The sequence below is a fragment of the Lepisma saccharinum genome, chromosome 9 (genome assembly GCF_977018435.1).
Source record: "Lepisma saccharinum chromosome 9, izLepSacc3.1, whole genome shotgun sequence".
In the NCBI taxonomy this organism is placed as follows: Eukaryota; Metazoa; Arthropoda; class Insecta; order Zygentoma; family Lepismatidae; genus Lepisma; species Lepisma saccharinum.
In genome coordinates, this window is record NC_139237.1 from 74,582,352 (window position 1) to 74,654,440 (window position 72,089).

A 72,089-nucleotide genomic window follows, 5' to 3' on the forward strand; every position below is an offset into this window, starting at 1 on the left:
GTTTGATCGATATCCTAATTGACGCCTGTAGGCCCTATCCCATTGCTATTATTATACAACCTGATTTCTACCATGGCCTCGTATATTTCTGTCCCGATCAGCCTAATTGCATAAAGTGAATTCTGTCCCGATTAACCTATCCGTGCATAAAGCGGAATCCACTTCGATACTTTCTGCTCGCGAATAACCTTAGTGTATAAAGTTGTTTCTGTCCTGATTAACCTATCTGTGCATAAAACGGACTCAAAATACACACATTCACACACCGAACATTTCAATATTTTATTCAATGCTGCTAAGGGAATAATATTGTGCAGGGGAACTATGGATAAAATCCGCACCCCGATTTCCGCTGGCACCTTCTCGATTCTTTCGGCTGCAAGTGTTCAATTTTCTGATGCCTGTGCATCTGTAGCAGGATGTGACAAGGAACATAGTGTGAACCAACTTATGTTTTTATGGAGACTCTGAGAGGAAGTTTTTGCTATCTCAGGCATGCAGACCCAACAAGAAAGTTGCATCCGTTCCGTTAATGACGTAATCCTACACGTATCTAATATGTGCATATGTTCCGACCATCACTGCAGAGAGTTTCTATTCTTCTGTAACGTCTTTATCAGTACAGTGCAAAGATGGAGGGAAAGAATTTGCTACGTATAGTGCAACGCAATAATGATAGCATTACTTTTGTATGTAAACACAGCTCTATTTATTACTTGCACATTTTACTCTATTTACAATGGAACTACAGGAATATCATTTGGATTATATTTAGAAGAATTTTGAACACATCACATTCAAACTTAGCGGTGTTTAATATCCATACACCTCTCAATATCACATAACATTTTCAAAACTCTCCGCCGCCACACATTATTTTAAATCCAACCAATAACACCCTTACCCTTTTCCAATATTTTTGGTATACCCTGAACTTTAACTCCTTTCCGAAAATGTAGTATGTTCCTTAATACTTACTTCCACTACTATATAATAATATTGCCAGCAATTTCCCCATTTGTGAACACCGCTCACATAATCTTTTCTTGTTGCACCCCCATTTATTCATTTTATCTTTTATCCCAAAATTTATATAATCGTAATGGTAAATATTCATCCAATTCTTTTTATTCTGAGTGTTACATACCCGATTCGAGATTCCTCAAAATAATTCATATTTTTGAATATATTATTTTCCTCTTTTATCGAACCCCATCTTCAACTATTCCTCTTTTTATCCTCCTTATTTTCAACAGACATCACATTTCTTACCTACAACAAACAAACAAACATTTCCCCACACAAGAAACGTTCCCAGATCCTATTATCTTTTATCCCTTCTATTTGTACCTTCTATTTTCCGACATCATGTTTTCAGTTAAACATATTTCAAACAGGCACAATTTCTAGACGATTACGCCCTACAATATTGTTGAAAATAAAGAAAGTAGGAAACCACCGGTCCTAGAACAATGAAACCTAGTTCACCGGAAAGACGAGTTCACTCCGAGTCCAACAAGCTATCAACCATTCTCCTAGCTCAATTAGTAGCGGAGATACAGCGATTTTATATACCATACCCTCGTATATTTCTGTATCGATCAGCTTCGGTGCATAAAACGGTTCATCCTCGCTGCATAAAACTGGTTTCAAACATCAGTTCAATCCGTCACTCAATCACTACATAGGACAACTTATACCAAGCCCCGTATATTTCTGTTTCGATCACCCTTGGTGCATAAAACGGATTACAAACATCAGTTCAATCAATCGATCAGCCCTTAAGAGGATTCCACATTTTTTACCATGCCGTCGTATATATCTGTACCGATTACCCCCGGTGCAGAAACGAATTTCAAACACTAGTTCAATCCGTAGGACATTTCACATTTTACGTTATATTCATTTAAGATGCATCCCTCGTTCCTCGTTGAAGAAGTTGAGTCGACACGGGACAAGGAACTTCTGCGACAATCATCAAGGAACTTCTGCAAACACCTTCAAGGAACTGTTGTGCCTCACACAAAAACGCCATGATCTCATATCCAGACTCTTAACGAATGACGGGTTCAACTGGTATTCGAAATCCGTTTTATGCACCGAGGCTGATCTGTTCAGAAATATACGAGGGCATGGTATAAAGTGTCCGATCTAACGGGTGCCGGATTGAACTGATGTTGAAAATCCGTTTTATGCACTGAGCTCTCCACTAATAAGGGTGCATATTATAATATCGGTTATATAATTTGCGGAAAAAAGTATGTTCTATAAATATATATAAGTATGTAATATATACTTCTTGACCCTTGGCCTTGGAATGGAGCCAAGGGTTGCAGACTGTTAATGGACAAGAACAAATGGTGTTTGTTACGAACGGCTTTGGTGTGCTGTCTTTATCCGTGTAGTGATAAGTTTTCCCGGGTGTTAATGGATGAGAGCAGATGGTGTGTGAGTGTATAGCTACAATTCTTGGAATTAGTGAATGATATGTGTGGCGTGTTTGTTGGGGATGGGGTGGGTGGAATGGTAATGTGCCTGGTGATTAAGAAGAGGTTATGACATCATCATACTGTTAAAGAAAAGGAGAATAAAAGTCTGCTAGCATATAATGGAGAAAGACCTGCAAAAAGAGAAAAAGGACAGAGAGCGTCTAGATGTAAAGAAAATAAATAGAGTAAAAAGAGTTGGTTTCACGGAAAAGATGACTGTGCATAGAGTACCAGGGCAGGAAGAAGATATGAGAGGCACGTGGGCGTTGGACGCTTTGCTGGAATAGATGCGAGCAATATGTATATCCGGACAGGTTTTTTCAACTTTTCAAATTTACCTAGAACAACGAACTGACAATAAACATCACCCACGATTACTATGTAATATTATTCAATTAATTGTCATCTCAGCTCGTTATGACAATGGGAGCCGCCATCTTGGCCGCCATCTTGGTTTTTGTTATTTTTAACGTATACCACCGGCCATATACTCTATGGAAAGGTCTTGACGTACAGATTCCGAATCTACAATTGCCTTTCACTGTAGTTCAATTTGGGCCGGCTGGACAGCCCTTTCAAGTTTTCCGGACAGGTTTTTCAACTTTTCAAATTTACCTACAACAAAGAGCTGACAATAAACATCACCCACGATTACTATGTAATATTATACAATTAATTGTCATCTCAGCTCGTTATGGCAATGGGGCCGCCATCTTGGCCGCCATCTTGGTTTTTGTAATTTTTACCGTAGCCCCCCGTCCATATACTCTATGGAAAGGTCTTGACGTACAGATTCCGAATCTACAATTGCATTTCACTCTAGTTCAATTAGGGCCGGCTGGACAGCCCTTTAAAGTTTTCCGGACAGGTTTTTCAACTTTTCAAATTTACCTACAACAACGAGCTGACAATAAACATCACCCACGATTACTATGTAATATTATACAATTAATTGTCATCTCAGCTCGTTATGGCAATGGGGGCCGCCATCTTGGCCGCCATCTTGGTTTTTGTTATTTTTACCGTAGTCCCCCGTCCATATACTCTATGGAAAGGTCTTGACGTACAGATTCCGAATCTACAATTGCCTTTCACTCTAGTTCAATTAGGGCCGGCTGGACAGCCCTTTAAAGTTTTCCGACCAGGTTTTTCAACTTTTCAAATTTACCTACAACAACGAGCTGACAATAAACATCACCCACGATTACTATGTAATATTATACAATTAATTGTCATCTCAGCTCGTTATGGTAATGGGGGCCGCCATCTTGGCCGCCATCTTGGTTTTTGTTATTTTTAACGTATACCACCGGCCATATACTCTATGGAAAGGTCTTGACGTACAGATTCCGAATCTACAATTGCCTTTCACTCTAGTTCAATTAGGGCCGGCTGGACAGCCCTTTAAAGTTTTCCGGACAGGTTTTTCAACTTTTCAAATTTACCTACAACAACGAGCTGACAATAAACATCACCCACGATTACTATGTAATATTATACAATTAATTGTCATCTCAGCTCGTTATGGCAATGGGGGCCGTCATCTTGGCCGCCATCTTGGTTTTTGTTATTTTTACCGTAGCCCCCCGTCCATATACTCTATGGAAAGGTCTTGACGTACAGATTCCGAATCTACAATTGCCTTTCACTCTAGTTCAATTAGGGCCGGCTGGACAGCCCTTTAAAGTTTTCCGGACAGGTTTTTCAACTTTTCAAATTTACCTACAACAACGAGCTGACAATAAACATCACCCACGATTACTATGTAATATTATACAATTAATTGTCATCTCAGCTCGTTATGGCAATGGGGCCGCCATCATGGCCGCCATCTTGGTTTTTGTTATTTTTACCGTATACCACCGTCCATATACTCTATGGAAAGGTCTTGACGTACAGATTCCGAATCTACAATTGCCTTTCACTCTAGTTCAATTAGGGCCGGCTGGACAGCCCTTTAAGGTTTTCCGGACAGGTTTTTCAACTTTTCAAATTTACCTACAACAAAGAGCTGACAATAAACATCACCCACGATTACTATGTAATATTATACAATTAATTGTCATCTCAGCTCGTTATGGCAATGGGGCCGCCATCTTGGCCGCCTTCTTGGTTTTTGTTATTTTTACCGTAGCCCCCCGTCCATATACTCTATGGAAAGCTCTTGACGTACAGATTCCGAATCTACAATTGCCTTTCACTCTAGTTCAATTAGGGCCGGCTGGACAGCCCTTTAAAGTTTTCCGGACAGGTTTTTCAACTTTTCAAATTTACCTACAACAACGAGCTGACAATAAACATCACCCACGATTACTATGTAATATTATACAATTGTCATCTCAGCTCGTTATGGCAATGGGGGCCGCCATCTTGGCCGCCATCTTGGTTTTTGTTATTTTTACCGTAGCCCACCGTCCATATACTCTATGGAAAGGTCTTGACGTACAGATTCCGAATCTACAATTGCCTTTCACTCTAGTTCAATCAGGGCCTGCTGGACAGCCCTTTAAAGTTTTCCGGACAGGTTTTTCAACTTTTCAAATTTACCTACAACAACGAGCTGACAATAAACATCACCCACGATTACTATGTAATATTATACAATTAATTGTCATCTCAGCTCGTTATGGTAATGGGGGCCGCCATCATGGCCGCCATCTTGGTTTTTGTTATTTTTACCGTATACCACCGTCCATATACTCTATGGAAAGGTCTTGACGTACAGATTCCGAATCTACATTTGCCTTTCACTCTAGTTCAATTAGGGCCGGCTGGACAGCCCTTTAAAGTTTTCCGGACAGGTTTTTCAACTTTTCAAATTTACCTACAACAACGAGCTGACAATAAAAATAAGAGTTTCAAAATTCAGAAAAAACTTACACATTTTAATCAATTTACAATACATACTACCCATATTTGTTCTCATTTTAAGAACACCATGTACAGCGGACTCCATCAGTATTATGCTACATTTTATTCGACGAAATAAGAACTCCGAAAGCGCTGAAAAGCGTTTTAATTCTTACATTTTGACTACAGGACGAAAACTGGGGAATTTCCCAGAATGACTCATCAACGCCATCTCTCCTCAAACACCGGATACACGTACCCAATTCCGAGAATTTCTGACTCATCAACGCCATCTGTTTTCAAACACCGGAAACACGTACTCCAATTTATATATGACGTCACACACCAAAATAACATAACAAAAACAAAATGGAGTCAGAAATAAAAACAATTCATAATATTAATAATAATAATAATAATAATAATAATCCGAGAATTTCAGACTCATCAACGCCATCTGTTTTCAAACACCGGAAACACGTATTCCAATTTATATATGACGTCACACACCAAAATAACATAACAAAAACAAAATGGCGTCACAGAAATTAAAACAATTTATAATAATAATAATAATACTAATATTTAAATTAATAATAATTTAATAATATAATCTGGTCACGTGACTTCCATTTTGTGACGTCACAAACAGTCACGTGACTCCCACAAAAACACATATTCTGACTCATCAACGCCATCTGTTTTCAGACACCGGAAACACATACTCCAATTACCAGAAAACCAACCGTCACCGCGTCGCCTACATTTCCTCCTCCCAACCCAGACTTTCTGACTCATCAACGCCATCTGTTTTCAGACACCGGAAACACGTACTCCAATTCCGAGAAAACCAACAATCACCGCGTACTTTTCCTCCTCCCCAGACTTTCTGACTCATCAACGCCATCTGTTTTCAGACACCGGAAACTCCCGCGGGAAAAACCCGAATTCCTCCAACCAATCAAAACACTCCTTACAAAATAAGCCCCGCCCATTTATGACGTCACAACCAATCAAAATCATCCTTACAAAATAAGCCCCGCCCATTTTGTGACGTCAAAAAAAAAAAAAAAAAAAAAAAATAGCGCTACGTCATCAATTGATCTTTGATCGATCTTTTCCAATCAATTGATTTATCGACCCGAACGCGGGTGCATTACTACTGACACACCATTGCCTCACCATGGTGATCAAACCTAGGACCTCTTCTCCATCAATGTTGATTTGATTGATTGAGTTGGTGTTTTAAGTCCACTTTGTGCACAGTAAGGCTAATCGGGACTGGACCTACAGTTTAAATTGGGATCCGAACCACAATATGCCTCCACCGGGAATCGAATCCGGAACCCCTTGATTACAAGGCGACGAGGCTACCACTGCGCCATCAATGTTGAAAAGATTTCCATTGCAAAAGACGAAAATTAATAATAGTACCCGCAGTTAATTTTCTGGCTACACACAAAAAAAAATATTTCCTCTGGTTACACACTTTAAAAAAAAATCTGGTTACACAAAAATTTAATACAGTTCGTGTGTACTTCAAGAACTTAACGTGTAACCTATCTGGCCATGACCGAGCATCTTTTGAAAGGAAAAGTAATATTTTTGCTCATATCACTAAAACAGAGAGAAAAATCGAGATTTGAATGATTTCTCTTCTACTTTTAATGAAGTGAAAGTGGTGCGGGACGCAAAATTTTTGGTTGGGAAGGAAACAGGACGGGGTATTTTTAAAGTCCTGACGTTCAAAACGGGAAAAATAATGTTATTTCCCGACTAAATTGGGAGATTATAGGAGCAGAAAATATTCAACATTACCCGATACTAAAAAAAATAATAATAATAATTATACACACAATTTCACCCTCGGGTGATGATTTATTTTGCATTTCTGGAATAAAAACTGCTAATTTCAATAAATTTCGGACATTTAGTACAAAAAAAAATGCAGGGAATAAACTACTTTTAAACTATCATTTTTTCCGAAGTCTGGATCGGAATGTGTTGTTTTTTTCGTTCCGTTGTCATTACTGCGCAGTCTACTCCTGCTAATGGTCTTCCAATTTTCACGCCTGACAGCTTGAATGCAATAATTTTGGAGCCCTAGATCTCGAGGAAATGCATGAAGAGAGATCCATGAAAGATTATTTAGCCCTGATCGTAGTTTACATCCTCCTTGTACACACCCATTCGTTCCTTTCATACATGACACAATCTCAGCTCCCTTTAGCGGCATGTTGTGAGCCTACGAACCGGAAGTTGTTGTGCTACAAATATGGCGTCCGCGCGAAGGCACTTCCTTCCGGTGGATAGCCCCTATACTAGAATTATACAAGAATCGGTAGGAATCGGTCATGGTATAGGCTCAGCTCTAGAAATAACATGCGAAGGTTGACACTAAGGAATGTTTCCTGAGTCGAAATCAAAACTAAATATACACACACAGTAACGAAATACAAGTCTGCATTAAAATAGCGCGCCATCTTAAAAAAAGGGATTGGTATAATCAAAATCATATAATCGATTATTACAACATTTCGAGATACTCGCTCGATCTTTTTTTTATCGAACATCGATTATTCGGAAAACTATCAATGGACATTTCCACTATGACATGAAAAACTTTTTAAATCCATTCCTTTCACGGATAATGACACAAACATGAGATGTGCAAAATATCTCGGCGATATTTGTTCCGGTTCTCGAGAAACACACCTCCAAACACCGCTGAAATTCACCTTCTACGTCACACATTTGAAAACGTCCTCTGCACAGACTAGGGGTCCTCTGACGTCATCAGTTAAGAATGCGTGCGGGCAGGGCTTCTGCTCGTCCCGTCAACTTAGCATGAACCTGAAAGCGAGAGAAAAGTCATAACTTCCAGTGCAAAAATGTGTGCTCCGTTTCTTGGAGATGAATTATGTCCTAAAAAGTATAGCTGCATTTACTATAATTTACCAACTTGATACAGAGTTTTCTCATTAGCCTGACAAAGCAAAACTTGTAACAGTCAATGGCTGAATACGTGAACAACCTTGTTCATTGCGAATACATAGGTTGGTTCTGACTGGCAAGAACTTATTGTTATAGGAATGCCTTTTCCGGAATTACAATTATTTTCGTCATAATATTTTCTTCGCAAATTTTAAAATATAATACTCTGCTATTTCTCATTTCAAAGTTATGTATGATAAAAAATATTAATATTATATTTTTCATATTTTTTTACAAACTGCAAAATAATTTTGATGTATTCTACCTTATGCAGGGACGTAGCTAGGTTGATCAGTTTGGGGGGGGCCCAAACGTAAGATATTTTCTATCAGAGTATTATAAATTAACAAACTATTTATACACCACATAGGCCTATACTGTATACATACTATATATATATATATATATATATATATATATATATAGTCTTGGAAAGGAAAGGAGCAAGGGCCTCTCGGTGGAGCATGGTAGCATCGCTGCCTGGTAATCAAGGGTTTCCGGGTTCGATACCCGGTGGATGCTCATAGTGGTTCGGATCCCACTTTACACTGTAGAACCAGTCCCGATTAGCCTTACTGTGTATAAAATGGACTTAAAACACCAACTCAATCAATCAATAAATTGGAAAGGAACATCATTTTCTTTTGTAGACCCCAACAGTCTCGCGAAATCCACAGCCATTATTCGGGGAACTAAATGCAGATTGAACTCATTAACTTAATGGCTGATACAACAAAAACAATGTTATTTAGTCTTTAGATTTGTAAATTTGCTCGAAGAAAATTGAGAAGTAGATAAAACCCTTTTCCGTGGTTTTAGATATAAAGTGCTGGATCCAGGTTTACAAGTATGTGCAAATATGAAATGTGTGCGTAATGAGTTCATGCTAGGTATCTCATGTATATAGTTCATAACTGAATCGAATGCGGTATGTCTTAGTTCAAGGCGACCGCGTTAAACACTATTGTATAGAGCGGTCCCGAGTCTACTATGGCATCTGATTGTTCACTTGGGAAATAATGACGATAAGAAATTTTATGCACACGTCTAATTTCTTAAAATTAATCTTATTTGTGTGTGGAAAACTGAATATATGATGGCACTGGATAAAACAAAGTTCCCACACGCTCAAATGATTACGCTCTCGTATTTGGTTCGGCAGGTTCAACAAGGGGTTCCGGGTTCGATTCCCGATGGAGGCACATAGTAGTTCGGATCTCACTTTAAACTGTAGGTCCAGTACCGATTAGCCTTACTGTGCATAAAGTGGACTTAAAACACCAGTTCAATTAATCAATCAATTGAAAGGTTCAAGGTTCGATCCCTGGTGGTCAGGCCGGTAGCCAGAATTTGATTTCGGAAGGGGCCTATCCCTTATCGGCAGCCACCATCTAAAGACGAAAAGGTTGGGGGAGGGGTAAATGCGCTGAAGATGAATTTCTTGATATATTGCAACTAACCATATACAAGATGTTTAATCCTGTTAATGAAGTAAATTTAATTACTACTACACATAATTAAAATCAGATATTTGTAGGATTTCGGGAAAGGACTGCAGCCCCCGAGCCCCTTCCCTGGGTACGTGCCTGCTTGTATTAGTTCCAAACTTTCTGTGCTGTTCCAACATCTTGAGGACAATTTGGGAAATACTTGAAAGCGATGTGGAAGAAAATTCTGCTCTCGAAACTATGGGACTCGATGAGATGACCACGTGCAACCGAATGAAAGAACTCTTCGCAGGCCTTGTCCCTCAATATTAATTTTACTGACTAATTGTAAGTTTTTCTCGACCTCCTCGATGACGCAGTGGTAGCGTCGCCGCCTTGTAATCAAGGTGTCCCGGGTTCGATACCCGGTGCAGGCACATAGTGGCTCGGGTCCCCGATTAGCCTTACTGTGCATAAAGTGGACTTAAACCACGAACTCGATAATTGGAAGGTTTTAGAAGAACTAAACATGGCTTTTTATGCATCGTACAATTTTGCTTCTTTTCACCCTACTTTTACAGTTTTTCTTCCTAAGAATTCCACTGAGTATAACACGCTACGAAACAAGAGGTCCAAGGTTCGGACCTTGGGCAAGTATGGTTGTATCATGTCTGTCCCATCGCCATTCCTTCGGCTCATCATTCATCCTCATCGTCGCATTTAACCCAAGAGGTAGAAAAGTAGCGTAATATAGAAATATATAAATGATTGATTTGGTTTATTTTACTTCGCTTTTCTGACACTTTTTGGCTAATCGTGAAGATGAAGATGACAATGAGTGATGTGAAATTGATGAGAGGACCATCGTAAAGAACACACACGCCCAGTCCGGGATTCGAACCCAGGACCCCTGGTATCGTAGTGCACCTTGTTATCCACTGCACGACAAATAGAAACAGAAAATGCTTGATAAGTAATTTTCTTCTCCATAACTCATGATTATATTATATAAGTATTATTCCCTGTATGACTAGGGATTAATTATATTTGTATGTCTAGCCAACCTTGCTCCGCATTTGCAGGTGGAGGCTAAATGAAGAAAAATCACAGAAAGTCAGAAAGATATACTTGTAACATAATACTTATAGAGCATGCAGACGGCTGTAAATAAAATTGCTAAATACCTAGTTTTCTCCCTTAATTGAAACGTGGTTTATTCTTCATTATACATGAGATCAGCCACTCTGGAAGTCGAACCCAGGATCTTGCGTGGTAGTCAGACTCTTTTAGAACTCAATACTGTAAGTTGGACATTTGGTCGATCAGTCGATCCTGATCCATTGTTTCCAGAGGAAGACAATCTGGCAGCTTCTCATTCGACATTTTACTCGCGATGTAGGAAAACGAGATCACAAACACTTCGTGATTCTATCTTCTCGCGTTTACAGAAGTTAACTACCGATCAGACCACAAACCCATACTTCAAACTATTTGACAGATATCAATTGTTCACCAAATCAACAGATGAACCGACCGCTTCGATATTTCTCCGAATTTTCAGAAAGTGGCCTTTTCCTCCTTTGCAGATCAGGTCATTAGCAGGAGGGTTGAGTGCATGTGAGAAGAACCGCTATGTCATTCATTCCCGCGCCGAAAAAGGGACAAGCAATAGAATTCTGTTCTTGGAATTTGAAACGCATGGGGATATCTTTTCTGAACCATAAAATAATTAACCCAGAAAGTTCTACCCACCCGCAGCTAAATCTTCCCGTTTGTGTCGTTCTTTCGGCGCCCATGGTGCCAGTGCAGCGCCAGATGAAGAGAAAGTGCAGGTTTTGGGGTGTGCAGCAGGGAGGAAAAGAGCATTTTCAATAGGTGTCAGACTTCCCTGACCGGGGCGGACCACAAAACCATTAACTGCATCCTTTGCTATCTGTTAATACATCTGTTTGTGTTCAACAAGAAAGAAAGAGGGAAATAAGAAAGAAATTCCTTGCTTGTGTTCGTTCTACTGAAAATTGAAGAAGTGTTTCAAACTGCATGCAAAATTTACTGAAGAATAATTTTGCAATATTTGTCATCAAAGTAAAATTTCCAGCAAATACAGAACAGTTTCCCGGGGCCACGTGGACGTTTGCCGGGGCCGGTGCCCCCGTTTGCCCCCCCCTAACGACGTCCCTGACCTTATGTAATTACTAGAAATGTTAAAACCTTGTAATAGTGTGTTGATATATGTAATTGTAGCTAAATGAATTGACCTGTTCAACATCATGTACATTATGATCTAATGAACGGAAAATAAATGAATGAATGAACGTTTAGAACACTCTGGTTTACACGTCAATTTCTGCAATATAAGAGGTGCAAATTTTGTATTTATCCAACTTTTACATCGCCTTTCCGTCACTTTTTTTAACCGCAACGATGAGAACACATGGTTAATTTAGTATGTATTATTCCCACTTTTGGCTAATCGCGACAATGAAGATGAATGACTACAAGCAGTATTCGAAGTCGGGGTGCAGGAGAACCCCCCCCCCCAACACACACACACACTACCACCACCAACAACCAGCACAATCTAAGTATCACCCAACCTGCCCACGATGCGAGACGAAACTTTAGGTCTGTCCCGTTTTATTTCGAAAACATTCCCTTTTCCCGTCTCCTCTTATGAGATGAGACGGGATATGTCTCGTCTCGTGAGCAACACTAACATTAACAATAGAAGCATCCCCCTAGCTGTTCCCAAAGTCTCGAGCAAACATCCTCTCACGTAACAATTTCCAGTTCAATGAAATGTCACTCACAAGGAAACAGTCATGCCCAGGTCGAGAGTCAAACCTGGAACATGCGACTTCCTCAGAGAAATCATGAATTTTGTGTATAATAATTACAACGCCAGTTCATTCGTGGTAATTCTGAATCTGCGGTTTGGTTTGCATATATAAGCAGGATAATATCCAGTTTTCGAGGTCTCGTAGCATCGAAACGAGGAGTCAAACAAACAAAAAAAAAAAAATCATTAAGAATCGTTTTCTTTTTGTATTTATAATCTCTATGGCAATGTGAAAGTTTGTACGATAAGCCTTTGCATACGTTGTTAATTTTATATTTTTCGAGACTTGAGACGAGAACGAGAATTGCCCTCCGAAACCAAGACGGATGTTTAGAAATTGAGACGAGTGTCAATGAGACATATACAAATGAACACAAGACAGACATTTACAACTCTGAACGAGAACGAGACCAAGGCTGCCATGTCTCGTCTCGATAGGATCCTCAGTGGTGAGGTTGTGAACCAACCAATGCGTTCGGGGCAAAGAGATGAGGCAGCTTTTTTCGCAGTACAAAATTCAAAATATATCGTACCATTTCAGTATGTGATATAATGTTATATACATGGACGTATATATAGTTCACGTAAGGGGGGGGGGGTCAACTTTTGATATGATTAGGGTTGCTTTATTTAGTAAGTGAAAATCCAGGACACTGCTGCCGGAAGCTTGTTGGCGATCAGGGGGGAGGGGGTGCTGGACCCGACAAAGTTGTATGTATGTAGTAGTCACGAAACGTGCTACTTACATAGTATTGGTACTTTTCTGTTCATCTTGCGTCACTGCGTTTTTAAAAACCAAATTTCTTTAAGATGACTCGAAGGTGGAAAATAACTGACTTGATAGTCTCAATGCAGTTTCTTATATCAGAAATTCCGAAACTATCAGGAAATTGCAGACGTTGGTCTGGAGTCCCATCTGGTGTGTGGAATTACGAAATTTCCCATCCGTATCCCGTCCTATACGTCTCTAATTTAAAAGAATGAAATAAGTCCGAAGAAATTTTTATGGTCAAGCGATAGAACAGGTAATCTGATTGAACCAAAGGGTGGAGAGGGTTGGGCACGTTGAATCCCCCTTAAATACGCTCATGGTTATACACATTATTTCCTTGTAAAAATTATACATAAACTAAGTATTGATATGTACTATGCAACTGATGTAATCTTCTCAGTGTATTTTCTCTTATCTGCACAAAAAATATTTGATCATAAGTTGCGCAACAGAAATGAAACACGTACTGAAATTGCTTTATGGAAAAGAAAGTAAAATAGGCTTTATAAATAAAGTGAAGAATGTGAAAATTCTTATTTTGCGCTACATAGGTTACGGTAAATTTCGATAAATATAAGTTTAAAATATATTTTTGAAAGTTTGGTCAGCAACCCATATTAAGAGCAATATTTTTCGCATGACCTGAGAACACGCACGCAGCTGAACCCTTTCATTTATCTTGCACGTGAGCAGCAGGGATATTTCATAGAAGAATGATCATTACAATGCATATCTTTCCTTTCCACTATCGCTCTTTCTTCCATTATTTAAATCTGTACAGATTTGAAAAACTGCTGCACGTGTTCACCATTGGTGTTCGCTCACCGTGGGCTCCCCCAGTAAACTGGACGCTCGAAGCAGACGACAAGCGAGCTCTCTCTAAGTAGTGACGTATTAACATGGCGGGGCGTGTTTTCAGCGCAACGCTAGGCTCGCAACTTTGGAAGTCTCTTTTTTGACTTAAACTGAACGCAGAGAAACGCGACAACTTGCAGGGGTCATTTTTCCAGGGTGTAGTTTTTAAAATTGTTGTAAAAAAATTGAGTGGAAATGTCCATTAGTTTATAAACAATTTTCTCATATCGATTAGAGATTAATTCAATTCCAATCCCAGCTGAATTGATATAAAAACATTTCGAGCAATGGACATTTCCACTATGACGTGATAAACGTTTTAAATCTATTCATTTTACTGATAATGACGCCAAATTGAAATGTGCAAAATATCTCGGCGATATTTGTCTTGCTACGTCACAGATTTGAAAACGTCCTCTGCACAGACTAGACTAGACAGGCCTGACGTCATCCTTTAGAAATGTGTGCAGGCAGTGCTTCTGCTCGTCCCGTAAACTAGCATGGGCCGTGCAAGCGACAGTCATTTCTTACTGCGTAAAACAAGTATCTTGTTATAACTTCCCGTGCAAAAATAATGTGTGCTCCATTTTGTTGGATATGAATTATACCCTAACAGTATAGCAGTATTTACTATAATTCAGCTACTAGGTAGAGGGTTTCATTAGGCTGACAAAGCAATATACTGGTAAGGTAACAGTCAATGGCTGAACACGTGAACAGCCTTGTTCATTGCCAATACATAGGTTCTGACTGGCAAGAAATTATTGTTACAAAAATGTCTTTTCTGGAATTACAATTATTTTCGTCATATTTTCTTCGCAATTTTTAAAATAACAATACGTTTAGACAGGGTGAGAAATCACTGCAGATTGGTGGGGGGAAGCAGAAGACAGTCACACACACACATTATATATCCAGGTATATATATATATATATATATACACACACACACACACGTATATATAATGTCATTAAATATGTGTCAATTGTTAAGTAATGAAATTAAATTGTATACATATTAAATCGACAGTCCTTCATTCAAAATGTAATTGCAAATTGTTTAATGTAGCTATTACCGATTTTATGAACAATGATTTGCCTAAGGAGGGAGAAACAAAAATTAAGTGACATTAAGAGAAGATAATAGTTTCCCGTATAAAATCCACATATAAATGCTAATACGTGTTTTATTAATATATTTATATACTTCGCGGTTGCTAACGAAAACCCATGAGAAATGTAGAAGAAATAACAAGTCGGTCTTATTTCTGTGTTCTGGGGAAAGCTGTGTCTAGTGTCCTTAGAGATGAGGCTCTTTGATGTCTTCTTTTTGTACGTTTTCGATATTATTCCAGTCAAATACCGTGCGTCCATTTCGATCTGCAGCCGAGAGATCGGGAGAAACGTGGCGGGCGGCGCTGACGGAGGTGCCGACATTTGCGGCCTGTAATGCCCGCACATTTTTATGGACATATGCAGACATTTATATAAATATTGCAAAACTAGCACTAACCTGTGTTATAAGAGTTGTTCAAAGTGATGTCCACCTACATTCACACATTCCTGGCATCGCTTGATGAAATTTTGATTCACACGCAAAAGTTCTTCTTCCGTAATTCTTCCTAGTTCTGCCCTTATATTGTCTTTTAGTTCGTCGATGCTATGAGGGTTATTTCGGTAGACTCTATTTTTCAAGGTTCCCCACAAATAATAGCCACATACGGTAAGATCTGGCGAACGTGAAGGCCATAAACCTCTTGAAATTATTCTGTCATCAAACACCTCCCTTATAGCGTCCAAAGAATCAGCGGCGGTATGGGCTGTGGCCGAATCTTGTTGAAAATACCCATATTGTCTCTCATTACCTGATAACAACTTAAAAAACGGCGCGAGTATTTGTGTGCGGTACCTCTCTGAATTTATTGTGTCTTCAAAAAAAAAAAAAAAAAAAGAGGCCCGACCCTGTGGCCGAGCGGTTAGCACATCGCGCTGCGACGCCAAGGGTCCCGGGTTCGAATCCCGGTCGGGCTTGGTTGTTTGTGAATGTCCATTCATCAATTTCATCATTTCATCACTCATCCCCATCTTCGCAAATTAGCCAAGATGCACAAAACGCGAAGTAAAATAAACTAAATCAATCAATCAATCAATCAATCAAAAAATATAGGCCCTATTATTTTTTTGGCACTTACACCACACCACACACCAATTTTTGCATCGTGTAACGGAACTTCGTGTATTATTCGGGGATTTTCAGTGCTCCAGTATCTATTGTTCTGTGAACAAACATGACCACGCAAGTGAAACCATGCCTCATCCGAAAAAATTATTACCTGTGGATCAACAATACCATCTACAATATTCTGCAAAACCCAATTACAGAAATTTACTCTACTTACGTTGTCAGGGGGCCGTAATTCTTGCACTATAGAAACTCTGTATGGTTTTAATTTTAGTAGCTTAGTGGCTGTATGTGCTGATGATTTTGACACGCCCATCTCCTGTGAAACACGGCGTAGAGGTTTGTTTGGAGAACGTTCTAACGCTGCACCAATTTCATCGAGTTTTGCTTCGGTTAGAATCCGTCGTTTTTGCTTAGGTGTTTTAAAATTTAACGATCCAGTTTCTCGTAATTTAAGGACAAGACGTCTAACCGTATCTCTATGTGGAGGTGAAACGCCTGGGAATTTCTGTACAAATTGCCTACACACGTCTCGACACGAGTCTGTTTTCACGTAAGTGTCATACATAAAAATTCTTTGTTCTAACGTGAACCTTGCGGCTGGCATTCCAATCGTCTGACTGACACAACACACATACACACTGCAATAACACAAACAAGTAACGGCAAGTAACCAAGAATAACACTCTTACGCACAGTACGAAATTAACACGCTCTTGGTTTACATCTGCCTGCCACTATATTCACAGCTCTGTAGTCGCGAAGGAACAAAGAACTTGAGCTAGGAGATTTCGGATTGCAAGGAAGCTCACGAACACCATTAGCTTTTAACGGTTCGTCTGCAGCGTAATCTTGATACAGTGTTGTACATTCGAAACCTCCAAACGATCCCCATCGACACAAAACTCTTTCAAGGATATAAACTTAAGCAGGACGTTACTGGTCAAAACTATGATTAAAATGTTTTACAGAGTATTATCTGTGGCTCTTAATATAATTTCTAAAGCGTATTTATTTGTGTATATAAGGGTGGAACTTGGAAGAATTACAGAAGAACTTTTGCGTGTTATAACACAGGTTAGTGCTCGTTTTGCAAGATGTCCACAAAAATAAGCGGGCATTACAGGCCTCAAATGTCGGCATCTCCGTCAGCGCCGCCCGCCACGTTTCTCTCGATCTCTCGGCTGCAGATCGAAATGGACGCACTGTATATTCGAATCCCAAATTAATTGTTTATGTTTCTTGTTAAAACAAAAAGTCTCCTCCCCGGAAGAGATTGGTGGGGGAAATTTCAGGACAAGTTCATTGGTGGGGTGGGAAATTTCCCCCTGTCCCCCCTGGATTTCGCACCCTGCGTTTAGAACACTCGGGTTTACACGCCAATTTCTTCAATATAAGATGTCTGTCCCGTCTCATTTCGAAACATTCTCTTTTCCCGTCTCCTTTTATGAGATGAGACGGAAATGTCTCGTCTCGTGAGCAACACTAACGTTAACAATAGAAATATCCCCTTAGGCGTCCTGTCCCCAAAGGCTCGAGCAACCCCCCCCCTCCTCCACCAAACAACTTCCACTTCAATGAAAGAACATTCGCAAAGGAACAGTCATGCCTAGCTCGAGAGTCAAACCTGAAACGTGTGAGTTCCTCAGTTAAATCATGAATTTTGTGTATAATAATTACAACGCCAGTTCATTCGTGGTAATTCTGAATCGGCAGTTTGGTTTGAATATACACGTATAAGCAGGATAATATCCAGTTTTAGAAGGCTCGTAGCGTTGAAACAAGGAGTCAAACAAACAAAGAAAAAAAAATAGATAAGAAAATTTGTTTTGTCTTCATGATCTCTATGCACTGTGAAAGTTTGTACGATAAGCCTTTGCATAAGTTGTCAATTCTATCATTTTCGAGACTTGAGACAAGAACGAGAATAATTGTCCTCCGAAACCGAGACGAGACTGTCAACGAGGCATTTACAAATAAATACGAGACAGACATTTACAACTCTCAACGAGAACGAAACCAACAATGCCATGTCTCGTCTCGATAGGATCCATAGTGAGGAGGTTGTGAACCAATTAAGTAATGCGTTCGGGGAAAGAGATGAGGCAGCTTTTTTCGCAGTACAAAATTCAAAATATATTTCAGTATGTGATATAATGTTATATACATTATTTCCTTGGAATAATTACTCATGTACTTAGCTTTGAAATGTACTATGCAACTGATGTAATCTCCAAGTGTATTTTCTCTTATCTGCACAAAAATATTTTATCATAATTTGCGTAACAGAAATGAAACACAGACTGAAATTGCTTTATGGAAAAGAAAGTAAAAATAGGCGTTATAAGTAAAGTGAAGAATGTGAAAATTCTTTTTTTGCACTACATGGTCTATGGTAAATTTCGATAAATATAAGTTTATAATTTATTCTTGAATATTTGGTCACTAACCAATTTTACAAGCAATAGAAGAATGACCATTATAAAGCATAGCTTTCCCTTCCATTATCGTTCCATCTTCCATTATTTAACTCTATGTACACAGATTTGAAAAACTGCTGTACACGTTGGCTCTCCGTGGGCTATCCCCAGTAAACTGGACGCTCGAAGCAGACGACAAACGAGCTCTCTCTGAGTAGTGACGTATTAACATAGCGGGGCGTGTTTTTCAGCGCAACGCTAGCCTCGCAACTTTGGAAGTCTGGTTTTCCCCTTAAACTGAACGCAGAGAAACGCGAAAAATTGAATCGATCATTTTCCCAGAGTGAAGTTTTTAAAATTGCTTTAAAAAAATTGAGTGGAAATGTCCATTTGAATGAGTAAAATCATATGGTTCAAATGAACTAGATACACAAGGTCCATTTTTCCTTCAGTTGAGGAAGCAAATGGACCTAATGTCAATATAGGATAAGGATCAGAAACAGCGCGTAAATATCTCTCGGCCAGTCAAGGTCCTCTTTGAGTTCTTTGTGCGCCTCGTCGTGAGGGCGAGAGGGAGGGGATAATGAATGTCAACTTATTATTTTTTTATTTGATTTGCTTTATTTTACTTCGCCTTTTGTGCCACTTGTGGTTAATTTGCGAAGATGGGAATGAGGGATGATATGATCAAATTGATGAATGGACACACAGAAATATCCGTGCCCAGGCCAGGATTCAAACCCGGGACCCCTAGCGTATTAGAAGGGCATTGCCAGGATATTGATAACTTCAAACTTAATGAATGCTTTTAACCCTTAACTATAGCCGTTTTCACGTTCAGAAGACACAATGGGCTCTTATGGGCAATGCTTTTCTTATGGGAAATACGAGCGCGCTGTTGTGAAATTTCTGGATTTACAAATTTAGCTTAAGTAAAATCGATACCTGCAGTTTTGCAGGAAATTTTATAGAGAATACGATGGTCAACACAAAAAACTGGTAACTTGCTTACATAATTTTAGATAAATTAAAAACGCAAATTTTCTGTGAAAACACAATTTTTACATTGTTTTCATTCCTAACGTTGAAACATGCCATAAAATTGAAGCATTCATTATTAAAAAAATTGACACTGTTTTTTTAATTGTCATAGGTGACGGTGGTACTCAGAATTTATCCATACTTTAAAGCATATTTGCATTAAAAAATATTCAAATAAAGTATGTGGAGATTTTTTATATTCGTGCAGTAGAAAATATCGTCGCTGGCCATTTTTTGTTCTGTAATTCCAAGTAAAAACTTCCAGCGACAAAGTTGTGGAGAAAATAATGAAATTATTTTTTATAACCACTCAAAGGTTTCCAGAAATATTACTTCCATGCATTTGGAGTTTCTTTTTAACCCGAACCGCGCGCGAAGTAAGGAGACGTTGTCTGGCCATCTTGAGCTGACTCACCGCAGCATTCCGGCTAATCACCACCAAGTTTTCGAGTTGTTATTTTATTTCCATTCAGTAAAAATATGAACTTCATGCAGTTTGTTATAATAGAATTGAAATTACTTAAATTTAATAATTGACAATTATTTCCAATGCTGCTGTTGTGAGCAACATTAGTGCTGTAGCAAATACACGTTGTTTTTGTTTACATTACTGTCGACATTAATACTGAAATGAAGATCACCTTTCAGTTTCCAACGTACACATAAATTCATAGACACCATATTAACCTTTGAAAGGCTTTCCAACACGTGACAAAATATGGGGCTTCAAGATAGAAATATGACATGCCTTGCTTGAGTCATTCACGTCTTATCAGTTCACGTGGGCCATAACTCATTTGTTTGTTTGGGTTGCAACTTGAATCTAACCCATGTGCCAGGGTCCCCTTACTTGAGTGAGATATCTGCTTTGGTCTGTTTAGACTTTTTCCCTCTCTCGAAAAAGTGTTTTCAGTTGTGTGAGCTCTCAGTGCTTTTACTTTTTTAAGTGATTTCTGAAGTGTCATATTCGTGCATTACACTCGCGTGTGTAGTGATCGCAATGGATCATAGTAAAAAGGGTAACTGTAACGTTCACAGTATAATATTAATATTAATAATTACATATAATTATCATTATATATACAAAATATGTAACACCTTCATTGTGAAGGAAGGTCATTTCCCGGCGACATGAGCTAGCGCTGTATTGGCAACACTGTGCGGTTTCTCCATAAGCGCCGTTGTGTCTTCTGAATGTGAAAACGACTTTAGGCGCGTGGGGGTAAATGTGCCCCCAGGTAGGTATTTCTTAACGCCCAGACACTTGTTGGTTGCCCCCGGTGCTACTTTATGTAGTACCTTCCTAAAACAGTCTGATTCAACTGTCGAGGTCATTTCCTTCATTGTGTGTGTTTTTGCAGCAAGGTGAAGCTGTTCCAAAGTTGATGGGGGTCAAATTTACCCCCACGCGCATAGTTACGTATGTGATTTTTTGTTGTTCAATTTTTTTAGAACTTTCGCTTACTGTGCTTCGTGAGTGAAATATTTTAACCGTTTTTACTTGATCTGTGTTGTGTGGCCGTGTTTTAAAGTGAATGTTTAACTTTTCTAACAAATCGTTCAAAAGCTCGTAGTATGAAAGACAGCAGGGGCGGGCGTATACGGTGGCTGTTGGAGGACATTTCGAACCTAGTTCTACTGAAGTGTGCTTCAACATGAATAATTGACTCCAAATCAGATCATGATGTAGAATATCATGTTGCTGAGTGAGAACATTATACTAATTCTAAGACAAATCATGATGATGAGAATGATATCCCGGATGAAGATGAAACTTATTTCCTTGGAAAAGACAAAATAACTCGATGGAAAGAAGCTCCCTGCTCATGTTCGAATGTTCACAAAAGAAGTATGAACATTGTTTTACGTCTTTCTGGATCACTTGCAACTGCAAAAAATGCCAAATCTGCTATCGAGGATTTTCACTTTTCATAGATGACACTACTGTGAGAATCATTGTGGAAAATGCCAAATTATACGAGAATATTCTGTAAGGGAATGAAATACCAAATTTGCCGATGAAGATGAAGTTTTAAAAACAAGACAAGATTATTTGACATAATATATAATAAAAAAAGTAATACAATGGTCCTGTTTAGTTAGTTGTGTAAAACAATTGAGATTTTGAAAATTGATATGTATTGGAACTTCAATTTTATCAAGTTAAAACGTACTAAAAATATATATTTGTATTTCCTTAAAAAATGGATATTGCTAAATTTACACAAATATTTGAAGTGTATACCCTACAAAAATAATATATTTTGTATTGCTTATTCCACACTTTCCTCATTATCATAATTTGATTTAACTATTTCAAGAAAGGGGTTTGAAATGTTGAAAATGCAATGTCTGTCCATATTATTTTTTTTTAAATTAATTGCACCTATTTTCTAAATTCAAAAACTTATTTTTAATAAATTGCCTTCCTTAACCCTTCGTGGAAAAAATCATGGGAACGTCCATGGCTAATAGTACTGGCACTGGTCTGTGGCTGTGTAATCTAAATTCGATTGGACTAAGCCTGGAAGTTTTGTTTTAAGGTTTATGTAGCTAAAAAAAGAACATCAGAGGGGGAGGGGGCAGTCGGCTAATAAAAATTAAAATATTTGTTATGTAAACATACAATAAATATGATTGGCACACTTTCATATGAACTTTCCTTGGGGATCGTTAGTGAGGGAAATGTGATTACGGCATTAAAATCATTAAGAAAATGAAACTACAACTCTTGACATTTTTGTAGGCGAGGCGTAAGGGTGTAATTTGTCAAATCAAACATGTGTAGAATCAAGTTCCCAAGCTATGAACGAAGATCCCATTGACATCATAAGAATATATTGCCAAATTCTCTCCCCCCCCCCTCCGTCACAGCTCTACCAGTCCATATTAAAAAATCTAGACAATACGGTATGATTTCAGTACACAACATACTTAAATCATAACATGACACATTTTTTTAGTGGCATCGACCCGGTGCTGTTTCCAGGGACAGACAAAATTCAAATTTCGTAAATAATAATACTATTTTTAACTTAGTCTTCTTCTAATTAATAATGCAAAATTACTTTTTATGGGCATGTACTTATAACCTGATCTATATTGAATGAACAAAAGGAAAAATTATTTGTAACTCTACAATTCTTAGTTTCCAAGATATTAAATTTTACTTAAGGCAGTGTAGAGCAGTGATTAGAACGCTACATTTTAAAAATAGCTTCGCTACAACTACACCTACATTTTCCAAAAAGTAGCTCGCTACTAGCTACTTCGCTACTTTTGCATAAAACACATAACAACCACATGGATATTCCAAAGAAGACCCTAGTATGATAGTTGTACTTACTGGAAAATAGATTCTGTTATTTATTATCATGATTCGCGTCATTCGGTAATTTTGATAGCAGTGTTACTTCAGTTACTTATTTTCAATATAGTGTTTGAGAATAACGTACCTATGTAAGCAGCAGATCAATTCAAATTTGTCTATATGAGTAGTGCAATTAGGATGACACAAAATTATTTATTACAACTATACACAAATAAAATTAGGTAGAATTATTTACATTTATATATCAACATATTTTCCTTGAAAATAAATATTGAGTTAAGTCACATAGTGGTTCGAAACCAGTCTCGATTAGCTTATCTGAGCATGAAGTGGACTCCAAATAAAAACTAGGAAGGAAGCCTGGAAGATGGGATCCTCCTGCTCCTCCATTCCCCACGCTGCTCATCGTCTTTCATCATTCTTCCTCATTCTCACAATTAGCCAAAAGTGGCAGAAAGCGACTCTAGATAAGATTGATTTTTTGTTTTAAGTCCACTTTAAGCACAGTAAAGCTAATCGGGACTGAACCTACAGTTTAAAGTGGGATCCGAACCACTATGTGCCTCCACCGGGTATCGAACCCGGGACCCCTTGGCTGTAGATAAGAGAATTACTAAATAAAACATTGATCTTCATTGTCATGATTAGCAAAAGTAACAGAAAAGCTAAAGGGAAATATTTTGAGGAAACTGATGTGTAAATCCGAGAGTTCTGTTAACATACTGAGCCATTGATTGCTGGTACTATTGCTGTCATTCTAGTGGAAAATGGATCGCTTCTTTTTGCACTGCAAGTTGTGTTCTAATCAGTAATTAATGACATTTTGCTGCGTCTTATACTAGGGATATGCACACTATAGGTTCCGGGGTGGCGCAAACGAGGTATTTTTTTTTCAGGGGTGCCAAAAATGAGTCATTTTCCCAAAATCTCAAAAAAAGTAGCTGTTAGCTGGAATGTATTCATATATGTCAGTTATCTGGATATTCGAATTATTAAGATACCAATGAAATAAATTACGCGGATACCTATACTGTGATATCAAGATACATTATCCGCATTTCCATGTAATAGACTTTGTCTTTATGAACCTCCTTCAAAAGTAAGCGTTATTGTCTATTTTTTTAATGCTGTTGCCACATTCAAAATTTACCTCAAAATGCTGAGAAGAAATGTAGCTGTAGCGAAATTTTTGCTAAAACTACGGGAATTTTGTAGCTTCGCTACCGCTACAACTACAATTTTCAAAATGTAGCGCCGCTACAGCTACAGCTACAAGTCTTGTAGCTAGCTACAGTAGCGCCGCTACAAGTAGCACGCTACTTTCGACCACTGGTGTACAGTTTCAAATTTCGTGCTGAAAACAGAATGGTATTTGTGGCTAATACCACGGAAATTATCCAGCCTTGCAACTCCTGTCATAAATACAGCCCATGTATGTGAAGCACGCTTATTTGCAGTGTTAAAATAATGAATTAAATTTCCTAGACAATTCTTGCAAGAAAATACAAGTACTTGTATTCGTCTGTGTGAAGCTGGGACAGACGATGGAAATTTTCCATGTAAACCAGTTGTAACTCTTCAATTTTGCTCAAATAATTTAAATATTTTCTTCATATAAAGTTTCAGAAGTGATAGAACAATTCGTAAATGCACTTAAATATTTCGGCAGTAGAATTATTAATGCTTTTCATTCAAACAGTGCTCGGGGTAGATATTTCTAGGTGAGACATGTTTGTTCGAGCCTTGGAAATTGGTTGAGGGGTGACTAACCTTGCGTTGCGGGAACTGTGGTACCCCTACTTATAAGCTATATTCATCATTGTCTGGTACCTACAATTTGTAAAAGAAATACTTAACCTCAGACATACCAATTATTACACGCATAATAATTGAAAGGGAATATCCACTACACAATTGTAAGTGGTTGGAAGTGCCTTGTTGATTTGCAGATTCGGAATTACATATGTATAAAGTCAACGAGCCATATGAAAGCGGCTGACCTTGAACAAGCCTCGATGCGCAGTAGCAAAAGGAGGTGGTGGAGACTGCCGTGCAAAACGCGCGATGTCGTTCTTTTGTTTTACGAGCGCCAAGAATCGGTTTGGTTTTCGTTGTGACTGTTCGTGTTTCTTCAGTGTGATCACAAAAATTTGTCAATATACGTGTGCAAGATGGCTACAGAAACACCTAAGCGTCGCATTCTACACAAACAAGCACGAGATATGGTGTACAAAGTGTATCAGTTCTTCCAAAGTGAATCTCGCAGTGCAGACAGTGCCTCGTGTTCGTCAGGGAGCAGTGCTGCCAAATGTCAGGAGCGTACAGCGGCTGCATGTGGGATAGGTCTGCGTACAGTTCAGACGATTGCGAAGGAAGCCAGGTCGTCGATCGGCGATACAGGGTCGGTTTCTTTTCGCTCGCCTAGCAAACGTCGTAATCGACGAAAGAATGTCACGCACTTGGACGATTTTGATAAAGGGGTATTGCGTAATATTATATTTGATATGTACGCAAATGGCGAATTTCCTACTGCAGTGAAACTTAGGGCTAAATTGAAGGAAGCTATCGGGTTTGCAGGCAGTACGTGGTCAGTGTTAAAAATTTTGAAAAACATGGGGTTCAGATATAGGAAAGGCAACGACGGGAGGATATTTTTAATGGAGAGGGGTGATGTTGTAGCTGCGAGAGTGATCTTCCTCAGAACCATGCACGAAATCAGGAAAGCTGGTACTGCAAATATATACTATTTAGATGAAACCTGGGTCAACCAGAATCACACGAAGACGAGCTGCTGGAGAATGAGTGATGGTTCTGGTGGGTTAAAGGTGCCATTAGGAAAAGGTGCTCGTCTTATAGTGTGTCATGCTGGTTCAGCTGCTACAAGCTTTGTGACCCAAAGTAAATTGGTTTTCCGCTCCAAAACAAACAGTACTGACTATCATTCAGAAATGACGTCTGCCGTGTTTCGAAAGTGGTTTTGCGAGCAGTTCTTGCCGTTTCTCGCTCCCGAATCCGTGATTGTAATGGACAACGCGAGCATACATTCCTTGCAAGTGGATAAAACGCCTTGTTCGAATACAAGGAAGGCGGATATTATGGCATGGCTCTGTAACAAGAACATTCCCCACACAAGCACGCAAACCCGAGCAGAATTGTTGCAGTTGGTGAAACATTATACACCAACTCACAAAAGTTACGAAATCGATATAATAGCAAGAGAATATGGTCACAGAGTTGTTCGTCTCCCACCTTATCATTGTCAGTACAACCCGATTGAAATGATTTGGGCCCAGGTGAAGGGGTACGTAGGTGACAAGAACAAGACTTTCAAAATTGCCGACGTACAGAAACTGACTCACGAAGCAATAGACAGAATAGGTGTTTCCGAGTGGGCAGATTGTGTGGCTCACGCAGAAAAAATACAAGAAGATGACTTCCAGCGTGAAATAGTCAGAGATGATGTCATCGAGAAGGTCATTATAAATTTGCAAGACACGAGGTTGACAGCAGTACGGAATGAGCTTTATGTAAGTAAATGGCATTTTATTTTTTATTTTCAGTTCATGTTATGCATGCCAGACAGTTGTTTTGTTATTGCGAGTGGCACAAGACTGACGCATGATATTTGCGGCAAACGAAGTTGCCTTTGCCGCGCCTCGAAAGAATGAATCAAGTTCTTCTCTCGTTTTCTCAGTAACCAAATAGCATATCGCTGTAAATATTATACGAACTTAAAATTTGGAGTTTTCTTTGTAACTTTCTCACTGGAAGTTATTTCAAATCTAATTTAATAAAAATCGGCTCGCAAGATAACTTTTTCTCTATATAATAATGGTCAATAAAATATTTAATTTCTTTCACTTACTTTCAAGATTCTACACATTTAATTTACAGCATAATACGATTGTCTAAATCTTTCTGGTAATACTTGTGCAGGATTGGTATCGATTGTTGCAATAATAGCCGTGCAGCGGCAATAACAATTGTTCGAATGTAAGCCATTGTTTTTTTTATTTTGAAAGAAGGGCCAGAACCTCGAACGGTGAGTAGGTGGCAACAGCGGAAATGTATCTCCCTCTCTCTCTCTGCGCGGACTTGTCAAGGTCAGCCGCTTTCATATCGCTCGTCGACTTCTAGTAATATCATGATGGCAGTTATAATGATAATAATAATAATAACAACAACAAGAACAACAACAACAACAATTACACACTTGTGTGAAATGAAACCATATTCAGTCGCTTCTCGAACATCAAACAAAAATGCCATTGTTTATCTTCAGCGTCGAGATTAATCCAGTAGGTAAAAATGTAACGTAAAATAATCAGAACAGAATACAACTTTAAGTTACACTTATCACTGGCCGCGGTGGCTCAGTCAGTCTCGAGGCTAGCGCGGAACAGGTAGGTCGTGCCGTACGAGCTCTGTGCTTTGAGGGAAAGTGAAAGTTCAGCGCGATATCGGTACGTACGTGTGGGAGAGGGTGTGCTGTTGAACTGTGCTAGTGAAGAATTGGACAAAAGTAAAGTATAGAATGGATCGCGAAAATACGATACAAATCAGTTTTGAAACGGGAACTTTGAAACCTAGTCCTTTGGAAGTACATGAATTTATTCATGATAAATTCAAACTGAGTGTCAATGAAATTGCAGCCATACAAATTCCCACGACGATTAAATGTGTATTTTTGAAATTAGTGCGTCCTGGAAAAATGAGAAAAATATTAGAAGAAAATACTGGTGAAGTGAATTTTTATTATAGTAGTGGAGCTGTGACACAAGTGAAACTGAGTGTTGCGAATCGAATTGTGAAGCCGGTTCGAGTGTTTAATCTTCCCTTGGAAGTGCCAGAATTCGTGAAAAACTGAGTGAATATGGAACAATCGATGAACTGATAGCAGAAACATGTAGTGACAAATTTAGGTATAAAGTGTATAATGGGGTGCGTAAGGTTATGATGGCAATTAAGAAGCCAATTCCCTCCTTTGTGAAAATAGGCCAATATACGGCACATGTAATATATAATGGTAAAATCCCGACGTGTGAATGGTGTGGTAGCAGTGACCACATGCGGTTTAATTGTAACTTACGGAAACCAACAGTGTTCAAAGTCATGGGTCGTGCAGTTCGGTCCTATAGTGAAGCTATTGCACCGTCTACTCATGAAGGTATAAATGTGGGTCACCATAATACGACACAGAGTCAAGAATCAGCACAACTGACGGTGATAGAAGGGCTTCAACAGGGAATACATATACAGGAAAAGAAAAATATTCACAATAATGATCAACAGACTTTGACCAAGGAAGGAACTGAAGAAAATATGCAAGAGCAACCAAAAGAAACTGTGTCAAATGTTCAACTTACGCGACAAAGTGAAGAAATGTCCCTGGATACTATGGAGCAGAAGAAGGGACCACTAAGAAGACATAACTAAAGTGCAAGAGGAATCGAGTGATGAAGTGCTACAGAGCAAGAAGGAGAGGAAGCAGAATCAGACCAAGCAAAAGGACATCCGACAAGAAGCTGAACAGGAGAAAGATTCGGAAAGTGATAGTGAAAGTGGAAGTGTCCAAAGTAGTACGGGTCGTTCGGTTTACGGCTCACAAACACGAGAAAAGAGTATAAGGAAAGCGTCAGGCAGCAATCGGACGAAAAGACGATCATTGCGACATGTAAAAATAAATTTACAAGACATGGTTATTGATCCGAGTCCGATAGGCCATGAAAGTTTGTGAATACTGGGTACAGGTAATCACTTTAAGATTAGAAAATAGTATTATTTGGAATGAATACTTTTATATGGACTGTCAGTAAGTTATTGATATTGAATTGTGTGGTGGTAGTTATTTATGGATTAAGGTATATAAAAGGAAGGGGTATTTCCTCCCCCTACTAAAATAATATTGTTAGTGTGTTTGTTAATTTTTGGTGTATAACATTAGGGGTATATAAAAATAGTGTAAGAAATATTACTCTTAGATGGGGCAAAGGTGGATTGGGAATACCCAATCCCAAAAATTTTGATCATAGTATTTTTGAGGACGACCCTTCGTTTTACGACGATAAATATAAACAAAATGAAATCCCTCACAAAACAGGCGGCGTTAGAGGACTTTATTATACAAGCATCATTAGATATTGTATTTCTCCAAGAATGTGGACAAATGAAATTCAATTTTTCCCCAACGATAAGAGTTCATAATAATGCGAATTTTCAATCGACAGGAACAGCTTTGTTAACACGTAATACGGTTCCCCTCACAAATGTGGTATGTCATCCTAATAATAGAATCATATCAGCAAAAGTTGCAAATGTATGGATACATAATATATATGCCCCGTCCGGGTCACAGTGTAGGAAACAAAGGAATGAGTTTTTTGCGCAGGAAGTTGCGGTTGAAATGCAGGGTAGGAGAGAACACATAATATGTGGGAGAGATTTCAATTGTGTATTGTATCCGCAGGACCAAAGACCTGGATTTAACACTTCGAATTCATTGCAAAAATTAGTAACTGGCTTTAACTTCACAGATGTCTGGAGTGACAAAAATTTTGGACAGAGAGGTTTCACGTATATACGTGACATTTATACATCCCGATTGGATAGATTTTATGTAACACCCAAATTGCGTCAGTATGTAAAGGCTATCAGGATAACACCTGTAGGTGTTATATGTAGACATGTTTTTCAGATCACAGTACTGTTATTATGATGATAAATGTGGACATTCCAATAGTCCCTAGAGGGTACGGTTGTTGGAAATTAAATGCTTCAATTCTTAATGAGAAAAATTTCCAACAAGCATTTAATGACCAATGGTCGAGATGGATAACACACCGTCTGAGGAGGATAGATATAATCCGCTGGTGGGAGGAGATTCTCAAACCGGGTATAAAAAGATTGTGTATCAGTTACTGTAAGGAACGGTCGCGAGATTGGACAAATAAATATAATTTTTACTACAGGGTGTTGCGTGAACAAATTCAGCAAGCAACAGACGGGAAAAAAGTGCAAACTGAAGTCAAACGTATACAAGCTGTACTGTTAAAAATGACTGCAGAAAGGCGTCAAGGGGTTAAAATTCGTAGTAGACTTCCTAATTTTGACAACGATGAGGTCGCCTATATTAGCCATGTAAGTCATGAAAGAAAAAATGCTAAAAGACAATGTATTAGTGAAATATTTGATAATGGGGGAACAAAGGTTAATTCAGCCCCTGAAATACGTAATTGCATTTATAATTATTTTGAACAGCAATATTCTCAACCAGCGTCACATAATGGAGCTTTGATGGATGTATTGGCATCCGAATCAGAGGCTTTTACAGATGAAGAAAGTGAAAACTTAAAAAAGAATATACAAGTGAGGAAGTGTTTCGAGCGGTTAAGGCTGGCCAATCATTTTCAGCTCCTGGTTGGGATGGGATACCCAATAAGTTTTATCAAACCTTTTGGAAATTGATGGGTCAAACAATATCGGACTGGATAAATGCAGTGTTTAGCACGTATCAAATGGGTATTATACGGGTATTATAATCCCAAAATGTCCAAAACCAAGCGAAGCTGGTCATTATAGACCAATCACCCCCCTTTGTACAGATTACAAAATATTGGCGCGATGTATGCTTGGTAGACTTATGCCTTATGTCGATAAATTAGTAGTAGAGGAACAGTATGTTTTTGGTTTAAAATAGAAAATCACAAATGTTTTACAAACGATGCGTGAAGTAATTACATGTTATAGACTACACAAAAATAATTCTGAAAATGCTATATTAGCATTAGACTTTGAACGCGCTTTTGACTCGATAAATCATGAATATCTATTTAACGTTTTGCAGGGCTACGGTATACGTGGACATTTTCTGTCAGTATTTAAAAGTCTTTATAGTCATGCAACAGCAAAAATTCAAATAAATGGTTTTCTGACAAAATAACTCTATATTTATAAAGGTGTAAGACAAGGAGATCCTTTGTCGATGTTAGCGTTTTGTATTGCGCTGGGACCCTTCCTTTCTGAATTAGGCCGAAAAGTTCAAGGAATTAACATACACTCTACTACCATAAAGGTGTTAGCGTATGCTGACGATATTACCGTGTTAATAAATGAACAGTCTGATATTGTATTACAGAAATTTGGAATATGGTCGGGTTTAAAAGGTTTAAAAATAAACCAAGAAAAATCATCACTTTTGAATTTATATTTGGCTCATTCTCACTCGCAGCGAGGTAATTTTAAGGTTGTACAAACGATACGCATTCTAGGTATAATATATACACACTCTATTCAAAATATGATCCAATTAAATTATGATAGAGTAATAACTGTTGTTAAAGCGATATTACAAACAAATACAGCCTTAGTTTACAGTCAAGGGTGACCTTTGTACAGGTGTATGCGCTGTCAAATGTATGGTACATGGCAAAAATCCTCCCACTACGGAAGTTAGATATAAATAAACTTAAGAGTGCAGTAAATTGGTTTATTTGGAACGGTCAGATATTGAGGGTAAAACATGTGTTACTTTGTTTGCCCTTTGCCGAGGGAGGAATGAATCTTGTGAATATAGAACTCAAATGCCAGGCTTTACGTATTCAAGCTGACACGCAGACATTGATTCAGCATCCACTAAGCCTCACAAGTCAAGTTTTGAGAAGCGCTTTGGACTATATTTCACTAGAGGCTCCTATTGATGTTACTAGATTGGTAGACACTTTATGGTATTTTAAGGCAACAATAGTGGATATTAGTTATGCCCTATTACAATCTCCGATATTAACAATACCAGACACATCGGAAATATATCGCAGACTATGTACATTAGAACAACCAAAGTGTAAAATTATTGAGCAAAATCCCAGAATGAATTGGAGAGAAATATAGAATAATATTCAGGCTCACCATCTTACATCACAAATCACAAATCCGATCAGCATGGTATATAATTGTTCACCAAAAATTAATCACTGTAGAGAGACTCTATGACTTAAATTAATAAATACACCAATGTGTGCTAGATGTAATGTATCTGATAGTTTAGTCCATAGACTGAGTGAATGCCAAATAATAGAAACATCATGGCTTTATATATGGAAACTTGAGAGTACTATTTGTCGAACATCAGTGTATAACATCTCTGTAGATATTCTTTTATATCCAGCTTTTACCTATTACCCAAAAACAAAACGTAAAAGTGTACAATGGCTCTTAGGACACTATGCCTATTTCCTATCGACATATCGGCAACCAGATTTTAATATACAATTTGTAAATTACCTCCATCAAGAATACCACAGGATACCTCACTGTAAAATAAATAGATTGTATGCTAATTTTCTTACTGTAATGTTCACTTGGCCAATGAGTTGAAATGTAAATTGCAAATATATGTAATAAAAAAAAAAAATGTCGGTAATGCGTCTGACTACCATGCTAAAAGTCCCGGGTTCGATCTCCGGCCGATTCAAATCCGGGAACTTTTCTAACGTTGAAAGCGAATGACATGGGTACCTGGGGGGTAAAGGCGGTGAGGGGCGTGATGCTGATCACATCACCCCCACTCACGACCGGATCAAGAAAGTGTGGGGCGTTACGCCTTCATGGCGTGGTGCTAAGCACAGAGGATCACTTTACCTTTTTTTTTTACCTTTCCCCTTGTTTAGAACGATAATTCTGATTTATTTCCTTAATAATGTCACTTTCACAGTTCTTCCAGTACGCCTACCCCCTGCGTACGTTCACTCTTACGAAACACTTTCTCTCTTCTAGAAAGACAATAATATCCATTACTATCAGTCAACTTTCATACGCTTCATTTATCTCGAGAAAGAAGTGGACTGGTTAAAGTTACAGCGGTGTAAGTCACTTTGAAAAAAAATAACTTAGACACAGAAACCAGATCTATATAAGTCAATCTCCTATCAGAAAACGTAAAGTCAATCAGAGATTCATTCAACTGTCAACAGATGGCAGTTTAAGGTCTAGTGATAAAGAAAACAGCTGCTGTGTTGATCAGTAAAGTGCTGTGAGTCAGACTTATTTTGTTTTTTAAGAAAGTGACTTACACCACTGTAACTTCAACCCGTCCAATTGTTGTGGTGTTAAAGTTATTTGTAACCGTTATTACGATAATAACAACACTTGTTATTGGCTCTTCCTTGTGCTTTTGCCCCCCCCCCCCAAGGAATCGAACCAGAGAGTTTCATTATTTAATGATAGACTTAACCAACGGACAATTTCAACGAACTATCCTTTCTTGTCTTCGATAATTTCTGTCGTATTAATTGTTCTTCGCTTTGTTCTATTATATTGCATTGCAAGATACGGAGAAACAAGTCTGTGCAATATACTAATTCCCCCCCCCCCCACCATTTAACAAATATTAGCAAGAAGTCTTCTTGTAAACTTCAGTCGGTGTTATTAGCATGTGCTGCACACTTATTTTTAGCTTCCTGTTTATGTTGTACGTATGTGGTAAGTAAATAAAATATTATTTAAATTGTGCATATGTTTTTGTACGTGTGTATATAGGGCCTAGCTGTCCTTGTAAATTGAAATACGTCATGGAGGCATATGGTGTGGGTGTGAGGTAGCTCCACATATACACAATCTCGGTCATCAGTGGAGGTGACATGATCAGCACCAAGCTCCAGGCGACTTAACGCCTCCTTTTGGAACACCGCGGCACACTCTCTCCCTCGATATATATATATATATATATATATATACACAATTTGTTACTTATCGTCGTTTTCTGCCACTCATGGCTAATCGCGACGATGAGAATGAATGATGGTCATGATGAACTTGATGAAGGGACACTCATAAAGAACGAACACCCATGCCCAGGCTGGGTGTCGAACTCGGGACCTCTGTGCTAACCACTCCACCACGGCGGCAGTAGACTGTATGTGAATTTGTTTTTAAGGCTAATCGGAACTGGACGTACAGTTTAAAGTGGGATCTGAACCACTATGTGCTTTTACCAGGTATTGAACCCAGGTCCCCTTGATTAGAAGGCGACGACGCAACCACTACGCCATCGAGGTGAGAAGTACTTTGTTCTTTCTTTTATATTTCGACACCCACATCTTTCTAACCTCCTTATTGAATAGTGCATAATGGCTCTCGAGCCACCTTTTAGTTTTGATTTAGTACATACGAATCATGGTAATGATTTCTTGCAACAATTATCCAACTTATTGCCGTAGCAGCAGCACGTGCCTTCCATTTGTCCCATCTATTCAACCTTGATCATCCTTGCTAATTTTCCTTAGGTCCATCTCAACTTTCCAAAAACATTACATTCTTAATCACTAGGGCCCGGGACTTTATGTCCTATATATGTTTGTAATTATGTCATATAAATTGGAAAATATGTCATGAAAAATTACAAATATGTCAGAAAAATGCAGAAATATTCCCAGTAAAGTCAAAAATATTCACAACAGTACTCTTGAATTTCTCCCATACCCGGTAGAATAGAGTAGGGGCTGTAATGTACCGAATGTTCTTTTTTCTTTTGACTGATTTTTGTGAAAAGCGAAAAAGGCAAAGAAATTACAACGAAACTTCTTTACTGCCCGTGCAACAATGAGAGAGAACATTTTTCCTCAATAATGTTTGCATGGCTATCAATAGTCGGCGGGATAAAAAAAGTGGGGTATTATTGTTCTGTACTAAGAAAAGACGGCACCTTTCTTCCTCCGTAATTTCCATATCCTGCCATCGACAATATGAACTATCCGTTGTGGTAAAGCTACGAAAAAAAATATGAAATAACCGATTATGTGCAAGAGAATTACGAAATTATACAGAAATGTCTTATTACAACAAAATTGAAGAAATATGTTGTAAAAACGCGAAATTGGTGAAATATGTCAAAATATGATTTGTCAAGTTTGTCTATTTCGGCTGATTTTCATCAGATATGTAAAGATCTCACCCCAATATTAGATCCGAAGCCAAATGAAAAATATGTTATAACATAATGTCCCGGGCCCTATTAATCACTATTATTGATGAATGAAGCACATAATAAAGTGAGTCAAAATTATGTGTGAACTGCACGACAAATTAGGAATATCACAAATGGACATTGTACAGTTGCAATAATTCGGCGATAAGTAAGAAATATATGCAATAATTGCGGGATTTGAACGTTTTTAATAATACAGGGTGTTCCACTCGCTCTCGGCCCCTGATTTTCGCTTGTAAAAATCAAACTATTGGCCATAATGTAATGAAATTTGCTACGGACATACCTTCGCTTATGAGAAGCATGGTGATGTCACAGCGAGTGTAGGAAGTAGTTGCCATGAGCATAAATGCATGTCTGCACACGCCTCTCCAGTTTCTTCACCAAATATGGAATGGAAGACTTTGCAGGCGGGCTCCGGATCCCAAACTGTGCAATAAATTGTCGCTGGCACGCCTTTATTGACTCAGTTTTTCAGTACGTGCGAACGATAAACACACGCTGTTCCACTGAGTACCGACTCATACTGTATTGCTTTGTTACTGTACTCTAATCACGAACCGCTGATTGTAAGTTCGAACATTCACCCGAACCCGAACAAACACGAACCACTATCAGGTGCGTCACAACAGCAGGGCCAAGAACTCAGACTGAAAACACACGTCCGTACGATTGGCATTAAACGGCAGAATCGCCCAGACGCACGCACATTCCCACTCAAGGACTAGAGAGACTGTGACGCCATCTCCAATGACGTCACCATGCTTCTCATATACAAAGGTATGTCCGTAGCAAGTTTCATTACATTATGATCAATAGTTTGATTTTTATAAGCAAAAATCAGGGGCTGAAACATCCTCTAATATCGGGGCGGGAACTGGTGACTGAGGACAGATTCAAGAATCAGTTTCATTTGACCCCTATATTTTCGGAACGATTACCATATCTCCTTACATGATACATTAACTCTTCTTTCTAGGAGATTACTTCGCCTCTGGAGCGACGAATGGGAGGAGGTGCATCAACACCCACAACCACAATAGTCACATTTCAACGGTTCCAGGTGCTCAATGCAAGAGAAACTGCACTGGGAGACCCAGAAAGTGCTACTTCAAGTTCGTCATTGAGGACTACACCACGTACAGTGGGTAAGGATGCCAACAAATTTATTGTTTATTCACCAAATGTCTCAGCTAGCATGCTTTCGATTCGAAGGTTTATTAACACTCGACTTTTTGCGTTCATAATCTGTGATGTCTCCTAAAACTCGAAACAATTCCTCCCGAACAAAGAAAATTTCCAAGTTGTTCTTATAACCGTCACCCCTATTTTGCCAGTGGAATCATCCTTGCATCGATGGTCGCGACTACAGCGCCTTGAATAACGTAGTGTGGAAAACGACCCAAGAAACTGGTTCCCCAGACGGATGGGAAACATAGATGGCAGTTCGATCAATGTCGGTGCTAATTTTTTATGAAAGTAATGCGGCTTTGTTAGTTTTTGGAATATATTATGTAGATTTGTTTGTCTTGAAAGGCAGTACGTGAATTGATGGAAACAGTTATATTTGTGGAGTGATTTGCAGTCACGAAATGACATTAATTTGGAAAGAAAAGCAAAATAAAATTAATAAATAAATAGCATGCGTAACGCAAGAAGAAACATCGCAAAGTGATTCCGGACGTCAGGTGTTGGATTGTGTACTAGAGTTATATTTTTCTATGTTATTAGAATATAAATAGTATCCTGAGAGACATTTCATACCGAGGCGACAAACCACAAGTGTCGCTTGGAAGCGAGCAGTCTTTAATCAATGCAGCCTTTCGAACCGTAGGGACACAAGCTCTGACTGCACCGTTTACTCAAGGAGATTTTACACCAAAGCGACACGCGACAAACGATACGAGGATTTCACACCAAAGCGACACGGGTCCTTCGGTCCAAGGCAACTTTCATACCGAAGCGACACATGTTGCTTGGAAACGAGCCAATCAAGAGCAACATTTCACATCGTAGCGGCATGACGGGAAGCACAGGCCAGCGTTCGGTTGGTGAAATCCTCAAGCGATAAGTGTCGCGTGCTCCTTGTCGCTTTGGTGCGCAATCTCCCTAAAGCAAGACACTCATTGCATCGCGCATGCGCGAACAACAAACCACGGCAACATGTTGCAAGCTATTGAGGAAATGGTCCAGGTTGAGCGACGCACAAGCGACAAAGCGACACGTGTGACTTATCGTGTCGCCTAGATCTGTTGTTGTAATGTGCGGTTTTTCGTTTCGCCTATCTGTTGTTCGCACAATTAGTAGCGAACGCTTGCCAATAGACTGAAGGCACCATGTCGCTTGTCACTTAGTTGGGAACTCCCCCTGTAACGCGTCGCTTCGGTCTCAGCACCCTTCCTTTAAGGAGCTTTCCGACCGAAGTAACAAGTAGCACGCGAATACGCCATAACGCGTCGTTTGCTGTTTGGACCCTCATGTGCAATGAATACTATTTTACAGTCTGGAAGTGTGTGTCACTAGTGTGACAGCGTGAACATCCCGTGTCGCTTGTCCCATTGGTTTGAAAGTTTCCTTACACTCATGTCGATGGCACTAAGAAAGTTTTGTGGGGTTCCCCTTGTCGTTTCATGGAATCATCATTATCATCATCACCGCGATTAGTTTAAAGCGGAATAAAAGAGACAGTAAATATCCAAAATACAAATGCTTCAGTGTGTATATCTTTAAAAGAAATGATGATGATGATGATGATAATAATAATAATGAACCTAATTCATACACAAACATTTAGTTGCCAAGAGTATTCCACGCGTATTTTTTCTCCCGTATTATTAACGAAAGTATGACGATAACAGGACGTGGTCGAGTGTCTAGAATGTTCGTTAATATCTTCGCAACCACTGTACCAAATATCATAGCAATTATCACATTCATAGAAATGCTTCATGTAAAAGAATCAGACGTTGCAGCGAAAACTCCATTTACTTCCATTATAAGCAGTCGAACACCAAGCACCGGGGTCAACAGCAGCGCCTCTAGCGGATCATTTTCGAATGGAACCAGCCAGAGCGCGCAGAACTGTGCCGTTTTCCACACTACGTTATTCAAAGCGCTGTAGTCGCGACTAACGCAGTAGTACTACACCTCTACACTCTTCCTCAAGTTTCACAGTAGAAAATAATAGCTATTGTGTGTCTGTGTGTATAAACAAGCAGACACAATTTCACACATACAAGTTTCACTACATCGATGTTATTAGCTGAGTCAACAAGTAACTCTTCGATCCTCATATTATCACTAACAGGAATAAACACCGAGGTTGTGTTGATAGGAACAGACAGTGGTCCCGAGAAACCAACAAATCTTAGTCAATGTTTTAATTTCAGTAGTGTTAAGATAGCAGGCCTACATATAAATGGTTGTAAGCAACACCGTTTCAAGCTTTTAACGAAGATTCTTTACAGTCACACAAGCGTACTTCCACTGTTTTGATGATGAGAACCACCATATGGTGGAAATCTAGTGATATGGAGTCATTCTTGTTTCAGAGCCTGCAGGAACTGTACCTTCGTACATGAAGACTGTCACGCTCCTCAGTGCATAACAGCAGATGGATTCGAGAAATCTTGTAAGAGCATCAACAGGATGATGCCAGGGCCGGATATACAAGTAAGTTGCAATGTAGGTCTATTAGTTCCTTGAGCTATGGAATGAGTGGGCCAAGTTCAATTCACAACGGAAATCTAAATTTCCAGTACACACTAAACATCATAAGGGCAGTACCCATGCGGTCACTTGCATGTGAATCCTTGTGTCCGACATCAGAAAAAATGGCAATGTGATAAGGTATCACTCATCAATTGGTCTTTTCCAAACCAAAAATGAATATCAAGTTATTTTTAAATATCTTAACCTTGTTTGTGGACCAAAATTAATTGAATGCACCCAGCAGTACTGTCTATCTGTCGCGAAATCTAGATCAGTAACAGTTCCACTGTTTTCAATATAGGCTTTCGATTCCTCGTCAGGTTTGCAAAGGCGACACCGTCATCGTGGACGTCCACAACATGATGCTGGGTGACGCAACGACCATCCACTGGCACGGCATCTTCCAGAGAGGGACGCAGTTCATGGACGGGGCCCCGATGGTGACTCAGTGCGAGATCCTCGAAGGAACAGTCTTCAGATATGCCTTCACTCCAAATTCAGGCACCTTCTTCTGGCATTCGCATACAGGTAAAACATTCACGGGTCAGTTATACATGACTTTCAATTTTACCTGCCTGATAGATATTTCGAGTTTTCATGAAGATCTAGATGGTAATTCTTGTTTACTGTATATTCGTGTGGTGTTTGCTTTCACTCGATTTTATGCGCAAGTAAGCTAATGGGAACTTGATTCAGTTAGCACGGCAAGTTCACAGGCACATAAAACAATGGGAGAACAATGAATGTATGTGCATCCACCACCACTATTCAAGAGTTGTAGCAACTCGAAGTCTGCTGGTCTTATGTCAGATATGTCGAGAATTAAATATGATGAAAATGCTGGTAAGACAAATAAGAACACCTATAGAGTCGCTAGTCAATCACCATTTCAAAGCTATTGCTACCCCTTAGGAGGTACATTACAATCAGTGTCATACATTACATAATTTATTTATTGAGAAACAGGCTTACTTTGGGTTTCCACGAAAGTCCTCTCAAAAATTTTAAATAGGGGAACTACTGCCTCATATTTTCAGCGAAACAGAAGATATTTTCACCTCCTATTTTCGTAATATTTAAAATACCCCACGTTAGAAATATAATGGTGCCCTTAAACATTTTTGCAATACTTCATTAGGGCAATTTTTTAAAGTTTAAACTGTAAGTTTTCCTCCATTAATCGCAACCAATACTTGACACCCACTGTAAATTTCTCCAAAATTCTAACTTTGTTAGAAGAGTATTTGCTTGTGCGAGAGCAGCGTGTCGTCTTTTCACATATCCCTTCCGTGTTTCAAACAGTTTTTGTCTGGAGTGTCCAAGCGAAGCGTCTGTGCGTGGATGCTTTCTCTAAAATACAATCTTCTCTCCCTAATATACTTATGTTTGCCTACATCTCTAAACTATTCAAAGAAATTTCATCAGAGTACGTTAGTTCTTCACATTGCTCTTACAGAACAACGTGTTATCCACAGAATCTGCCATTCCATCTTCAGAAATGTTTCTTCCTCTCTCCCTTCTTAAAAAGAACAATACGCATTATGTTTATTCTCCCCAAGACAATCTCATTAAAAATGTTTTCTCTCCTAAAAGATCTTAGTGTAATCGTTGAAGAACAATTACTTTAATAAGAACATTATAGCTACCACCAGAAGTGCCTGCCATACGACTCCTTGGTCTCCTTATAGGTTTACTTAAATCCAAAATAAAAAATCCATGACTAGATTTACAAATCTTACATGTCCTCAATTTTTCAATACTGCTCTCTTGTCCAGTTCATGACTTCTAAACTTCTTTAAGACAATTGATATAGAATCTGCGATACTTCAGTAGACCAGAAACTGTCTGTTTATTTAATATCCACTCATCGTCAATACCAATATTAGATCTGATTCTTTAATTCATCGGCTAAAGTTTCGATTAACGATAACGACCAACCAGCAATGTAAGACACTGTCTTCTCTAGGCTTGCTTCCGCAGCCTGCCTCCAAGTTGTGGGCATTTCTCATGTGAACACAGTTTCCGAGCAACAGAAGCAATATTCACCCGCTCACCAGAATGCACGTATTTCTCTTCGCCAGGTCTTCAGATACTCGACGGCATCACCGGTGCCCTGATCGTCAGAGAGAGAAAGGACAAGGATCCCTCGGGAGACCTGTACGACTTGGATCTTCCGGAGCATTACATTCTCGTCCAGGAATGGCTTCACGAGACTTCACTGAGCATATACCCAGAACCTCACTTACTGAACTACATCGACCTCCCTGACAGCCTCCTCATCAACGGAAAAGGAAAGTTTCTGGTGAGTGTAACACGACACTCGTGCGGAGGTGTTTGGTATCAAAATATAATTTCCATCTTTTAATTTATGGGTACCTGCTCTCCCCTTTTCGGCGACTCCATCTTATTGTGCTTGCTTTTCTCCTTCGTTCATGTTCTCCTTTAGTTAAACTCATTTTTCATTTCCCCTCTACGTAGTAGATTTTCTTTATTCTTTAGAAATTCACCCTTTTGGTTATTTGGTTTATCGTTCATTTCATCTTTCTATCTTCTTAGTTCATTTTCCTTTCTTTTATTGTATGTTCTCCTCTTCTTAGTCAATTCCTTTTCTTTACTGTCTGTTCTCCTTTTCTTAGTTCATTTTTCTTTCTTTTACAGGAAGCTCCCCTCTTCTTGTTCCTTTACCTTTATTTCACTGCATGTTCCCCCTCTTCTTAGTCCATTTTCCTTCCGTTTATTTAATGTTCCCCTCTTCTTAGTCTATTAATTTTCTCTTACTGACTGCTCTCCTCTTCTAAGTTCATTTACCTTTCTTTTACTGCATGTTCCTCCTCTTCTTGGTTCATTTTCCTTTCTTTTATTGCATTTTCCACCTCTTCTTAATCCATTTTCCTTTCTTTTATTTAATGTTCTCCTCTTCTTAGTCCATTCCTTTTCTTATACTGGCTGTTCTTCTCTTCTAAATTAATTTTCCTTTATTTTATTGAATGTTCCCCCTGTTATTGGTTTCTATTCCTTTCTTTTATTGCACTTTCCCCATCTTCTTAATCCATTATCCTTTCTTTTACTGCCTATTCTCCTCTTCTTAGTCAATTCCTTTTCATTTACTGCCTGTTTTCCATTTCTTAGTTCATCTTTTTCTCTTATTGCCAGTGGCGAAGCGTGACATTTTTACGTAGTCATCGCAAGATTTGCCAAACATCAGGGTCGATCTTTCAACGGAGAGGGGGTGGGGGTACAATATTTATCTGCGACAAACGCAAAGGTCATTGCCATTTCAATGTAAAAGCTCATACCACATACCTTAGGACTACAAAATACACATAATTCTATCCGATACGACGAGAATTATTAAATATGATGGAAACTGAAATGCAAACATCTCAATTGTCACGTTTAAAGGTAAGAAGAACCTTTATGGTTCGCCATCAGTTGTTGTTTTGATAATGAAAAGCATATTCATATCGTTCAATGTCTGCTTTTCCTCTTAACAAGTGGAAATAACAGACATTCGAGTGGTGTGCCCAGGATTTCGGAAGAGGGAGGAGGGGGGTACATGTTCTTTTTTTAGTCATTCCTGAAGTCCTCATTTTGTCATCTTTTCCTGCCTTTCCTTTCTTCTTTTTTTTGAAGGAATAATAAGCCTAAGCAGAATTATGATCCTCACCACCCCTCCTTGAGCACGCCACTCGTCACTCGGAAGAATTTTGATGACTCCAAACAAAACCTGCAGTTGTTGTAAACATGGGGATGGGGGCTCAAAAAAGGGCCTGTTATAACCCAGACCTTCAAGAGTGAGGGGAAAGTACAGGTCGTTGGACCTGTCTGCCTGTTCGGAAGCGTTCGTCTGTTCTCGGTACCGGCAGAGACCAGAGAGATTCGCACCATTCTGCGATGAGCTGGGCCGACGAACACCATTGCCTTCAATAGGAAACTTGGCGGGAGGTTTCGGCGCGAGGGGTAGTAGTACTGGGTCCTCATTTCGATGCGCTAAGATTAGCGAATCTCTCGCGTATTTAGAGCTGTTTCATGCTGTCGCTTGGCTTATTTCGCACAAATATGCGAGTATTCTGACTTATTATTTTTACTGCTTCTCTAAAATATATGAAATGCAATATTTTTATTATTTTGCTTGGTCATCGCCGCATCTCCCAATGACCGGACACCTCGCCTCTGTTTATTGCATATTCTCCTCTTCTTGGTCCATTCCTTATCTTGTATTGCCTGTTCTCCTCTTCTTCATCTTCCTTTCTTTTTCTGCATGTTCCTCTCTTTTTGGTTGCTTTCCTTTATTTTACTATATGTTTCCGTCTTCTTAGTCCATTTTCCTTTCTTTTACTGCCTGTTTCCCCTATTTTAGTGGGGAACATGCTCATCATCATCGTTTGAAACTTCAGCCATGACAGGGAAAACCTACAACGCACATTTTATTGCATTGGTTTTATACAACTCAGTGCTTGTTCATTATTTCTGTGCTTGTCTACATACAGAGTGTCGTCAGCACCAACTGTGGGAAAACGAACGATTCCCCGTTCCATAAGTTTTACGTGCGTCAAGGGAAGAGGTATCGCTTTCGATACATCAATGCTGCGGCCTTGGGCTGTCCCCAACAGCTACTGATCGAGGGTCATCGAATGACGATCATTGCCACCGATGGGCAACCAGTTGAACCGGTCACTGTGGACTCCATAGTAACATATAATAGTAAGTAGCATTACTTAAGAAGCAATGGGTATTGTCTTCCTTTTATTTATGGTATTTTCTAACAGTTTCTTGTAATTAAGCCGTGCCACGTTCGTTTCCCTGTCAGATTCCCTGTGGTTCGGATACAGGAGATTCTAGTTTAAGAAGAAACCTTGAGTCTTATAAAAAAACAGTTTAAGATAATTAAATCCTCCCTGGTATTTTTACACTTAAAAACCGGTCTTTACTTGAACACCAGACAAGTTGAAGCTACCGAAAATTAATCCCACTAGCTTCATATCACAAATATTCTATCACATCGACGCCTGCCCCAAAACACATACTGGCCTAAGAACGAAGACAGAATCAGTCTCCAAAACGTATGTATGTAGAAACTTAGAACAGTGGTTAAAAGTCCGAAAACTCAACATAGAATAGTGTTTCTGCATATATTTTGCACTGTTAAATACTACTATCTATGGACCAAATGAAAGTAATTGTTCAAAATTTTACCTCGTAACATGTTGTAGCGGGGATTCTTCGAAGTTTTAGGAAATCCACATACTTTGAACAGAGTTAATGGAAAGTGCTGGTTGTACCATTCTCTTCTCATGTTTCAGGCGAGCGTTATGACTTCGTGCTGGAGACCAACCACGTGCCGAAAATATACTGGATAAGAGTGGTAACCACAGAAATATGTGCTACAGCACTTTGCCCCTACCAACTGGCTATGCTGGTGTACGAAGGGGCGGAATTCGAAGAGCCACCCCTGCCTCCTGGTGGGTGCACCATAGGAGAGGAAGGAGTGGTAAGTGATACAGTCTCTCCTTTAACCCCTTTGACAAATTGTGAGAGAACAAAATAGAGTTGGTTAAAAGACTGCATTTCTCCAAGTGCTACCAGTCTCTGGAACCTAGGATAACCTACGAGGTCATGCAAGCTATTCTGGCGTCCCAGTTGAGGTTTGTATGATCCCTGTTTGTATTTTCAATCATTTCATACATACATCCGCCCGTATAAGAAGATATGCTTTTAAATTAGGGCTATTTTCTTTGGAAAGGTTAAAAAGTTGTGCATCTTTCCTTCAAGTTGCATTAACTTTCATGTCTCAGGGCTATAAATCTTTGGGTGAAGCAATGGGACTTTATGTAGAAGCGTTCAACCACTTCTCCACTCTATCACCTTGGGTCGACCCCGACAGTGTACTTACAGGAAATGGCGATGAGCCGGTTGGTCTACAGGAGTCTATTGAAGCTACGAAGAGAAAATGATCTACTGTCTTTTTTCTGTTGATTCGTAGATGATAGCGCAGTGTCATCGTCTTCTTTGTGCATTTGTCTCAGCAGTTATGAGACGATGAAGGCTGACCGAGACTTTTATCTCTAGGAAAGAACTGGAAATTCCTGTAAGCACCAAACTGGGTCAGTTTTTAAAATTGTTCCCCCTGAGCGTCCAGGCACCGTTGCCAACATTGTGCCCGTTCCCGAATTCCTGAAGGAAGTTGGCTGGTATCTTGCTTTGTGTGGAATTTCTTCCCCACAGATAGTCTCTAAGGGTCCAAAACAAATTGAAATCACTGGGGACTAAGTCCGGACTGTAAGAGGTGTAAAGCAAAACATCCCCTTGCATGTTGGTCAGAGTGTCTCTCCTCTCACATATTTCCTTAGCTTCTTTGTAATTATCTCTCCTTCTCTCATTTTTGATCTCTCTTTCCATTCTTAACCCATTACGTTTTAGTATCTATTCCTATCTCCTATCTTTTTCTTAAATCCATTGTCTATTTTTGTGTGTATACTGAATATCACAACATAATCAGCAAGAAAATTACATAATTTTAAACTATTATATCCTTATGCTATTGACTGCATTGATAGATGGACCAAGTTCATGGCCCTGTCGATTTCAGAATCTTGATTACATGCTGAACTAATCTCACAGGCTGTCACAATGCTAATATTTAGGCGAAAAATAACTAGTAATGACTGAAGACAAGTTTGTTCAATAAGAGTAAATTTAAATTAATTTGCAGGCAAGGAAAACAAAGAATCCATAAACAAATAACAGTAGAATAAATAAATGTGTTACTTTGAAGTTCTAATCCTAGTGTTACTTGTCCGAGACGTATATCCGTCAGGAAAATGCCGAGGATATCTTGATACCCAACCAAGACGACAAGTACTCATAAAGCTCCCATATTCCTTGAAGGTGATGAACGGGTTGGGCACGGAGTGTACCGAACTTCTGCCGAACAACATCTGCATCACGGACCTCAAGTATGCGGGGACAGAGATGGAAGACCTTGCTTGCAAAACACCAGACGTTCAGCTCGTCTTACCTGCTGGAATCTATTTCTACCAATCCGATGATGTTTATCAAAAAGAGCGTTACGTGAATTATTTCAGTAAGTAGTTTTTTCTTCGTAATTTTGTTACATTATGAGACTATTTCAGATGAAGTGCAATTGTAATTTTGTAATGATGTTATTCGAAATGTTTCATTTCTTGCTTCGAAAATTTGGACAGGCTTTATTAGGGAATAATGGATATGACGCATAATTGAAAGTTGAAAAGTCAGAAACGTGTAAAATAATAAACAAAACTCAATTTTGGAAGTTAGAATTCGAGGTTTCAGGATTGATTGAATTGGTTTAATTTACATCGCTGTTCTACCACTTTTGGATAGTCTCGACGTTGAGAATGAGTGATGATATGGTGCAAGTGATACTCACAAAGAACGCCCGGGATTCACCCGGCACCCTCGATGTTCCATAGAGGTCGGCGAGATTACAAGATCTGATATGTCACACAACATCTCAGAAATTACAAATTCGTGGTTATTGCAGTTAACCTAAATGGGGTGTATCTGAAAGTTACATGTTGAAAGGGTTGTTTGGGTTTGTTTGTAAGTCGACTTTATGTGCTGAAAGGTTAATTGGAATCGGACATACAGTTTAAAGTGGAATCCGACCAGTAGGTGTCTCCACCGGATATCGAACCCGGGATACCTGGTTTAAGAAGCGATGACGTTCCCACATCGGGGAGACACATGTATGTCTGTTCAAAATTATGAGTGTGTGTGTGTGTGTGTGTGTGTGTGTATATATATATATATATATATATATATATATATATATATATATATATACACAAGGTGTCTCAAAAGTAATAGAGCAAACTAACACAGGTGAAAGTACACGATAATAGAAGCAAAAAAGTCTCAGTAAACATGGGTCTGCAAACGAGCTGTTTACGTGATAATCGCGAATGTGTGATTACAAGCCGCCACTGACTTCATTGTTTGTAAACGTCGTCCTAGTTGGTAATAATGTGTGCGAATATGTGGTTAGAATCCGTCACTGATTGCATTTTGTAAACACCGAGTGCTTTACTCCTTGCGCGTTCCGAGGTATGCTCTTTGTTTACAAGACAAAACATTTCCGAGAGGTGGCGTTCGAATCAAACAGGATGGATGCAATCAGTACACAGTCTAATCGCACTGTGGGAGTCAAGTCAGTTGTGCATTTTACCAACTAGGACGAAAGTGTTATACGTGTTATATATATATATATATATATATGTGTGTGTGTGGGGGGGGGGGGGTTGGATGTGTGTGTATGTGCGTGTGTGTGTGTTAGTACTTCCACATTGTAACAATTGCTGAGGAAGTATATATATATATATAATCATTCGAACACAGCGATGTATTTGGAGGTACTATATATGAAAAACAAGATAATTTCAGTGAAGATGAACTGGCTTATGAGATCAGACAAATCTTTTTCCACCATGTATGGTACAATTATGCTTGAATATGCAGTATAGTAATCCGTAATTTGAATTTTTGTCTTCCACAGAAACCACAAGTTTCAAAATCGATTCACCATCAAAGACCAGTCTGGGAAAACTCATAACATTCAAACAGCCTTCCTCTCCACTACTAACGCAGCCTGAGGATATTGACGAGAGATCATTCTGTAACCAGGACAACCTTCCTGCAAGCTGTGTGGACCAGATGGAGCCCTGCTATTGCACGCACGTGGAGAGCGTTCCACTCAACTCCATCGTCGAGATAGTTCTTATTAACACCCGTAAGTACGAGGTCTGGGAAACTCTAAGGAGCCATGTGTTTCAATGCAGGGTAGGTCCTTGATATCTAATTACGTTTGTTATTTCAGCATTCATAATCATAGTCGTGATGAAACAAAGGTAGTAATAATACAGGACAATTAAAAATGAATGGTGCAACATTACACAGTTACTATGACATTACTATTTATGATAGAAAATCAGACAAGGCATTAACATGAAGAGAAAACTGTGGAAGTTTTACTCACATGACTCACATTACAAAAATTCAACATGGAAACCACGTGTAATGCGGTAAACATCCAAACGATAATCAAGTACATGCTATGCACGAGACAGTAAGTCAGACACTAACAATTTCCAGTTGTAACTTTGGTAAATCTTTCGGAAGGATGAAACATGTGCATTACTACCAAAGTTCGTGTTGAAATGTGTTTGCACCATTGTAAGTGAAACAGTTCTTGATAGCTCCAACACACAATACACCTTCTACTTGTCACTAGCCATTTTGCAACACTGGTGATCCTGGTGGAACAACGGCAAATCAGCATAAGCCCACTCAGTGAGAAGAAAACTTCCAGAGTTTTTTTAATATTGATGCCTTGTATGATTTTCTATCATAAATAGTAACGTCATAATAACAGAGTAAAGTTTCACCATTAATTTTGAATCACCCAATATTACGTAAAATACAGAACGAATGTTACTAATTTCATGAAACAATGGTTGTTACGGGTCCAGGCATTCCACAGTGGTCCTACTCAAAGCAAAGAACAAAAATTGATTGATTGATTTGGTGTTTTAAGTCCACTTTATGCACAGTAAGGCTAATTGGGACGATCTACAGTTTAAAGTGGGATCAAAACCACTATGTGCCTCCACCAGGTATCAAACCCGGAACCGCTTGATTACAAGACGACGATGCTACCACTGGGCGGTCGGAGAGGCTCCAAATAACAAAAAGAACCATCTGGACATTATTATTGTTTTAATTGAATTGAGGTTAAAATGTTTCTCAATGCATGCAGAGTTTACCAAAATAGTGTATACACTCTTTGAACGTCAATAGCAAGAACACTAATAACAGCAAGCACGAACTTCTTTTGGTGTCACATACCTTAAAGTTAAAGATGTTCAAAATGACCACCATTGGCAGTAATACATTATGTGCAACCTGAACAGCTCGATAAACAGCAGATGCGGTTTCTGCGGGAAGGGAAGCGTAGGTTGTCTCAATTGCATGTCCCACAATCGCTCAATGTCTCTGGCTTTGTGGCGTACACAGCATTCATCACAGACTCTTCTTACGTTTCTTGAAAGATAAATTTCTCGCCTCTGCCATTTTGTGTACACTAATTACTAACGCTGTGACGGGACTAAAAACAAAAGAAGGCGTATATACTCTCACACATGTTCAACATAGACATTGCAGCTTCTAATGCAAAAAGTCCAGTCAAATCACCTTTAATAGCTTCTCTGTCATTAAAGTTCAAAGAGTGTAGACATTATTTTGGGACACTCTGTATAATTTACATATTTCACCCACGAAAATTATCAGTATCTGTAGTCCATATGGTTTACAGACAAATTAATCAAACTTTGCTAAATTTTTAAAACGTCACACATGTAACACATTCTAGTTAATACTTTTTATAGATTCAGGCTGTGTCATCATCTTCATTTTTTCTATTTTTTGACAGATACACGCTGGAATGAATCGAGTGCAAATGTCTACTTAAATAACGCAGCACATTCTCCATTGACTGACATATATAATTGTTTATGTTAATCTATAGTAGGTGTTCAAATCCTTATTGGCATCAACAGGCCGCGGAGTGGAGTGTGGAAAAATGTCACAGTTGTTTATAGTTACACGAGAAAGTTATTTTTAACAGATACATGCATACAGAGTGACCTAAAATTTAGTACTCGATAAATGAACTCCGTAGCAATATTTGAAGTTGGATTTCAGTAGTTGATTAGTGCCAGACTTTTTGTCACTATTACATTTCCTGTGGTGTAACATTTTTTGCAGTGACTGGATCTCTCGTCATTCACCCGTTTCATTTCCACGGCTACGCATTCCAGGTGGTGGAGGTCAGCGTCCTCAACACCACTCTGGAGGCAGCCACAACAGACACATGTGAGGAACCGCCGTTGATAAGTGACGGAGTGCGGCCTTACAAGGACACTGTAATATTACCGAGGCTGAGTCGCGTCAGGCTGCGTTTCAAGGCAGACAATCCAGGTAAATTTAGCTACATTTTTCATGAATGAACTAACTATTGCTTGTCCGAATCCGCAGGTCCAAAGAACCGTTCCACCCGTTTCATCCCCGTCCTGTCACGGTCCGAATGGGTCATATTATTGGTGACGTCACAAGCAGACAACCGAGCAAGATTGAATTCAAAGAAACCCGCCATACGATGTCTCTCTATGCGATTAGAGAATCTATCGCAATGGATAACTTGTAAAATTGTGAAAATAGTCATAAAACAAAATTGTGATGTGTATCGTGAAGATGAGATTTCGGTGAATACGTCAATATATTACACATACCTTACAGAGGAAAAGTAAAGAATAAATGGAATAAGGAAATCATGTATTTTTAAAGAAAATCGAGCCATTTTGGTTCCCAAGATCAACTGTCGCGACGCTGCCGTGATGGCTGATGGGAAACCAGCAGCCTCACGTGACTGTAGCAGCGCCGCCTATTGGCTGCGGTTCCAGATCGGACGCTGTTAGGAGCATTCGCTTTAATCGATTCTTTACCTTATGCTCTATAAGGTATGTGTAATATAGAGATCTATTCTCCGAATTCTCATCTTTACTTTCATGTACTACAGCATCACAATTTTAAAAGTTATCCCTTGCTATGGAAAATCCATTGCTGGAGCATAGAAAAACACCACGTGAAAGGTTTGTTTGGACTCAATCTTGCTCAGTGACGTCACACTAATATGGTTCATTCGAGACATAGAAGCCAAGAGGTCAGGTGAACAGATGGCCATTTCCACTATTTTTTTTACATCATGTTTAAAATATGCGTAATAGATAAATGACCCTGTACTTTCTCGCGTTGATGTGCCTGCATTTTAAGGCGAAAACGAGCCATCGTGCGCTGAAAACTGTATAAATCATATTCATACGTGACACTCTATAAGCTGTTTTTTCGTCTACTCTTGGACAGAGTTTAGCTTAGTTTATTACGGCACCTACGGAGAGATAACATGTACGACAGTTACGATCTGTACAGATTTAAAATACCGGAATATTTGGATAAGATGTACTGCTAACCTTTGTAATCATCATTCTACTATATGTTCCTGCTGCCTACGTGGCAGACAAATGAGGTAAATTGCAACATAAAAACAATGGGTCTTACGTGCACTTCACTTCATGTGGAATTCCAGAATTTAAGTCCGGAAAGTCCGAATGTGTTACTGTTGTTGTTGCAAACTTATTTTCTTGTCCTTTAGAACCCAAGTATTGACAATGCTGTTCATCGTTAATGAGTAGAATTGGTAACGGAACGTTACAGTTTTCTTGGTGGGTGGTTCACAGGTGTGCGCAAATATCGTAAACAGGCGTGAAAGTTGAAAATAAGTAGTAGGTTGAATATATTATGTTATTTTCTTGTAAACAATAAGAATGAAGAGGAAAAGGAAGGAATTGAGGAAACCGGTCTTTTGTTACTGTCGGCTATTTAATAGAAAAAGAAGTTTCCCTTGAATCACTTTTGCTGTGGAAGATAACGAGGGTGAGATGATGTTTTGTGTATGTACACAAAAGAAAAGAGGGTGTATAGAGAGCATGGGAAGGACATGGTCAAAATATAGCAATAAGAACGATCGGGAATAAGGGTAAAAAAAAAAGAATGAAGACACAGTTGTCTTTCGGGTGTACATTCAAAAATTATATTGTTTACATCAAAAGAATATTTTCCCCTCCTCTTTCTTTTCAACATGCACACAAATGTATGCAACACCTGGGCACACCTGGGCACCACCCACGGAGAAAAAATTGTAACGCTCCATTACCAATTCTACTTCACTCCGAAATTTTTCCATTGTTGTTGTGTTAATTGTTGATGCAACCCATGTTTGAATGCTGAATTTCCCTTTTATCTTTCAGGATACTGGCTGTTCCATTGCCACATATTTCTTCATGCCCTGTCAGGGATGCAAATGGTCATCCACGTTAAAGGCGACACTCCTGCACCACCACAAAACTTCCCAAAGTGTGGCAACTTTCTTCCGTCGCTATGCCAACGAGGATGACACTTTTCTACCGTTTGATACGTGTGACAGTAAAGATTTGGTTTTACAAAAATGTGCACCATCTTCCTTTTTTCGTTGCTGGAGTTTCATATTTCAAAAACAAGTAGACACCCCATATTTATTCATATTACAAATTATTATTTCAGCTTTTTTTATTTAAAAAATTAAGTAAACCTTTCATTCAGCAATGAGGATAGACGTTTCTGGAGAAGTCTACACCATTGTGCTTAAGGATCTGTCAAAATCGAGACGGGAAAGGGAGCCGACCCTTTTGAGACTTATCAAAACGAGACTAAAACTCTCGACTCGTTAAAGCCTTTGATATGGTATTGAAAAATTTACTTAAATCAAGTGTACTTTACTATGCTGCTTCTTAAGACATAAGCGGATACCTACTCGATCATTTATAGACAAGTCATACACATATTTTGTTGGGACTCAAATTTTGAAATAATGAAAAACGAGCGTTCTCGAAGAGTTATAAGTAAAACAGCAAACTAGTAACAAAGCTAAATTTTCTGCTAAAACTTTGGTTAAACATCTTTTTTCTAAAAAAAATATATAGCTCAGCTCTGATTATGCGGCCATTCCCTGCTAAACAAAATCTTGAACTTTGTTTTTCTTGAAATGCGAATATCAGTTTTGACCCTATATGCCAGTCATTTGCGTAAGAGATGGTAAGTAAACGTACAGAAGATAAAATGTAGCTTGAAATATACTGACAATGGTTTTAACCACAGATTTCTGTAATTTTTCTTAGATTAGTTACAAAAGCAACTTTCTTCAAAGGCAGGAACTCATGAAAGAAAAATGGCTGCAATGAAGTGAAGAAATAATGCCTATTTTGAACTACCTTTCCATAGGGTTTACAACAGAAAAATCAATTTTTCTAAAAAAAAAAATGTTCAAACAACCAGTGTGCTTGGTACATTTGGTAGGAATTGACTGCAAAGCGAACATTATTTTCTTGATATTGTCACCTTTCAGTATCCCATCCAGTGGCGTATATAACATCCCCGCAACTCCTGTGGTGCGGTGGGGGTGGGGGTGGGGCGCACGAGTTTTGGTGGCAATGTTCACTTTCATTTCACCCTCTCCCTCCCCGCCTCTACTTACTGCCCGCGTTTCTGGAAGGTTTGGTGAAACTGTGCTGCTCCGTGTTGTTACGTTTATCTTGTAGTACTCTGTCCCTGTAATAGAGTCCCGTAAAATTTTAGTTATGATTTGTCTATCCAGTGGAACCTAGTAGAATACATGTAGGAGAGTCAGAAAAACTTGGGTAGACATCACCATATTCTGGACCGGGTGTTTTAGCCACCATTTTCCAAAATGGCCGACAGCGACAATATTTTGCTTTTATTTCCGCTCCTGAAACCGTTAAACTCATAATTTTGGTGTCTAAATATATGTATTGAAGGGTGAGGAATCGAATAAAATGGTTCCTGAAGTTGTCTGATTGTTATTTATTTCAGAAAATCTGTTTTTTTGCATCTATAAAGGATAATATGAACAAAAACTGACTACAATTATTTGAAAAGTTACATATACACAACATAAAGGATTTGAAGAAAATTATAATAAAATGAAGCACACATTAAAAAAATTATATTCCAATAAAGCACACATGATAATTATGAAAACTCTTAACTTAAATGTTTTTTACAAGTTATTGCAACAATCTGCATAATAATATGATAATTTCTTATTTTTCTCCCACACTATTTTTTACATTCTTCGCCGATTTTGCAATACTCTGTGCATGGTAAATATTTCATACGACATTTACATCTACTAGTAGCACATGCTTTACAAGTACACTGTATTAGTAGCTCAGAATGCATTTCATGAAGGCACGCCATTTGCATCTTTGTACCATCCATAATCTGTTGGTTGCAGAGTTCCATCAGGAAAGTAGCTTCGTGAAAGTTTTAAGCATTCCTGCAGAACAAGAAAGAATCTTCTCAAATGTCCATTTCTTATTGAGAAAGATGAGGGTGGTAGCTAAGATATGTGCTTCTGTTTGTGTAATTAATAACGAAGCTCATCACATGTCTTATACTTTGAGCACGGATGTAAAACTTGAACAAGATATTCCTCTGCTTTATCAAGTGCTTCTTCAGACAGAGTATTTTCTTCTGCAAATCCAATTAGTAATGTTTCTGGTGATGCTTTCTGCGAATATGGCTTTGTTCCTATCTTGCTTGTAACATCACTACCTGTAACGATGTGCGCCTTAATTAAAGTGCTGCAAAGCGTAGCTCCCTGTTTTATCCCCAGCGCGTGTAGGGGCGCATAACGCACTTTGTCACCCACTCCCATTTTAATTCACATTTCTTCCAATCCTTTCGTGAATAGTTCAAATAGATATCGATGGACGAGAACAACTACATCAGTGTCATTAGATAATACTATGAGGCATGTTATGCCTGACTGAACAGCATGGAATATATGGAGTATCATTCTGGAATCTGCTTCTTGTACAAAGGTCTGAAGGTCAGAGCAAGTTCAAAGTTCCTTGTTCATAACTATGAAGGTATCTCGGGTATCATTGTCTCCTGTGATGGTTCCACTTATCACTGTAGTGAAGTTAGTCGTTTTTGCATGTTTAATAAAACCGGTAGCAGCGGACAATTGAACCAGCTGTTTGTTTTTACTTGAAGACCAGAATCTGTCCATCTGTATAGGAATAATATAAGTGTGTCCCATTCGATTGTCATAATTTCAATTGGATCAGCAGATCTCAGTTTTTCTCTTTCACCTTCTTTTAGTGACTGCTCGATGTAGCAGGCAAATACAAAATCCACTCGTTTACTTCCGTGGTACTGAGTTGCATTAGTCCAGACTTTATCAAATATACTTTTAAAAGTTCCCATACACTTAGTTCTGAGTTGGCCAACTTGTGACATAAAATCAACTACGACAGCAGTATTCATGACTTTACGTTCTTGAAAACAGTAATCGGTTGGATCTAGTATTTTCTCCAGTTCAGACAACAATAGATAATTTACAGGTTTGGTTGTGTAGCCATTATCATCTAATAACATATTAGCTGGCAGCAGATCATATTTCAAAATATATTCCATTGTTTCTCCTCGTGCTTTAGCTATGTGTATACTTCTATCAGCTGCAGCAATATTATTCTTTTGGGAAGCAAGTGTTGTCTTCGATTTCGGAGTATGCACTACTGTTTTACCCATCACTGTTGTGAGTTTTACCTTCCTGATGACACCAGAAAGTTTTGTAGTTTTCATAATGAAATGTTCACTTCTGAATAGTTCATAACTCTCTTCTCTATGCTCTCTCACTTTCATCAGGCGGATAGCATCCTCTCTAGATACACATTGTTTACTGATAAAATTATGAAGTTTGGGCTGGCTGGATGTTTCATATGGATTGCCTCTACTGTTCATAAATTCAAATACTGCATTCACAAACATTAACATCTTGGAACTCAAGTTTCCTGATAATTCATTATGAAGAGCACTGACTGTGTCATGCGCATCATGAGTACCAGATATACTTGTACAATCTTGATGTTCAAAATTATCAGTGAAGCTGTTAGTATCAAAATGGCTTGGCAAAGGTGAATTCCAATTTCCACTTGCTTGTATAGCATATGCTGCTAATAGCTGTCTTTTACGTAACACTTCGTTGTAGCTCACGGACACTAATGCTCTGTTCATCTAGGTAATTAAGTCTCTACTTTTGCACTTATCATATACGGTATGACCGACCATGAGATGCAGAGGCGTTTGTTTCTTGCCGTGATGAAGAGAGTAATACAGTATTTGGAACATTATGTTTGAAGATACACATATATTCCTTTCACTAAAGGTTGCACCATGTTCACCCTCATTTTCTTCATTATTGTCTTGTGTATCAAGTTCGGATTGATCTAAATTGGAATAGTCTTCATTTGTAGTTCATAACAGCAGGCCCTTGTTAATATTTAAAAACACAGACAAGAATGTTAACATTTCATCAGGAATTTCAGTAGCCTTGCATTTCCTCTTCAGTTCTTCACAATCACAGAATTTATCTGAAAGTCCAAAGTCAACTTTCTTTAAAGCCTCTCTAATGTCCTTTGCAGCAGATTTGATGTTATGTACTTTCCGCATACGTTTGACTGTTTCATCCATCCCTAGATTTGCTGAAAAAACCACCAAGGACTCGTTTTTCCTACCAGAAGAACTGAACCTTATCTCCTCCTCATAATGTTTTTGCAGTCTCAATTTAACTTCATTGTTTCTAATTTCTATCTTCACCAGCCAATTCATTGATCAGATCACGGATTTCCGTTAGTGTGAAGCCATATCCTTCTTTCAACTTAGGGCCAATAATTTCATTTCCTTTTTCAAATGCTTCAGCTTTGACTGAAATGGTTTTCTGTTCTTTTACATTTTTCATAGCATATTCATATTTCATTAAATATGCTTCTAAGCATGCCTTATGGTACAGTAAGTCTGCACCAAACACTTGAATATCTCTATTCTAGATCTGCCACACGAGTATAAACGTCATCTTGGAAATGGATTGCTGCAGATAAAAAATATTTTGCTCGTTTAGATTCACTTATACGAAACTTATCCCGCATACCATTGTGACTTTGATGACCACAGACAATACACCGGATGTGTGTTGGGCGTACAAATGACGAAGGAGTCTCGCGTGGCGAAATTGTTGACCTTGTTTTCATTGAAGTTTGTGCAGTTTCATTTTCATTGCTGTCAGGTTCTTCACATACTGTTATATCCTTTTCGGCCACTATTTAATCAAGATATATTTTTTAAAGTATACGTTTTATAGCACTGGACACTTCTTCAGCAGCCACACTTTTCAGTCTTTTCGCCACTATGTCATCTCTTATGTCGGCTGCTTCGTGTATTATTTTTCTACCATTAGCTGTGATAACTGTCTTGTTACTGTCCACAGTCTTACAAATAATGCACTTCTGCACATCAAACAATATATTTTGTTCTTCCTGTTGAACATCTGCCAATTTAGTTCCTACCGGTATCCGTCTTTTCTCATCCATTTTAATTAATGGTAGTTAACCTGTAAATAACAGAAACTATTATTAGAATTTTGAATTATATCAGTTCTGACAGCTCTATCAGCCTAAACATACAGTTAAGTAGGTCTCTTGTTTAATTGTGTAATAAAGGAAACCAAAATTATACTCTTGTCCCTGTAATGGAGTCCAGTCGACATTTTTCGAAAAAACAACAGATTTTCTGAAATAAATAACAATCAGACAACTTTGGGAATCGTTTTATTCGATTCCTCACCCTTCAAAACATATATTTAGACACCAAAATTATGACTTTAACGGTTTCAGGAGCGGAAATAAAAGCAAAATATTGTCGCTGTCGGCCATTTTGGAAAATGGCGTCTAAAACACCCGGTCCAGAATATGATGATGTCTACCAAGTTTTTCTGACTCTCCTATATGTATTCTACTAGGTTCCACTGGATAGACAAATCATAACTAAAATTTTTACGGGACTCTATTACAGGGACTGGATTATAGTTGCTGTAATGGAATTACAACAATTCCAACTAATTTCTGAGAGAAATATGAAGATGTAACTTTTCCTTGTAGCTACAAAAATTGTTTTCAGAATGTAGTGTCAACTGAAATCAAAAGATGAAACATGTCGAACATCAGCGAAGTTGAAGAATTCTTCTTGATAGGAAACAAAATTCTGGCTAGTAGAATTCCTGACGTATGCACTGTTTATATGCAGTATTTGATCCTACCTGTGAGCCCTTCATTACTTGAGAGGTTGTTTTCCAGGCTAAATTTTATCAAAAATTACTTGAGAAGTGCAATGACAAGATTGAGATAGAGCGAGATATAGTATTTTCATATTTTTATATACCTAATATAAATGTAGGCATCAATTAATATTTTGGAAAATATAGTTGTTTTTTTAAAAGAGTAGGGAAACTGAAAGTTGCGGCGGGGGCGCAGAGCATTTTAGTTACGCCACTGATCCCATCACTCAAATTTCGCTGCTTTTTCTAGAACACTGTTTTACAGTTTTTGCTTTTCCCTTTAACGGGTAATGAACGATTGGAGCTGACGGTTATAGATAAAGGCAGTGTGATATGCTGGTCGACGTAGAAAACTGAATTATTCCTGTTTTTATATTTAGCTATTGCATCACTTAGTGTTGCCAACATGTACTGCACAACTGTTGCTGGCTTTCTGTACATTTTCTTGTACTTTTGTAGTGAGTAAAATAGTATTATAATTAATTAGTCATATATTTTTGTAAGTTTCTTAACACATTTAGTGATTTATTTTACTAGAACCAGTAATACATTTGTTTCAGCTAGCATTTGTCATTAAATGCAGATTTAGGCTACTTCTTTCTTAACATGGCTAGACTCACTATTTCTATGACAGTCTCTAGGTTCGAGTCTTATGCCTGAATCACACGAGGCTAGATTTCCTGCTGGATTTCCCAGTTGGACTTGGCCTACTGTCGGATTAAAAATTATAGATACTCGAGTAGTTTTCGCTATCTTTGAAATTCTGTAAATCAATAACGGGTTGTCCGATCGTTATGAAAAAAAAAACACGTTATTTTCAATTTTGCCAAACAACTATTTCTTGGTATTGGATAGTCCTACAAATACAATATTGATCTTGTTTTGAAGCTCTTTGCATCTGTTTTTTAAAATCATTATCAATGTCAATTCACATTGCGAAACTGGTTTTATACAGATTTTTATTCAGCGAAGTAAAGCTGTACGCGGAACGTAGCAACATCACAAGCATTGACTCGCAGCGCTCACAGTTTCCGCTGTTCAAAGAACATCGCTGTGTGCTGTGTTGCATGCACACAGTTGGACTACAAGCTCCAGTATCTATAATTTTTAATCCGATAGTACTTGTGTGGTAGGGGAAGATTATTTCCATAATATCCCTGACTATTGTGCATTTTTAGCTTGGGAGCGAGTCACAACTCCCGAGGCAGCCAATCAACAAGCGAGCTACTGAAGTCATTCTAACCCAGCACCAATCGCTGACCCTCTTCCTCACGCTCCTCGCTGTCGGTAGGCTCACTAGCTAGACTCGCGCAGTCAGCCGGAGCTGTTCCGAAAATAATCTGATTGTACTTGCTCATTAGCTCGTTTTCGCCTCACTCGATACTAGTTGCTGTACTTGTTGGTAGACTTTTGCTCCCACAAGGTATTGTCCAGGCGAGGGACATGAGGTTGAATGTTGTAGGAGAATAGCCACTGTTGCTATTTTCCTTATAATTTCCAAAGTTAAGCATGTGCTAGAAATTGCCTCGAGATAAAATTTGGTAGTCAAGGTGTACTCTACATGCTATTAATGAACTTGGGTATGTATTCATATATTCATACACGAGATTCACAGGATTGATTCAAATACATACGATTCGCAGGATTTATTCACATAAAATATTTTGTTCAACAAAATGTGTTAAAATCTAATACAGTGATAATAATAAAGATTTTCATTATCGGCTAATCGCATATGTCGTGTACAAATCTCATTGATAACAGCTGCACCATCAGAACAAGCCTGCTTAGAACTCCCTATACTATTAACAACCATAGCAATAGTCACAAAAATAGGTGCCGTTGCATTTTACATCTAAATGTGCCTGTATAAATTCCTAAATAATAATGAACACGAATGCAACTCATTTGTCACTTTTTTATCGAGCACCGTATAAAAATAACCAACACTCGGAAAGCACAGACAAAACCCATTTTTCTCGCCAAACTCACAGATTCTTTACATGCCTAAACTTTCGCTCTGATTGCTGTTACCACAGCATCTAGCAGAAAGAGCCAGTCGCAATTAGAACATGGGCTTAGTCGTCAAAACCAGTCAAGCAGCCAACCGGGCAGCCATTATTTACAGCCAGGTAGCCAGTCCAGAGCTAACTATGGCATTCCTACTGGAAATCCAGTTCCATGAGATTCAGCCTTAAACCAGGGCATGGTTACTTTATTGTGTTTACTCGCTCATGTAATTATAGCTGGTCCTTGCATCCAGTTCTGCAGATAGAATTATCTTTCGGGATTTTATTGATTGAGTTGGTCTATCTCACTTCGCAATTCTGTCGTTTTGGCTAATCGCGAAGATGAAAATAAATTGAGATAACATGAAGATGAAACTGATGAAAGAACAATCACAAACGCAAGTGGATATGACACAACACAAAGACACGCAGAGAATTGGCTGGTCGTGAGTCAAGACGCCAGAGCCCCGTTAGTCTGCGAAATGCAGTCCAAGGTGTATTACGTTTGTTTCTTTGTTTAAGTTCGCTTAATGCACCGAGATGTTAATTGAGACTATATCTACAGTTTAAAGTTGGATTCGAATCACTACGTGCCTCCACTGACTATCGAACCCGGGACGCCGTACAGGGTGTACTGCGTGTATTCACCCAGGGGAAAGCAGTTTTGTTTTATTTGTTTTATTACTAGTATTGCAATCATAATTGAAATTGATGACAGAATGAAATCTTTCTTATAAAATGAAAAGTGGCATTTATATTCGGGGTGCCAAAATGTCGGTACAGGGAAGAGGAAACAATTTTGTTCCGAATCCTGACTTCAAGAACTGTTTTTTTCTGTATCCTGAACAATGGAGACATTGTGAATAGTTTTGTGTTACAAGTGATTAATTTTCAAAGTTTTATGCATTGGAAGACTCTGGTACTTCCTGGAATCGGCACTTCCCAAAAAATGCGAAAATCATCACTTTCAGGGAGAAATAGTGTGTAGAATTCCCGTCTCGAATACTGAGATTTTTTTTAGTTGAAATTCTGATCAAAAACTGTTTGTACCATATCATAATAAAAACAAGTGGCCGAGTCTTCTCAATTATTGCTGTAATAGACTGTCATACTAGATTGCTGCAGGAAGAGCATTTCGCTCGAGCGCCAAATAGTTCGTACAGACGACGCTAGATAGCGTACGGAATCAAGAGCTTCTTCCCTCCGGCGAATAACGCTCGAACAGGCAAAACGAGCGGCATACGCTTCCAGGCCAGTAGTGCGCGCATAACCTAATTTGTTTGTGGTACCTCAAACATGGATTGTGAGGTGAAATACGAAGTGAAATTGAAACTTAAGTTAACACAGTCATTATCTCCATGTTAAAATGTCCTTTAGTCTATCTTACGAATGCAGTGATATGTGTGAAAATTCAACAGATTATTCTGGGCTGAAACTGCCAGGACTGATATTTTACTCAAATGAGTCTACTGTTATTGTCACATTAAAATTATATAAGGCATCAGCATTGGTACTTTACATAATACGATTATATGGTAAGTTAACTACAGAGGGAAGGACAATTCATGTTGCATATATACCAGCACATCCAGGGTTCCATTATAATGAACTGGCAGATAAAAATGCTAAAGAAGCAAGAATTATGGATCACACAACGAATATATTATTATCATATACAGATATGTTACCAAGAGTTAAAAACAAAATTCAACAAGATTGATAGATAAGGGTTAAACAAAAATTGGCATATACGGGTCATTCATATACAAATGTACTAAATTTAAACAATAAGACTCCGTGGTTTTATACATTTAATATACCCAGAAAGTTTTTAGTTTTAATACTAAGATTGAGATCAGGTCACATACTTTTAAATCACCATTTATATAAAATTAATTTAGTCAATTCACCTATGTGTAAGTGCAATCTAGATCAGGAAGATGCTCATCATGTTATATTTCAATGTCCGCTTTATACCACTCAAAGGAATACCTCTCGCAACATCTCTATCCTCTTTAATATCGTCACCATATGTAACAATTGTATTTATCATTTTAAGATTTTTTCATGATATTAATATTGACATATGAAAATTGTAAATATTTAAAATATGTAACTTGATATAGTCACCAGATATAACAATTGTATTTATTATCAATTTTAGATTTTGCATGATATTGATGTAGATATACTATAATGTATATGAAAACTGTATATATATATATATATATATATATATATATATATATATATATATATATATATATATATATATATTCAAAATTTGTAATTTGATGTAACAGTATCATGTTACATGCATGACGTATGTTTAGGACACTTGGTGTAGAGCTGGTATACGGCTAAAACCAATAAAGTATGAATAAATGAATGGATGATATTCCATTGCGAACACTCGAGCGTGGGGCAGTCATAAACTGGTAGTTCGAAACTGAAAACATACTTTCTAGAATTACCAAGTTGCATAGTAGCCAAAACGGAAGAAGACATCTAAAGGAAAGTAAGAGGGACAATTAATTTTAAATGTATATCACAAATATTTTTCTGAGAACTATTTTATTTCTTATATCTATTACCTAAACATTATTATTTTTAATGTACCTCTACTTCCATATCTACGTAAGCCTCTTCTTTATTTATATACGTTGCCGGCCCCTGTAGCGGAGTGGTTATCACATCGCGCTACGATACCAGGGGTCCCGGGTTCGAATCCTGACCTGGGCATGGATATTTGTGAGGGTCCATTCATCAATTTAATCATATCATTCATCCCCATCTTCGCAAATTAGCCAAAAGTGGCACAAAAAAGCGAAGATAAATAAAGCAAGTCCAATCACAAATCACAAATTTATATAAGTTGATGTTACGTTATTCTATTTTTTCTTTACCTGTGAATTCTATTCTATTCGTGCTCAAACTCCAAAAACTAACTGTAGGGCACCAACAAAAGTGGGAGTGGCTGAAAGTAAGGCGCAGTTTTTTAATATGATTTATTAATTCTTGTGGGGAATCAAACATCAAATTTATTGTCAACTTGGAAATGTGTTAATAATTATCACATTGCTTGACTAATTAAATGCATCATGAAGAAAATCGAACGGTTACACGAACTCAAAGCCTCTCTGAGATTTCGAGGGCACTGATAAGAAACATCGAGTCATTATATACAGAGTTTGTTTTAATTTCATCTTATGCTTAGATAGGCTAATCGATACTGGAGATACACTTTAAAGTGGGATGTGAATCATTGTGCAACCGCTCCACCGAGAATCAAACCCAGGGCTATTTGACTACTCTATCTGGAAACCCCGTCTATACGGCGTACGCTTTTAGAAGGAACATGAGTTCGGCCAATACCCAGCCAGTGCTACTGCGCTGTTGCCAAACTAACTGCTAGCGCAATGGAAGGACAGAAGATTCGCGATGTGTCCATTATTTTGATAATGCATGCACAGTATATATGAGTACAATGAAATAATATAATGAATATTTCTACACAGGATTATAATATCATATCACTGTAGCATATACGAGAAACCCATACCTGAAAGAAGCTTGAAGGTATTTATTTATTAATCACCGCTCTCGTCGTCTTCCTCGGTCTCCTTGTCACTGATTTCACTCATTTCCGAGTCACTCTCCTGGAGGTTAATGATTAGATTTTGCACCCTTGGCGCCTGTGCTAGTGGTGCTAGGTTTCGAGACTGACATTATTTAAAATAAAAAGAACACAAGGAACACACACTATCGCACGAAAGGGCTGTATTTAATCTTTTCACAAACTGTTCTTCGTGTGCCACGAGTGAACGATAAGCGAATAATTTTACAACAGCCTTGCTACGAAAACGCTGAACTCAAAGTGACCCAGACTTTCAATGTTCGAGAACGCCCGGAACAATGAAGGGACATTGTTTATATCGAGACGAATTTAACACCCACAGTTTTCCCTAGACACAACAACTCAGCTGCGTCAACACGGTGGCAACGAAAAAAGCAGGCTGAAGGAAATGAAAGGTGTTTCCCTTGTTTCTTCAAGGAACGATAACTCCGGCTGTAGGCGACGGAAATTCATAGGATTTGGACAGTCAGGTTCAAAATGTCTTTCCCCATCTTATGATGAACCTTAAAGTGGCGAGTTTTATGAAAACTTCTTGCCGCAAGAAAAATACAAAACACGGCTTTTAACTTCTGCGCCGCAGTCTCCTAACTGTACAACGTTGCACTCCTACCATTGGCTAATCGCCACGCACACCCTCTGCGTGGCCCCGCCCGATATCGCTTCTAAAAGCGTGCGTTGTATAGTTCGCTACACTTTGTGACACCAGGTATAATGCAGGTGCACCCCAGTGTCAGGCTGGTGCAAGGAAATTATGTTCCAACCAAGTAGATGCTTGAGTTCAGAAGATTCAACAAATGCCTGTCTACTGCTTTCGATGTTCATATGATTGGCTAGTATGTACGACGTGGTCATACACCACACTGTACACCGCTCCAGGACGTAGTGTAAATGATGCAGACACCAAGTACACTACGTGACACCAGTTAAAAGAAGTAGACGACCCAGTGTTGCAACTTGTAACCACCTGGACGCAAGAGTGCAAAGAGAGTCAAAACGTGCAACGAACTAGACAGGGCTATAATAACTTTATATACTATTAATTAATTGTATCATATCATCTAAAACGAACTATTTTAGTGCAAGGAAGGAAGCCTATTTGCAAATTTTTCAAATTTTCTAAATATGTTCCGTTCAGGTAACTTTAGTCCTTTTTTTACAGGAGGATGCTCAGTCTATGGGCAGAAGAGTTCTAAGAATTGCCTCAGTATCAATAGCCACAGCAGAAACATCCCAATCGTCCCTGGGGCTGCATGCAAGAGGAACTGCACCGGAAGTCCCAGGAAATGCTACTTTAAGTTCTACATTGAGGACTATTCAACGTACACTGGGTAAGAATCGCAGTTACCAAAAAAAATTGCACATGTGAACAGAACACTGTGTTCAGCTAGGCGCAGAAAGGCTGCTTCGAATCCTTCTTTGAGGACTAAACAACATACGGAATTTAACTAATGAATGACGGAATGTAACAATAAGAAGTACTCGGCGAATGCTTCTAGTGTATAGCAAGGACAAAACTTTTTCTGAGATCACCAATCCCAGGAGAGGTAAATATTGTAGAACGAACTCCTCGTCTGTCTTATCACTAGATTTCGGATTTTTAGGTTCTAAAAAGTGTTCTTTTAGGTTCCTAGAATAGGTTCTAAAAATCCTAAAATACGTCCTAAAAATCTTAAGTTAGGTTCAAAGAATCTAGAAGTAGGTTCAAAAAACTTTGAAAAATGCTGATTAGGTATAGTCACCGGCAATGAAAATAGGACACCTATATCCTGAAATACGCACTATCTTGCATAACGTTATGTGTGTTGCGTAACCCTAAGGCAAATTCAGAACCTATCATTGGGAATTTGCTATTAAAATCCACTCTTCGCCGTATAGTTAGGCAAGAATCTTTTCCATGTTATCTACAGTCAAATTCCGCAATTTTGTCTGTCAGGATCATCTTATATGCTGATAATAATCTTTTAATAAAAACATAGTCAGTGGTGCAAACTTCAATGCTGAAATGTTAGTTTGCAAGGTGTGAATGCTACAAAGCACCGAAGTGACGCGAAAGTGAACAAGACGACACAGATCACACCACTTTGGATTGTACAGGTAAAAGTGGCACCAGACATTTTTGCTTTGTTTAAAGCTTTGAAAAATCACCTTGGACTTTGAAGAAGGGAAATCGACAGAGAGTACGTTTCAAACACGTTCGTCATTGAATTTTTTCATGACCAAACAAAGCAAATGCCTCTGTGTGACATAAAAATCCTGTAAAACGTTTAAAAATATATAAAAACCTAAAAAAAAGGCTTGATTTAGGCGTATAACCCTAATATAGTAGGTTCCAACAAGCAAAATAGTTTTTTTTTAGTTACTATAAAACTTCATTAGTTGTTGCGTTCTTTAACGAAACGCTGACGTAACTTATTATTTCTTACATACCTGTAAAAGAAAAAATAGGCTAAAAACCTAAAATCCGAGGTATAGTTATCACTTAATGTATGGAAGGATGATGTTCTGTGTAGGAAGCCGTAAATTTTGCTCAAGTTTGTCTATCCATATAAGTATAATACTGTATATCTCATCACAATGTCCATGACGACAATGCAAGGGAATGAATAAGACGTAAGTTGGGAAGCATCTCCTTCTTCATTGTGATAGGAATGTACATTCAACGCATTATTCTTCCTTCGACTTACAAACTCATGTCGTCTTCTCTGTAGTTCCGTCTTCAGTTTCTGGTCTCGAGTCTCCGAAAAGCACAATAATAATACGATGCTACGAGAACCAGTGTTTTTTATGCATGTATATATGTGCTTTTTTGTGCGTGTACAGAATATGCTATGTTTAAGTGTGTGTCTGTACTGTAAAGTCTTGTAGGCATCTCTTTCCGTCACGCGTCTATCTTTCAAAATCCCTATCGTTGCTATACCAACATCGTATTGAAATATCATTTCTTTCCGTCGCTGTTCCTGAGACGTCTGCGAGTTTAATCAGGTAAAACAAGTCCTATACAGCCACACAACCGTTCTTTCGTTGTTTTCCTGATTTGATCCACGTGGTGGAAAGTTAGTAACATTGAGTATTTCGTGCTTTCAGCGCTTGCAGGAACTGTACCTTCGTACAAGAAGACTGCCACGCTCCTCAGTGCATAACGGCAGATGGATTCGAGAAATCTTGCAAGAGCGTCAACAGGATGATGCCAGGGCCGGATATACAAGTAAGTTGCAATATAGAAGGTCTGTAAGTTCCCTGAGTTATGGAATGAGTAGGGCAAGGTTCAATTCAGAAAGGAAATCTAAATTTTCAGTGTCATCAGGGCTATGATTTCACTTGCATGCAAATCCTGGTTTTGACATTACATACAATGATAATTCAAAACGAAACGATTGATCACTCCATCTTCACCAACGAATGTCAAGGGTCTTACAATATTACAAATTCTGATAGAATTACAAGGATAAAAATAAGGTACTTATGAACACACTGAATATATTATTCTGCACAATTAAACTCTAATCAACACTCTAACTGTTGATGTAGGTCAATATTAATCACATGTGATATATCACTTAACAAGGAGATTGCATCAAAAACAGACATACATACTCCGCCTTTGTCTATTATCGATATCGCCATCGCAGTTCTCTGGTTGAAGTCTAGGTCAGGGCATACCAGAATCATCCCTCATCCTCATCGCGATCAGCCAAAAGTGGTAGAAAAGCGAAATAAAATAACCAAAATGCAAGAGCAGATATACTGTGATTAATATTATAAGAAAAACTCAAACAAGGAATCTCATGGCAGGCCAAATTGAAATTTCAAGTAGATATTTCAGTTTATTCGTTGCCGAAACAGAATCGTTGGAAGTACGCGTATATATCTGCTGTGACTACATGTGTCTGTGCTATTATACGAGCTTTGTATACCATATTATTAATTGATAGAAAGTTGAATGAAGATGTTGGATCTATTGAATTGACTCTGGTGTTGATGTCTCCCATTGACAACAAATATTGTTGTGATTTTTTTCGCTTCGTTGTATTATAATTAATAACTCAATCGAATTTCTAACAACTAGACTCTTGTTTACAAGATATGAGGTTAAACTTTTTCGAATCACAACTTTGAGGGCTTCGTATTATTACCAATCACGATTGCAGAATTCTGACACATGATTCCAGATCTCGAATAAATTGTCTTCGGAAGGGGTTTGCAATTTATCGTAGGTTTGTAAAGGCGACTCGGTGATCGTGGACGTCCACAACATGATGCTGGGTGCTGCAACGGCAATCCACTGGTACGGCATCTTCCAGAGAGGGACGCAGTTCATGGACGGGGCCCCGATGGTGACTCAGTGCGAGATTCTCGAAGGAACCGCCTTCAGATACGCCTTCACTCCAAATGCAGGCACCTTCTTCTGGCATTCTAATACAGGTAAGGACTTCCAGTGGGGAATTCACTGGTTAGCTCTATCTACATGTTTCTCAGATTTAACTACGTAGAGGTATCCATAGAGGATTGGTGAGAATTCTTGTTCATTGAGGTGGTGCAAAATGTAATTGTATACATTACTGACGTGAGGGTGTGGCGTAAATTTTCAAGACGTTCGATGGAAAACACCTGTTTATAATGCAAACCAAATTTTAAGTTAAAGAAACTTGCCTTAAAACTCGCCCACAATAGAACAGATGCTGAAAATCCTTCGTCATCCACATATACGATATCAACGGGCACCTTTTAGAAATTGATGACTTCCGGCGTCTTGAGGTTTCAGTACCGGTTATTTTGTCCATTGTCCCACACCAGGAGATAAAATAAACCTGGACAGAAAACAGCAGAAGATTGGGTTCTAACACTCTGTCATGAACATAGTTTAATAAATACCCTCATTTAGGTGGGTGGCCACCAACGATGTTGTTGTGATAAATCCGTCACTTTGTAATCAAAGGGTCTTGGGATATTCTCCAGTGTAGGCACATTGCACAGTAGGTTGGATCATACTTAAAACCATAGTTTTAGTCCCAATTATACTATCTGGGCATAAAGTGAAAACAAACTTTTTGTATGGCAATTGGACCAGAGGGTCGTAATACTTGTATTTTGTATTGTTTTAATTTTAACACCTTTGTTACAACGTAAACATAATGTTTCGAAATTCCTGATCTTTTCTCAAGATCTCTGAGTAATTTACGAGGTGAATTTTCCAGTTGAGTTCCAAATTACTGCAGAACAAACAATAAAAGATTGTTCAGTGCACAGGTCAGGTTGTGGTTCAGGGATACTACATGTTAAGTGGGCAATATATCTTTAGGTTGTGCGGGGAATCATCCTCCCGGTATTTCACTGTTGCCTTTCAAAGACCTTAATTTTTAGTCTTTGGTAACAAATACCACAAATTGACAAAAATTGGATTATGAAAACAAAATAGGAAAACGAAAAAAGTGTGCTGAGAGAAACGTGGCTACATTCATACAAGGGTACCTCAACTCCAACAGCCTGTAAAACAACTTACAAAAAAATCGGTTTTATTTGTGTCGTAGCAAACAAATAAATATCCTTGAAAGTTTCACTGGCGGGTAGTAGTATAGAATATACTATTACTGGGCCACAAAAGTATGACCCCCCCTCAGATTGGTTTGTCTACACTTAAAACTATGTCAAGATTCTTATATAAGCTTATTGCCTACAGTGTGCTACTCTGTCGAATCCAAGAATTTAGTAATATAGCCCTAGGGGATTTCCCGTGAAAAGTATGACATCCCTCAGATTGATTTGGCTACACGTACAAAACCTGCATCTGTCAGATTGTTGTCCATAGGATCGTAAAAAAATATGGCCCTCTTGGCTTTGTTTTGGCTATACTTAAAACTAAGCCAAGATGCTCATATGAGCTTATTGCCCTTAGTGTAATACTCTGTAAAATGTAATCTTATTAGCTACATCTACACCCACACCCACTCACACCTACACCCACACACATTTACTTCCGGTCTACTTCCGGTCCACTTTTGGTCCACTTCCGGTTCACTCCCGGTCCACTTCCGACCCACTTCCGGTCTACTTTTGGTTTACTTCCGGTTTACTTGACAGACACCTGTAGGTTTTTCCAGTTTTTTAAAGTATATAGTTTTATTAAGTATATAGTTTTTTTATTTGAGTCCCCAAAAATTATATATAAATACCAAAACCAAAAATAGTAACAGACTAAGTATACACACTAAGTTTACAAAGCACACTGCTGAACCCAACTGATATTTTGTATTTAGTATATAGTTTTTGATTTGAGCACCAAGAAATTACATAAATACCAAAACCAAAAATAGTAACAGACTAAGTATACACACCAAGTATACAAAGCACACTGCTGAACCCAACTGATATTTTGTATTAAGTATATAGTTTTTGATTTGAGCCCCAAAAAATTATATATAAATACCAAAACCAAAAATAGTAACAGACTAAGTATACACACTAAGTATACAAAGCACACTTCTGAAGCCAACTGATATTTTGTATTTAGTATATAGTTTTTGATTTGAGCACCAAGAAATTACATAAATACCAAAATCAAAAATAGTAACAGACTAAGTATACACACCAAGTATACAAAGCACACTGCTGAACCCAACTGATATTTTGTATTAAGTATATAGTTTTTGATTTGAGCCCCAAGAAATTATATATAAATACCAAAACCAAAAATGCCAAATCAGAAATATTATAATCAATGCGATAAGAATATATCTAGCCCTAATTGGGCTAAGCACCAACGTAATTGTGATCCTGAGAAACGCAAAATGCCCACTAAAATATGCGCAAAATGCCATAGAAAATTTAGCATGGCATATAGGCGCTTTTTCCGCACAACTATCTACATCGTCCCTACAGCCATCTACATCTTCTTCTGGTCTAAAAAGAAAGCTTGTTACATCTGATAATACTAGACCAGCAAAGCAGCCATGCAAAGCACCCATTGATAGTAGTTTCAATGGTCAACAAAGGGATTACCGTTTCGTATCAGAGCCAAAATGTGATATTAAGAATTTTTTGAATAGTATAAATTTCGATGTGCAGGCTATTCTAAACGCAAAAAACGGCTCTTATAAGCTATCCCTCAAATTGTATACTCAATATAAGAAACCAAACAGTACAAAATTTACACAGCCCCACATAACAAAAACTGTACCTGTATACTCAAATACAAACTTAGACGAAATACTAAGCAGGTTGATAGACCAATTTCTTATCAAACATTCTGAGTTTGCTGCTAAAGAATCAGGATGGAGTCTTCGTGGATCTCCACACAGGCTCTATGTTAATATTTCTGAATTCAGACCTCCACAAGGTTCTACATATCTGCCTTTACCTGACAATATCAAAAACAAAAAAGCCGTGGTTAACGTAGAAAATACCGACCAGAAATGCTTCTTGTGGTGCATTTTGGCTGCTTTGTTTCCAGTTCTAAATAATCCACAGCGAATAAGTCATTATAAACAGCATGAACATGATTTTGATGATGCTATGGATGGCTTAGAATATCCAATGTTTGTCCAGAATATCGATAAATTTGAAAAAGAGGCCATAAATAGCAATGGCCGACCATTATCTATTAATGTGTTTTCTGCTGATCGTGGCGATTGCTTGATAGAACCTCTTAGAATCAGCAAACTTGATGATGACTCTGCTGTCCCGATCGACCTGCTCTTAATTGATAGAGACGGTACATACCATTACACTCTGATACGCAATATTCAGGCTTTAGTCAGAAAACAACTAGGCAAATCCAATACAATATACAAGTTGGGTCGAAGATGTTTGACTGTGTTTGATGGTCAAAAAATAGTAAATGGTATTTATGAAAAGAATATCAAAACTGCTAAAAACAAGTTGTTTGAACATTTAAAATACTGTGGCAACCATAAATCTGTTCATATGGCTATGCCTAAACCAAACTAAAATGCCAAATTCAAAAAAATCGAAGCCTTGTTTCGGCACCCAGCATATATAATCTGATTTTGAATCAAATCTCAAACCGCTTGCATTCTGCAGCCCAGATCCCGAAGAGTCTTCAAGTACACCGTGTCAGCTACATGAACCTTCTAGTTTTTGTTATGTGGTTGTACAGGATGGTGTTATTAGTAAAGCACACTTATACATGGGGCAAGATGCTATCAAAAAATTTGCACGTAAAATAGAAAATGAGTGCCATCGCATAGCCTATGATATATTATTAAAATCAACACCTATGCTGCATTTAACAGAGGATGAGAACGAAGATTTCAACCGTGGACGAAGATGCTCGGTATGCAATTCTGAATTTTCGAACACAAATAACAAGGTGCATCACCATTGTCATACAAGCGGCAAATATGAAAAGGCTCTGTGTAGTAGCTGTAATATTAAGATCCGGAGACCAACATTTGTCCCGATATTTTGTCACGAGGCATCCAATTATGATTTTCATCATCTGATCAGATACGAGGGGTTTGACAAGCAGGATTTAGATATTTTAGCAGAAAATGACGAAAAATATATTGCTATTAGCAAGATAATCAATGTTAATGGCGGGCCTATACACTTAAGATTTCTAGATTCATACAGATTTCTGTCGGTTAGCTTGGCTACTCTGGCTGGCCAATTATCTGATGCCCAATTCAAAATCACATGTGACATGTTTACAAATTTGGACCTAAAATTGATTAGGCGTAAGGATGTATACCCATACGACTATGGTACCA

General features: G+C 38.4%; 2 protein-coding genes across 2 annotated transcripts in view; both read left to right on the forward strand.

Annotated features, from left to right (window-relative positions):
* Window positions 1–25,998: 25,998 nt before the first annotated feature.
* On the forward strand, window positions 25,999–51,977 carry LOC145992481 (multicopper oxidase 3-like). The gene is made up of 11 exons (XM_083128863.1): window positions 25,999–26,731; window positions 36,160–36,328; window positions 38,732–38,852; window positions 39,212–39,419; window positions 40,973–41,193; window positions 43,382–43,595; window positions 44,195–44,382; window positions 45,780–45,975; window positions 47,428–47,661; window positions 49,695–49,907; window positions 51,794–51,977. Exons 1-11 carry the CDS (start codon window positions 25,999–26,001, stop codon window positions 51,937–51,939), a joined length of 2,643 nt encoding a protein of 880 aa, XP_082984989.1. The 3' UTR covers window positions 51,940–51,977.
* Window positions 51,978–56,381: 4,404 nt separating this feature from the next.
* The window catches only part of LOC145992482 (multicopper oxidase 3-like), a gene marked incomplete at its 3' end in the record, with an annotated part of 30,836 nt that continues 15,128 nt past the window's right edge, over window positions 56,382–72,089 (forward strand). The window contains exons 1-5 of the mRNA XM_083128864.1: window positions 56,382–56,396; window positions 58,896–59,004; window positions 64,523–64,691; window positions 66,448–66,568; window positions 67,578–67,785. Coding sequence (XP_082984990.1) covers window positions 56,382–56,396; window positions 58,896–59,004; window positions 64,523–64,691; window positions 66,448–66,568; window positions 67,578–67,785 — 622 coding nt within the window. The remainder of the gene's footprint in view (window positions 56,397–58,895; window positions 59,005–64,522; window positions 64,692–66,447; window positions 66,569–67,577; window positions 67,786–72,089) is intronic.

Coding starts and splice junctions, on each gene's coding strand:
- LOC145992481 (XM_083128863.1), top strand. CDS start 25,999: ATGAGTGATGGTTCTGGTGGGTTAAAGGTGCCATTAGGAAAAGGTGCT. Junction 39,420..40,972: donor CTTCTGGCATTCGCATACAG/GTAAAACATTCA, acceptor TCTCTTCGCCAG/GTCTTCAGATACTCGACGGC. Junction 44,383..45,779: donor CCATAGGAGAGGAAGGAGTG/GTAAGTGATACA, acceptor TATTCCTTGAAG/GTGATGAACGGGTTGGGCAC.